The sequence below is a fragment of the Rhinopithecus roxellana genome, chromosome 8 (assembly GCF_007565055.1).
Source record: "Rhinopithecus roxellana isolate Shanxi Qingling chromosome 8, ASM756505v1, whole genome shotgun sequence".
Taxonomy (NCBI): Eukaryota; Metazoa; Chordata; class Mammalia; order Primates; family Cercopithecidae; genus Rhinopithecus; species Rhinopithecus roxellana.
Window position 1 is genome coordinate 38,637,665 of NC_044556.1, and position 72,089 is coordinate 38,709,753.

At 42.5% G+C, this 72,089-nt stretch overlaps 1 non-coding gene across 1 annotated transcript; it reads left to right on the forward strand.

Moving 5' to 3' along the window:
• The first annotated feature begins 47,905 nt into the window (after positions 1–47,905).
• Positions 47,906–48,121, forward strand: LOC115899320. Its single transcript, XR_004059062.1, has one exon. It is a non-coding gene; the product is annotated as a small nucleolar RNA U3 (small nucleolar RNA).
• Positions 48,122–72,089: the final 23,968 nt, after the last annotated feature.

The following is a 72,089-nucleotide window of genomic DNA, read 5'->3' on the forward strand; positions in this document are numbered from 1 at the left end:
TGGTGAGTGACAGGGAATGTGCTTTCCTTCCTTGAATCACTTCTTGTCTTCTTGGCAATCTTTAAAAGCATGTCTTGAATTATCAGAATGATATAGGCTTGTAAAAATAAAAAGTCCAAACACTGCAAAATTGCGTAAGTTCTTTATCAAATTCATGTCCATTGCTTCTCTGACTCTCCCAATCCCACTGCCCAGCACTAAGTATTAACTGGTGTTGTCCTTCCACACCTTCATCTATGCCAGGTCAAACATTTAAAAAATTTTTTTTAAATCATTGCTTTAATTTTAAAACATTGTTTTACCCTAAGAATTGTTCTGCAACTTGCTCTTTTTGTTTTTTGTTTTGTTTTTTTACTCGAAATCTACCATGGCCAATGTTCCACATCAGCGAGTACAGGTCTACCTCATTGTTTGAAAGTGCTGCATGGTATTACATAGCACAGATAGATATAATTTATTTAATTTGTTCTCAGTAAATTGTCCTCAATTTTTTACTATTATAAACAATGGGCAATTTCTTCACTAATTCCACAGATGTGAACTGAGTAGTTACTATGTATTAGGCACCAGGCTGTGCCTTAGAGACACAAAAATGAGTTAAAAAAGTCATGGTCCTAGGCCGGGCGCGGTGGCTCAAGCCTGTAATCCCAGCACTTTGGGAGGCCGAGACGGGCGGATCACGAGGTCAGGAGATCGAGACCATCCTGGCTAACACGGTGAAACCCCGTCTCTACTAAAAACTACAAAAAACTAGCCGGGCGACGTGGCGGCGCCTGTAGTCCCAGCTACCTGGGAGGCTGAGACAGGAGAATGGCGTGAACCCAGGAGGCGGAGCTTGCAGTGAGCTGAGATCCGGCCACAGCACTCCAGCCTGGGTGACAGAGCGAGACTCCGTCTCAAAAAAAAAAAAAAAAAAAAAAGTCATGGTCCTTTGCCTAAGGAGCTTGTGGGCTGGGGAAAGCCGACTTCAGTGCAATAATCACGCAGGCCGATGTAAATTGCAACTGTGACTGGGAGGCACACGACTCTCTCTGGGATTAAAATAAGAAGCTGTGACTTCGACAGGAAGTAGAGGAGGGCTTTTATAGAGAGGATGGCTGAGGCAGTAGCAGTCACCTAGGTGCAGTAGGGTTATAGTTCTTTCGTGCAGAGAACAGCTGCAGAATAGGCCAGCTGTGAAAAGAGCCGGGAAGCACAGGACTAAGGCAGACCAGAGTGGCAGTGACCGGAGCACAGGGAATCAGTGGGGAGGAGAAGCAGCCTGCAGGGCTAGACCAGCAGGGCCTTGAGTCCTGCTTGTGAGGTTTACCCTCTCTCTCTCCTAAGAGCCATGTGATTCCATGAGCATGTTTAATGCACAGCGTGATGCTACCAGTGGACCTGTTAGGAGGGACTCCTCTGGTCAGAGATGATGGAGCTTGGACTATGGTGGCAGCTATGGAGAGGAGAAAAGTGGGAATTCTTAGAAATATTAAGGAAATAAATGTCAATATTAGGGGTTTGGTGACAGAAGTCACGGGGCCCGTGACTGGGGGTGAGATATCAGAATGACTCCTAGATTTCTGTCTTGTGTGATTTGCAGTGAGGATGCCGCTTACTGAGATAGGCAACATGAACCACAGAGGCGGGTAAAGTGGAGGGAGAAAGGAGAGGGCAGGACACAGCTGCCTCCCTTGCCATCGTTCTCCTTACTAAATACACCCCGTCATAGCTATTATCTTAATTTAATGTAATTGTTCTCTGTTGGTTCATTTTTCTACTTTTACACTCTTCAGGAGTGGGATCTATACCTTTTAATCTTTAAACCCTCACCGCTGTAAAAAATAACTGAAAGTTGTGTGGCTTAAAACAACAACAGAAATGTACAGTTCTGGAGGCCCGCAGTCCACGATCACAGCGTGGGCAGGGCCACACCTCTGAAGGCTCTCGGGGAATCCTTGGCCTCTTCCAGTATTTGGAGGTCCCTGGCATTCCCTGGCCTGGGGCAGCGTTGCTCCATGTCGTCTCTGTCTTCACATGGCCTTCTCCTCTGTGTCTCTGTCCTCCTTTCTCTTAAAAGGACAAAGGGTACTGAATTTAGAGCTCACCCTAAATCCAGAATAATCTCATTTTAGGCTCCTTAACTTAATTACCTCTCCTAAGGCCTCTTTTCCAAAAAGCATTGTGTTCACAGGTTCTGAGGGTTAGGACATGGACACATCTTTTGTGGTGTCACTATTAGACCCACTACACTCAGTAAGCACTGGATGGATGAGAGTCAGTCATACAAAGAACCAGGTACAGTTTAATAACGCTGAAGCAGGGAGCGCCGGGCTGGGAAACTAGACAGGAGCAAGATCCTGAATGGCACATAAACCCAGCTCTGGAGTTAAGACTGTATTCCCTAGGGTATTTTTTCATAACTCACCTGCTCCAAAAATCACTGGGAGTTAAGACTGTACCCCCTAGGGTGTAGTTTCACAACTCCCCAGCTCCAGAAATCATCTGGGGTATCTGCTGTTAAACACTCCGATTCCCAGCCCCCTCACAACCTAGTGAATCAGATTTTTCTCATGGGAGTGGACTGAAAATCTGAATGCCTGACAAGTGTCCCAGATCATTGTAATCTCATTCTTAAAACCTATGGAAGCCTTCTAGGGGAGAGGGGCTGTAAAATGGTACAGTGGTTACAGCAGTTTCTTAAAAGTTAAACATACACCTGCCACTGAATCCAGCCATTCCACTTCAGTGGACTTACCTAAAAGGAAAAAAGGCATATGTGCACACAGAGACTTGTACATGAGTGTTCATGGCAACTTTATTTGTAATAGTAAAAAACTGAGGGCTGAGTGTGATGGCTCACACTTGTAATCCCAACATTTTGGGAGGTTAAGGCCTGAGGATTGCTTGAGCCCAGGAGTTTAAGACCAATCTGGGCAACATAGGGAGAACCTACTTCTACAAAAACTAAAATATTAGCCAGGTGTGGTGCATGTGCCTGTGGTCCCAACTACTTGGGAGGCTGAGGATCGCCTGAGTCCAGAAATTTGAGGGTGCAGTGAGCTGTGATGGCGCCACTGTACTCCAGACTGGGCGACAGAGAGAGACTTTGTCTCAAAGACAAAACAAAACTGAAAACAACCCAGATGTCCGTGAACAGGTGAATGGATAAACAAACTGTGGCAAATACATACAACGGAATTCTACTGGGCAATATAGGGGAATGAAGCATACTTCAACATAGATGAATCTCAAAATAGTTATTTTGAGTGAAAGGAAGACACAAAAGAGTATATACTCAATGATTCCATTTGTTTAAAATGCTAGAAAATGCAAATTGCTCTAAAGTGACAGCAGATTCACGATACTTGGGGGCAGGTGGGAAGGGAGGGCTGGGGTGAGGGACTAAAAGGGGCACCAGGAAACTTTTGGGGTGAGGGATATGTGCACTGTCTTGATCATGGTGCTGTTTCACAAGCTTATCCATGTGCCCAAGCTTATCAAACTGTATGCTTTAAATATATTCAGTCTATTGTATATCTATTATGCCTCACTAAAACCATTTTTAAAAACTCACTGGAACATAAAAATGCATTACAAATTTACTTTTTTTATTTCAATAGCTTTTGGGGTACAAGTGGTTTTTGGTTACATAGATGAATTATATAGTGGTGAATTCTGAGATTTTAGTGCTCCTGTCACCCATGTAGCGTACATTGTACCTAATATGTAGTTTTTATCCCACACCCCTTCCACCTTCCCACTTCTGACTCTTCAAGGTCCAGTATACCACTCTGTACACCTGTGCATATTCATACCTTAGCTTTCACTTATAAGTGAGAACATACAATGTTTGGCTTTCCATTCCTGAGTTACTTCACTTAGAATAGTGGCCTTCAGCTTCATCCAATTTGCTGCAAAAAAACATTATTTGTTCCTTTTTATGGCTGAGTGGTATTCCATGCTATATATCTACCACATTTTCTTTAGCCACTCTTTGGTCTTTATCCACTCATTGGTCAATGGGCACTTAGGTTGGTTCCATGTCTTTGCAACTATGAACTGGGCTGAAATAAACATACATGTCCATGTGTCTTTTTCCTAAAATGACTTCTTTTCCTTTGGGTAGATACCCAGTAGTGAGATTGCTGGATCAAACAGTAGATCTATTTTTACTTCTTTAAGGAATCCACTGGAGCATTTTTAATTAAAGTAGAGGCATGATCAGACTTTCAAAGATCTGCCAGTGGTACAAAAATGGGGAAGACACAAAATAGGGGCACCAGTCAGGGGATAATTACATATATAGGTAAGAGAGGTAGCACTGGTTCATTTATTTTAATTGCTGTGTAGTACTCCATTGCAAGACTGTACCACAATTTACTTATCTATTCTTCCATTGAGGGATATTTAATTTCCAACTGTTAAATATTACAAAAATCTCTTGATGATCAGTTTTGTCAGTTTCTCCAAGTACATGTATGAGAGTGTCTAGTGAAATACCTACAAATGGGATTGTCAGGTCATGCAGTAGGAGTGCCTTTAAGTTTACTAAATTGCCAAGTTCCTGTCTCCAAATTCATTGCAAAAACATCTACTCTTTCAGTATTTTGTGAAAGTTACTGTTGTTCTACAGTCTCAACACTTGGGCATTATCAAAAACTTCAATTTTTGATACATGGAAAATTGTATCTAACTGTCGTTTTAATATTTTCTCTCAAGTTTGTTGGTGAGGTTGTACATCTCTTCTTATTTCTCTTGGTCAACACAGAGGTTTCCTCCTCTGTGAATTCTGTATATATCTTTTGTCTCTTTTTCTAGTGGGTCACTTGTCTTATTTTGTTAATTTGTAGTTTGTCTTGAATTTTTGTATTCAAATCCTTTGTCAGCTATGTGCTTTGCAAAATTCTTCCTACCCGTGGCTTCTCTTTTTGCTTTGTTTTATGTCACCCTTTATTACATGGTGTACTAGTTTCTTCATGCTACTATGACAAATTACCACAAACTTAGTGAGTAAACCAGAAAATGTATTATCTTCTAGTTCTGGAGGTCAGAAGTCTGACTTGGGTTTCACTGGCTTAAAATCAAGATGTGGGCTGGGCTGTATTCCTGCGGGGAATCAATTTCCTTGCTTTTTCAGCTTCTGGGTGCCTATATTTCCTGGCTTGTGGCCTCTCCCTCCATCTTCAAAGCTGGCTACATAGAATCTCTCACTCTGATACTCCTGCTCCCCCTTTTAAGGATATTGGGCCGAATGTATTAAATAGTTCACTTTCCTACCAATCTGCTATGATATCCTTATCATATAGCCAGCTTTCATAAATGCATGGGTTTGCTTCTGAGCTCCGTCCTATGTTGTTTTAATTATTTATAGCCTTGTTTCTCGAAGTGTGGTCCATGAACCAACAGCACCAGCATCACCTGGCAGCTTGTAAGGTCTCAAGCCCCACCCCAGACCTTCTTAATAGAGGATCTGTGGTTCACAAGATCTCCACAAGAGTCATAGTTTGAGCATGAAAGTTTGAGAAGCCCTGGTCTACGTGATGCTTTTGAAATCTTAAATAATATAGCTTTATATCAAGTATCAATACTTTGTAAGTCAAGTTCCCTCTTCATTCTTCTTCATGTAAAATTCCTAGTTTAACTTGGGAAGGATTGGAAATCTTATAATAATCTAAGTCAGTTCATAAGCTTGTCATATTTCTTTACTTATTTAGGTCTTTTTAAATGATTTTCAGTAAATTCTGATATTTTCTTTACAGAGGTCTTGGTAACTCTTGTTGTGGGTTTTATGCAGACGAGCCTTACAGATTTTGTTACTGTTGAAGATGGTGCTTTTAAAAATTACCTTTTCTGATTGGTGCAGATATATTGGATTACAATTTGTATATTGATTTAGCAACCTGGCAGAACAGTTTTTCTTAGTGCTAATAGTGTTTCTATAGACTCTCTTGTCCTTGTCTTTTTTGTAGATAGTAAAGTTGCCCATGAATAATAATAGCTTTGTTTCTTCTTTTCTTGTCCTTTTGACTTTATTATTCTTGTGTTAATCCACTAGATAGGATTTTCAATATAATGATGAATAGAAGTAGTGAACCAGAGATGGTCTTGATCCTAAACTTAAGGGAGAATTATTTTTACATTTTCAACATTAAATTAAAAGCAGTAATTTTTTCAGGGATATGCTTTATAAGGCTAGAAAAGTATTGTTTTTTCTAGTTGCCACAATTTTTATAAAATTAGAAATGGATATTAACTTTTATCAAGTGCGTTTTATGTCTACTCAATTACCCAGTATGCATACAAAGTGGGTTGAAAGGACCCCCTTGAAATGGCAATTATGTCAGACTAGAGAGGCTATGGGGGGTTATTTTCATTATTATTCTATCTGTTTGTAATACAGTTACATTGCTTCCGTGTTTGAATTACTTCCTTCTTCAGGGTACCCAGTTGGAGTGTTTCAGCATCCAAATGAAATATATTTTTCTGTACTGAGAATATCAGCCTATTGAGTGATGTTAAGGAAAGAATATATACGGGCCAGGTGCAGTGGCTTATGCCTGTGATCCCAGCACTTTCGGAGGCCAAGGTGGGCGGATCACTTGAGGTTGGGAGTTCGAGACCAGCGTGACCAACATGGAGAAACCCCATCTCTACTAAAAATACAAAATTAGCCAGGCGTGGTGGCGTATGCCTGTAATCCCAGCTACTTGGGAGGCTAAGGCAGGAGAATTGCTTGAACCTGGGAGGCAGAGGTTGCAATGAGCCGAGATCGTGCCATTGCACTCCAACCTGGGTGACAAGAGTGAAACTTCATCTCAAAAAAACAAAAGGAAAGAATATCTACAAAAATTCAGATCACATAAGCACTCACATATTTAAAAAGTATTTATTGAGCACTAATTATATCACAGACACTGTGCTAGAAGCAAGGATTAAAAAACGAGTAAGATCAGGCCCCTTTCTCAGAGAGGGAGCATCGTGAGGTGCTTAAAAGTCCTAGAAGCAGGCCGGGTGCAGTGGCTCAAGCCTGTAATCCCAGCACTTTGGGAGGCCGAGACGGGCGGATCACAAGGTCAGGAGATTGAGACCATCCTGGCTAGCGCCTGTAGTCCCAGCTACTCCGGAGGCTGAGACAGGAGAATGGCGTAAACCCGGGAGGCGGAGCTTGCAGTGAGCTGAGATCCAGCCACTACACCCCAGCCTGGGCGACAAAGCGAGACTCCGTCTCAAAAAACAAGCAAACAAACAAACAAAAAAAACAAAAAACAGTCCTAGAACCAGAGTAACATTTTGCAAGCAGTTGATCCTGGGTAAATTACTTACTTAAGCTCTTTCAGTTTCAATTATTTCATGCGTAAAATGATAATATAAAATAATAGTAGAGCATTCTAATTAATTTTGCAATGATTAAGAGGCCACTAATATTTCTACTTAAACAATAAGGAAAACATATCTTCTCACATACAAAGAAATTGCGATATGCCTTGGTTGGTTACCCTAGTAATCAGTGGACTCAAGGACTCAAATATTTTTTATTTCTTGCTTCTGACATTTTCTTTCTATCTCCTTATTCCTAGCTAGTTCCCCTCCTGCTTGCAAAAGGATTTACCAAGGTTTCTGCCACCAAGAAACTTTCAAAAAGTGCCTCACCTTCCTCTAACCATTAAACTTCTCTTCATCGCTCACTGGCCAGAATTGTATGAAGTGTCCATGCTGAACCCAATCACTCTAAGAGAAATTAGATCACAGTGATTGGTTGGGGCCGATTACTGTGATCTAATTTCTCTTAGAGTTGAGAGGTATCTTTCCTTGAGGAAGACCAGTAGACATCCAAACCAAATTAGGGCTCTGACAGCCATGACGAAATGAATGGGCTATGTGGTAAGTGTGGTATTATGACATGCATATACTGGTTTTCACCCATGGTCCCTGGCTCATAACTCCCAAAGCCCTTGTTACAGTCTTTTGTTATAATGCTGGAGTGCTTTAGGCCTCAGAAGCAGGCTTCAGAAAACAGACTGTCTCTCTCTCTCTTTTTCTCTCTCTCTCTGACTTTCTCCAGCCCTCCTTTCCTCCTTTCACCTCCCCAAGGTAGGAATCTTCCCTCACCTTTCTGTCTTGGAGCTGACCATGAAGAAATTTTCCTGACCTACTTGTCTGATTGTAAACCATAAGATCCTCATTTCAGAAGGGGTCCTACCCCATGCCCAGAAGGAAGGAATGCTGCACACAGAGGCCAAGAAGAATCTGAACAAACAGGCCTTGCTGGGTTTCCCCACTCAGTCTGTTAGCATGAGACCATATTCTTTTGGTCCAATAGCATTTCTATGTGGTTGTCAATCATGCCTACTCAATGAAGTCTCCATAAAAGACCCAAGAAGACAGGGTTTGGGAAACTTCCAGAAAAATAGATAGGTAGAGGCTTACAGGAAGGTGAACAAGAACTCATGCACGAACTGAGGGGGGGTGCACCCCAGCTCCACGGGACAGAAGCTCCTGCACTCAGGATCCTTCCAGACTCCACCCTGTATATCTCTTCATCTGGCTGTTAATTTGTATCCTTTAAAATATCCTTTGTAATAAACCAGTAAATGTGTTTCCCTGAGTTCTCTGAGCCACTCTAGCAAATTAATTGAACACAAAGAGAGGGTTGTAGGAACCCCAACTTGGAGCCAGTTGATGAATAGTTCTGGAAGACCAGACTTGTGACTGGTGGGAAGGAGGGGGTACTCTTGTGGGATTGAGGCCTCAACCTGTGGTTTCTGACACTATCTCCAGGCACATTATGCTAGAGTTGAACTGAATTGGAGGACACCCAGATGATGTCTACTGCAGAATTGCTCGCTTTCTTGGTGTGTGGGGAGAAACCCCCACACATTTTTTCACGGAAATCTTCTGTGTTCATTGTTGTGGTTTAAGAACAGAGGAAAATACGCTTTTGCTTCAGAGTAGTCACCAACAGAGTAGGGCTTTTAAAAAACTTTAATGATTCCAAGTCTTTGCTATTGTGAATAGTGCCGCAATAAACATACATGTGCGTGTGTCTTTATAGCAGTATGATTTATAATCCTTTGGTTATATACCCAGTAATGAGATGGCTGGGTCAAATGGTATTTCTAGTTATAGATCCTTGAGAAATCGCCACACTGTTTTCCACAATGGTTGAACTGGTTTACAGTCCCACCAACCGTGTAACTGTTTCTCCACATCCTCTCCAACACCTGTTGTTTCCTGACTTTTTAATGATTGCCATTCTAATGTCCATCAGTGACAGACTGGATTAAGAAAATGTGGCACACATACACCATGGAATACTATGCAGCCATAAAAAAGGATGAGTTTGTGTCCTTTGTAGGGACATGGATGCAGCTAGAAACCATCATTCTCAGCAAACTATCGCAAGAACAGAAAACCAAACACCGCATGTTCTCACTCATAGGTGGGAATTGAACAATGAGATCACGTGGACATAGGAAGGGGAACTTCACACATCAGGGCCTATTGTGGGGAGGGGGGAGTGGGGAGGGATAGCATTAGGAGATATACCTAATGTAAATGATGAGTTAATGGGTGCAGCACACCAACATGGCACACGTATACATATGTAACAAACCTGCATGTTGTGCACATGTACCCTAGAACTTAAAGTAGAATAAAAAAAAAAAAAAACTTTAGCGAGATAATTTGTGTAAAGTTCTGGAATGGGGCATGGTGCATAGTAAGCACTCAACTAAATGTTAGCTACAAATATTTCTCATGCATTTCACAATTAAATTATGAAGCTTAGCAAGTTTTCAAAAATACGTTTTTTAATGGTGCCCACTGATGGCTGTTAATAAGATGACCATGGCAGCATAGAGGAGGAGCCTCTCTGATGTGGAGAGAGGAATGGAAAAAATCAGGAATTGGGGGAGAGTCCATCAGGAGAGGCTTCTCAGTGAGAGATGATCTTCAGCTGAATCTTGAAAGACAAATTGGAGTGAGCAGGGCATGGGTCTAGGGACTTACCAGTCCTCCTTGCATGTGAAAATGCCTGGGGGCAGGGACTGGCCAGAAGGAGAAAGAAAATCTTCAGAGAAGAGTGTGCCTGGAGGGCAGGGGCTTCCCAAAACAGGATATGTCTTAGACCAGTTGATCTTAAGCACATGCTGAAGCCTATTTTCTTGCTAGCAAAGAAACCAGCAAGGTGACAAAAGAGTATGCTGGTCCAGGGAGTGTTATACAATTGGGAAAAAGAATCGATCGTAAGTAGCCAGTTTTTCAAGTGAGAAAGATTATTAAGTTCATTTCAGAAGGTCATAATTTCAGGTGCATACTGGTCATACCTCAGGACAGTTGTGGCAGGACAGTCTATGAGGCCAAGTGTGCTGACCATCAGGAAAAAAATGGGGGTGAGCGGAAGACCTGACATATTTAAGAAGCAAATGATAAGGATTCATTTCTGTTTGCTTTTGGAAGGCCAGGTTGCATGGGATGGGGCCAGCTGACAGATGAGCAGGAGGCAGGGGTGACTGTTAGGACACTTGTAGAGCATGAGTATGAGGGGAAGGTCAGGGCTGGGCTTCAAGTTCTCACTTGAAACAAGTCATCCCTCATGATTTGTTTCATTCAAGCTGCAAGGATGGGAAATGCAGTTCGTCCATGGTTTAATTTTGAATAACGGTTTTTCTCCTTAAAAATGAAAAGTATGTGGGAAACCTGAAAGAGCCAATCCTTCAAGATGATGCCTCAGTGGCTAACTGAGCCTAAATTCAAAATAGAGCCAAGTGGCCCATTTGCTGACTAGAGGTCACATATGTAGTCTGCATTATCAGAAAACTCCCACACTCACTTAACTTTGGGACTTTCATAACTGTCTGTCTCCATTCATGGTCACCTGAATCAGTCAATAGACCTGCATTGACCAATCAGAACTCAACAAGTGTCTATCAATCAGAACTCAGCAGGCATCAGCCAATCAAAACTAAGCAAGTGTGCATCCTTCTTTTGCATAAGTGAACCAGAATGGGAACCTGGGAAAAAACATTTTTTATAATAGATAACCCCTCTCTTTGATCTCTTTGAATGCATCTTTTGTTTTGTACCAAAGACTGGTTCTCCTTGGTTTACAAACTGTTTCCTGAAATAAAGCCTCTTGATTTTTTTTTTTATTATACTTTAAGTTCTAGGGTACATGTGCACAATGTGCAGGTTTGTTACATATGTATACATGTGCCATGTTAGTGTGCTGCACCCATTAACTCGTCATTTACCATAGGTATATCTCCTAATGCTATCCCTGCCCGATTTTGTTAAAAGAAAATATTTTTTAGTGGATTTACAGGCACAGGCCATATGTGGTGCCAGGGGGTTGGGAAAAGTAGGGGAGTTGAAATTTATTCTGAAAGTTGAAGGGAACCACTGCTGAGTTGTAAGACTCACTCTCTGGGGTCTAACCCCCTTCTCAGAGGCCTAAAAAATCCTACCGTTAATACCCAGAAGCAAGACAACATGCCTGGTGGTGCAATTTCTTTTATTGTGATAAGGCAACTCATCTATACTTTTAAACACCTGCATGAAGCGACCTGCTATGTGGAAACTGCTTTTCAATAAGAACCTGCAAACAACTCATCTTAAATATCCAATTTTGTCAAGTCCAAAGCAGAACTTGTGTTTCCCTCTTCGGGACCTATGACTGCTAGTTCTTCTCTGATCTCCACCAGTCCAGCCTCCCTCTGAAGGTGGTGGCAACCAGAAAGTACCTGGACTTTGACAGCACCCACCTCCAGTTCAGCTTGCTCTATGCCAGAAAGGGCAGCTCCTTCTGAACTCTCTCCAAAAAGAGGCATCCTGCCAAGACAGAATGTTCCAACTCTGCTACACCCAGAAGATAAAACCACCAATATGTTTGAAAGAAGCAGCAATCACGGGAGGGAAAGTAAATAATTTTATATGGGCATGGTCAGCTGGAAGTTGAGAATGAAGTGAGAGTGCCTCCCGTCCTCCCCCAGAGCTGTGAGCCGCCTGTGCACTTTGGCCGAAACTCTGCCCTCGCATCTGCCAGGGCACCTCACACAGCGCCTCATGTTCTGGTGTCGTCTGCCTCTCTGAGCTCCCAGAAGGCACCTCCTCTGTCAAAGGCCTTGCAATGGCAGTGACCAGGGACTCGGACAGCAAGGCCTGCGGAAGAGTTCTTCCCTCTCATCATTCTTCTGTACCCCTCAAGCTCATATCTTTCAAAGCTCAGAGTAGAAGAGAAAGTTCAGAAGAAAGTAAACTGCTGTGGCTAAGCAGTTATGAACATCGTCTCAGGATGTCATCCACTTCTTTCATCTCACCCTTGGGTGACACCTGATTTCTTCCAGCAGCCCATACTTGTTTGGGCCTCTGTCCCCGCTGGGTCCCTTTGGCCTGAAATGCTCTGTTGAGACTGTGTTGTGGAAGCTGGAGCAGGTGCTTCTCCCAGGCACCATAGCATCCTGAGTGTGTTTCACATGAAGCACTTATCTGTGCAAATATGATAGGTAATCTGTTTCCTCTACCATCCTGTGCCTTTCTCAAGGGCCAGACCTGAGTATTGTGCATGTTTGTATTTGGTGCCTTGCATAGTCCCTGCACGGAGTAGGCCCTCAAAATCATGCTTCTTAGAGTAAACGAAACATGAGCAGGGGCAAGCCTGACTCCAGTGGCCAGTGTGCCCCCAGCGCCCAGCCGCACCCTGCTGGTTCCTCCTGCATGCCTGCGGGGGCTGGGGCACAGCAGTGACAGGCTGAGGCCAGGCTGAGCAGGTCGGAAGCTTGGCCTTTTCCTGTCTTTCAGCTGCCAAAGAACAACTAGTTAGACTAGTTCCAACTGCCAATGCCAGGCAAGGCTCTGTGTTCCTCCAATTGTTGGGGTTTTCCTGTTGGGGCCCCTTAAAATCCCACTTGGGAGAAAGAGGGCTCTTCAGTCAGCAGGCTCCTGAACATGACGGACTCTCCAGACTTCACGGCTCTACTCTGGGTGGTTTATTTATTTGACCTCCTTTAGCAAATTATCTCTCCCATAGGCCTGTAGACTCTCAGCTGAGGTTTCTGTGGGAAAAGAAAGCACCTTACAGGGGAAACAGGGAGGAGGTGTCCCCCGGTGGAAGGACACTTTTGAAAACAGCTATGTTTTATTCTATCAGGGCAAGAGTCTTATCTGAAACGGTCCAGAGGTGAGGAAATAGTAATCCTGAACTCCAGAAAGAAAAATAAAACCTCTAGAGTTTATAGGTCTTGGTCATCTCCCAAGCCAGCTCCAATGCCAAGCAAGGCCAGATGTGGAAATTCCGCCTTGCTGCTTCTCTTGTTAGTAGCTATCTGTTTTCTGTGGATAGCCACGGAGCTCATCTGGGGTATTTTTCCCATCCTTCACTCCTTTCTTTTCAGCTGTCTCCTCCCTCCCTTTCTTCACCACTCCTCTCTCCCTTTACTCTTTCTTTATAGATACATAAATATATTATATATTATACATATTATATATACATATTTTATATATATATATATATATTTGAAATGGAGTCTTGCTCTATCGCCCAGGCTGGAATGCAGTGGTGCATCTCAGCTCACTGCAACCTCCGCCTCCCGGGTTCAAGCAATTCTTCTGCCTCAGCCTCCTGAGTAGCTGGGATTACAGGTGTGTGCCACCATGCCTGGCTAATTTTTGTATTTTTAGTACAGACGGAGTTTCACCATGTTGGTCAGACTGGTCTTGAATTCCTGACGTTGTATCCACCCGCCTCGGCCTCCCAAAGTGCTGGGATTACAGGTATGAGCCACAGTGCCAGGCCTTTCTTTATGTTTTATAAACTTCCCTTCTCCGCCTCTCTCCAGAGCCTGCCCAGGCATGCGTGTGCGCACACACACGCACGCGTGCACACACAGTTTCCCTGTGGCATGTCCTCATACCCGTTCCCCTCTGTCACTCAACCTTTCCGATCCCGCACCGTCCCCCAGCCTATCCTCCTTCACCCATGCAAGCCTTGGGCCCTGACTTCTCACACCCAGTCTGCTAGCTCAGCAAAAACATTTAGCTGAATTCCTGTCCAATTCAACTTACATTTATTTCAGAAGTGACTAAGCACCTACTATGTAAGGCCCTGGACTGAGGACTTGGGTTGCAAAGGGTAATGAGGTAGAATTTATTTGGGAGGATACACAGAAACAAATACTTTGGGTGTATTGACAGAAATGTCCACAGATCTTGGGTGCCAAGAGTGGGCACTCCTCCTGGGAGTTAAAGGAAGGTTTCAGGGAGAAGGTGATGCCATCAGTAAGGTGCGCAAAAATTCCAGAAAGAGGCAGCAACATAAACAAAGGAACAGAGACAGGAAACTGTGTGGCTTATGAAAGGAGTCACCAGGGAGAAATCTAGAATTGGTACGTGGAATGTCACAGAGGAAGAGTCTAAAGAAGTACTAGCAGAATGTTCTAGAAGTCCCTTTAAGGCAGGAGAAGGGCTTGGACTCTTCTGTACAAGATAGGAATGCATGAAGAGTTTCAAGCAGAGAAACTGTGTGATATTATTTGGTAGCAGTGCAAGATGAACCTCCAAGTGGTCAAGGCAGAGGCAGGGAGCATTGCCGGGATGTTTCTAGGGGTCCGAAATGGGGAGGGCGTGGACTGGGCCAGGTGGTAAGGAGGCACAGGTTTGAGACACAGTGTTAAAGAAAAAAATCATCACTATTCGGTGGCTCACTGGAGTTGGAAATAAGTGAGACAGAGTCTCAGATGCTTTTGAAGTGTATGGGCCAAGTCACTGAGGGGAGAGGACAGTGGCTTTAGTAGAGATGAGAAGTAGATTTTAGGGGAAGACAATGAACTGATAGTGGGTTGAATGGTGGTCTCCGAAAAGATTATCCAAGTCCTAAATCCCAGAACCTATGAAACTCACCTTATTTGGAAAAAAAAAAAAAGGGCTTTGCAGATATAATTAAGAGTCTTGAGATGAAAAGACCATCCTGGATTATCTGGGTGGGTTCTAAATCCAGCTATGGATGCCCTTATGAAAGACATTTAGAAGAAGAGTTGAGACACATAAAGGAGAAAGCCGTGTGAAGATGGAAGTGGAGATCAGAGTGATGCAGCCACAAGCCAGGAAAGCTGAGGATTGCTGGCAGCCACCAGAGGCTGGACGGAGAAGGAAGCATTCTCCCCAGGAACCTCCAAGGGAAATGCAGCTCCACTGACACCTGGGGCTCAGACATCTGCCCTCCAGAACTGTGGGAGAACAAATTTCTGTTGTCTTAGGCCACGCTGTTTGTGGTAATTTGTTTCGGCAGCTATAGGAAACTAATACAGATTTCTTGTTGGAGACTCGTCTTTGTGTATGAGTTCAGCAGACACTGGAAGATGTAGATTCCAGAGCCAGAGATAACAGTTAAAACTACGAGGTTAAGGAGATGGTCCAAAGACAATAAATACAGAAGGAAGAGAAGTGAACCAAGCACACAGCACTGAGACACACCATATTTGATGGATGAAATCAGGGAAGAGGCCCAGAGGCAGAGAAAAGTGGTCAGAGAAGTCAGGGGAGAGCCAGGAAAGCGCCAAGTCACAGAGGCCAAGAGAGCAGAGAGGTCTTTTTTTTTTTTTTAATTATTATATTTTAACTTCTGGGGTACATGTGCAGAATGTGAAGGTTTGTTACATAGGTATACATATTTATTTATTTATTTATTGAGAGCAGAGAGTTTTAAGGGGAGAATGGTCAACAGTGTGACTGTAGGAGAGGAGTCCAAGAAAGGGCCCCAGGTATCCACTGGAGTTGATAAATAGCTGTTTACTGATGGTCCTGGTAAGAGTGGTGTTTGTGGATGATGGAAGTGAAGTCCTAATTTCCAGGGCAAGAGCAGGCCTTTAGAGGTCCTAAGCCCTAAGAAGATTACATTGTCCCCCCAATGTGCATTTCAAAATAAAATCAATGCTAACTTATGGTTGTAATAAAATCCAACAGAATTCTACTTTTTCCCAAGATATCATCAATTTAAATATATGTTTTAATATATGTGTATGTGCATACACACATCTATATGTAGACTCATTATTTTTTCTTTGCAATGCTCTTGTTTAGCACAGTGCTGGTTGCAAGGGTTTGCAGAGTAAAGAGGCCATGCAGAAGTGAGGACAATCAGTGCAACCCAGAAGCTCAAGTGAGGGAGGAGATGGAGGGAGAGGAGGGTTGGAGGATGAGGGGACATTGTATTGGGAGGAAGAAACTGGGTTATGCTCATAGGCTGAGGGGAAAAGCAGGTCAAGAGGGTGAGATGGAAAACACTGGTGAGAGAGGAGCAGTGACTGTGAAGCCACATCCAGGCCACAGGACGTGGGGAGTTGGAAGGTCCAGGAGAGGCTTGGCCTAGATAGCAGGAAGGACCTTGGCCTTGGAGGCTGGAAGAAATGGGTATAGATGTGGATAAATCTGTAGGTGGGAGGATCCAAGAAGGAGCAGACATGCTGGAATGGGGCATTGCCTATTGAAAGGAGCTGGTCCAGGACAGCAACTCATGTGTGCACATTTCCGCAGGCCTCTGGGATCTCCCTGGTCCTGCCTCTGTGTCCCTTACCATTTCCTCCTTACCAGAACCTGCTATCAGCAGCAGCTTAACCAAGTGGTTAAACAGGGGCAAAGGAGGTGGCTGAGAGGACCACTGCGGTGACGACAGGCCAAACCTCCTCTGCGAGGCCCACTCCATCCTTCCCTGCCCCTGGCCTTTGCTACAGCCCTGGCTCATTGTGCAGTCTCATCAAATTCCACATCCCTAGGTTGTCTAGTGAATTTCTTTCACCAGATGTGTACTTCAACATCATCTCCATGCCCTTCTCCCAACTTGGATTAATTCCACTGTAACCTGAGTGTAATTCTAAAATACATATTTCCTGGATTTCTTTCTGGTCATATTTATTGAGCTGGGACACACACCTGCACACTCATGCACACACCCAACCCCCCACCCCACACACATATATACACTCTGGGAATCTCTTTGGGCATAATTTTAAACAGCCTTCTCTGTGCTCAAAGATCTTTTTAAGTTCTGTGTTATATTTTAAAAATTTATTGGAATGTTGTGTTCTTTTCCATAATATATTTGTTTTTTATATCATATAAATATATTTTTTATTATTTATTTATTTTTTTTTTGAGATGGAGTTTCACTCTTGTCACTCAGAATGGAGCGCAATGGCACAGTCTCGGCTCACTGCAACCTCCACCTGTCAGATTCAAATGATTCTCCCACCTCAGCCTCCTAAGTAGCTGGGATTACAGGCGTCTGCCACCATGCCCTGCTATTTTTTTGTATTTTTAGTAGAGACGAGTTTCACCATGTTGACCAGGCTGGTCTCGAACTCCTGACCTCAGGTGATCCGCCTGCCTTGGCCTCCCAAAGTGCTGGGATGACAGGCATGAGCCACCGTGCCCAACTGATACCATATAAATATAATTTAAACCACTGATTAACAAATAAACTTGACCTTCCAGGAAGATGCCCATATTTGTCATGTGGCTCCTTATGCCCCTTGGGACACTGCTGAGCACTCCCAAAGGAATTTTTACCTTGTTTGAGAAACACAGATCTACAAATTAATGCTTTGGTATTTGTAAGCCCACCAGTGTACAAGCAACAATATAGGTGATGTTTTCATGTTTGATTTAGGTGTTATTTGATTGCATTTGACAGATAGAATGTTGGTAGTTGTAGGAATCATAAGTATGATTTGTCCATCTGGGGTCGAGTGGCAAGTGGCTGGCCCAAGGTCCCAGAGCAAGTTTGGTGTAGTTAGGACTTGTACTCAGTGTCCTGACTGCCAGTCAAAACCCTCCCATTCTGCCATACCTTCTTTTCTTGGTGTTTTTAAAGAGTCCATCTAGTTCTAAAAGTATAAAATTCTAAGTAGGGGTAAAGAAATTAATCCCCGTGCACTCTGAGATGCCCTCTCTTCTTCACTTACCCCTTCTTACCCTTCACTTCTTATCTTTATCCGTAGGCTCCAAGCAGCTTTACTTCCCCTCTACAAGACTGCATTTAGGTCCTAGACAAATTGAATTAGTCCAATAACCTAAATAAATCTCATCACTTCTTTATATGCGATTATTTGGTGGGATTTACTCTACTAACTCAAATACCACTTTCAGTAAGACACACTCTTCTTTAGGCCCGCAGTGCTCCCCATGACCTATTGGAGCCTCCGCCGTCCTTCGCCTGCTGCTCTGGTATTCAGGAGTCCAGGTTGGCATATTTTGTGTTGCTAGAGGGTAGGTCAGGCCCTATTTGGCTCTTTTCCCATGATTTGAAGACTGAACAAGTACAGAGTTGCTAGTAAGTACTCATCAGGAAAGCAGGAAAGGGAATGTGTGGGGGCTATGGGTGGCCCTAGGAGAGGCTCTTAACAACCTGGTTCAGGGGTCCTGTAAGTGAAGGCTAGCCCATCCACTTCCTCCTCACTGCTGGCTCCTTTTTCTCTGTACAGTCACCAAGCTCTTCCTTCACACTCTCCAGCTCCCCATAGCTACACTATCACAATTCTTTCCTGGTGTGGACTGAATGTTTGTGTCCTCCCAAAATTCATAGGTTGACATCCTCACCACCAAGACAATGGCATGAAGAAGTGTGGCCTTTGGAAGGTGACTGGTCATGAGGGCTCAGCTTTCATGTATGGGGTTAGTGCTATTCTAAAAGAGACCCCAGAGAACTCCCTCAGCCCTTCTATCATGTGAGGATACAGTGAGAAGACAGCGGGCTATGATCAAGGAGGGGGGCCCTCACCAGACACCAGATCTGCTGGCACCTTCATGTTGGACTTCCCAGCCTCCAGGACTCTGAGAATAAATGCCTGGATTTTAAAGCCACCCAGTCTCTGGTATTTGTGTTATAGTAGCCTGAATGAACTTAGATACCTCCTGAGTAGGCCTCCTACTCTTGGACCCTTTTCCTCCAATCTACTCACTACACGCCTGCCAGAGTATCTTCTTTAAACTATTTTTATCTTCTCGGTCCCCTTCTGCCTCCTGCTTAATCCACGAAGTCAAAATGCTTCCGTTTTACTTCTACAGTCTTTGAGTAACCATTCTTACCTCTAACAACCTCATTACCTGCTAGTCGTCCAGATGAACATCTCTATGAATAAAATAAATGCCTCTCATCATAGACCAGTAGACCAGACATTCATGAGGTCGGAAAAGGTATGCACCTAGAGAAATGCAAATGGTTGATTGGGAAGATTAGAAGATGTGATCAGTAGGAGCTAATAAGGGTTCATTGAAAATATTAATACCACTTCCTGGACTCACTGTTGTCTTTGTTAGGAGTTATCAAACTGTTAGATCAGGGGATTGATGTAGACATGGCATTATCTATATCTTAGCAAAGCCAATTTTTTACTTAATAATATTTTGAGTAAGAGTAAGATGGATGAAGTAAGACGGATGAAGTTGTGTGAACTGGCTATAATGTGTTTCCACTAATGTGATATGGGACTGTATTAGCCAGGGTAAATGTTAAGCTGCAGTAACAAAGAGACCCCAAAATTACAATGGAGTAAGCAAAAGATACATAACAGTCTGGGTGGCCCTGGCTGACAGTGCAGCTCTGTTCTATGAGATCAGTCAAGGATCTAGGTTTCTTCCACTTTGTATGTCTCCATCTGCAAATCCTTGTTTTGTGGTTAAGGTGCAGCCACAACATTCCAGCTAGCAGGAAAGAGAAGAGAGAATATGAAAAGTTAGTATAGAAAGTCAGCCTGGGCCAGGCACAGTGGCTCACGTATGTAATCCTAGCATTTTGGGAGGCTGAGGCCGGCAGATCACTTAAGGTCAGGAATTTGAGACAGCCTGGTCAACATGGCAAAACCCCATCTCTACTAAAAAAGATACCAAAATTGGCCAGGTGCAGTGGCTCATCTCTGTAATCCCAGCACTTTGAGAGGCCAAGGCGGACAGATCACGAGGTCAGGAGATCAAGGCCATCCTGGCTAACACAGTGAAACCCCATCCCTACTAACAATACAAAAAATTTCTGGGCGTGGTAGCACACACTGTAGTCCCAGCTACTTGGGAGGCTGAGGCAGGAGAATCACTTGAACCCGAGAGGTAGAGGTTGCAGTGAGCCAAGATCATGCCATTGTACTACAGACTGGGCGCCAGAGCGAGACTCTGTCTCAAAAAAAAAAAAAAAAAAAAAAAATTAGCAAGGCATGGTGACACATGCCTGTGACCCCAGCTACTCAGAAGGCTGACGTAGGATAACCCCTTGAACCCTGGAGGCAGAGGTTGCAGTGAGCCGAGATCACACCACTGCACTCCAGCCAGGGAGACAGAGCAAAACTTTGTCTCAAAAGTAAAAAAATAAAAATAAAAATAAAGAAAGCCTGTAGGAAGCAAATTGGAGTATCACTCCTACTCATATCCCAAATTCTAGTCACAGGGCCCACTCCTGTATGCAAGGGAAGCAGGGAAATGTAGGTTCTGTATGGGTACGCTGTGCTTAGCCAAAACTCAGTGGGGATCAAGGGACACTTTGCTCAAAGGAAGAAGGGGAGAGGATAGTATATTGGGAACAGTAGCAGCTCTGCCACATTGACCTTTGGCCATTCATTTTTCCTCTTTAGCCCTCAAGTTCCCACCTATTGCAAAAGAATAGAAACATTTACCTGCCCTATCTCACAGAGCTGCTTGGAGGATAAAATTAAATACATGAGTGTTTTGAATTTTTTAGGATTTTTTAAAAGTGATGTGCTAGAATTCAAAATGCTGCAACCACTTTGTTAAAACCTTGTTAGTTTCTTACAGTTAAACAAACACATACCATATGACCCAACAATTGCACTCCTAGGTATTTGCCCAAAAGAAATAAAAAATTATGATCACATAAAAACCTGTATACAAATGTTAATAGTGGTTTATTCATGGAAACAACCCAAATGGATAAAGAACGTATAGTACATCCCTAGAATGAAATACTACTCAGCAATAAAAAGGAATGAATTCCTGGATATACACATTAACCTGGATGAACCTCAATGCATTATGCTAAGTGAAGAAAAGCCAGACTCAAAAGACTTCCTGCCATATGATTCAATTTATATGACAATCTGAAAAAAGTGAAACTATAAAGGCAGAAAACAAATCAGTAATTGCCCTTGTATTGATGCTTGCACAACTGAGTTTCTGTCAAAACTCTGAAAAGGGCAAACTTTATGCAATAATTTATGCCTTAATAAACCTGACCATAAAAGAAAAGGTGCTGTGCTAATGCAAGCTATTAATGAATTATCATCTATCTAACAGCTGAAAAAAATGAATTGTCCCCACATCTGAATGAGATAATATAGTTCATAACTGTCACCTATATATTACCTCAAATGAACCCCACAGCAGCCCTGTAAGACAACAAAGAGAACCTCTTTCTCCTCTTACCAGATGAAGCTCAGTATTCTTAAATTATTTACCAATATCATACAACTAGGGAGTGACACAGTTGCAATTTTAACCAGGTTCTCTGATTTCTACTCTTTTCTCTTTTAATGCCGTTAGGCCACCTAGGAGTTTTGAATAACGTCAGACAGACAAAAAAGAAAAAAAAAAATCTAGTGATTTGGAGTGAGAAGCAATATAAGACCAATGGATCTTTTATAAGTCCAAATCCAGCTTTATCTAGCACCCCAGGAAGAATCTTCTGAAGGCTTTCTCTTCTAAAATTGAGACTACCCTCTTTTCCCTAGGGATTAAATGTGACCCATGCAGCAGGAGGGGGCCTCTCTGCCTGTGAGAAAACAACACAGAGACTCAATGGCGTCCAGAAATTGACCTCTTTGCAGCTCACCAATAGCACCCTTCCCATAGGCCATGGTGGTGCTGGACCCAGTCACTGGAGTCCTGGGGCCAGAATACGCAGCAAAAAAAGAAAGTAGGATGACGAGATCCTCCTAACCAAGGAGGACTGTGGTGGGAAGTAGGTGTAGAGATGGAGACTGAGTATTAAATGCTTTTTTGTCCTGATCTGTGGATTAGAAAGATTGCCCAGTCCTGATCAGCTCATGTCAGTCTCTTGCCACAGGATAAGAGTCATTAATATCTGTACTGTTTGTTACAATGAATGAAGTCCTCTTACCTGTGTTAGGTGGTTTGATCCTCACTCCAACCCAGAGAAAATTATATTCCTACCATCCACCTTTGCAGATGAGAAAATAAAGGCCCAGAGAAGAACATTATTTTGCCAAGGACATCCAGCTAAAAATTGTTGAAGCAGGACTTGAACCTGTCTTCTGCATCCAAAGTCCATATTCTTCTTTTTTTTAAAATCCACATTTTTTCTCCTTACATCACTCTGCCTTTTTTTTTTTTTTTTTTTTTTTTTTTTTTTTTTTTTTTTAAATCTCAGCAGATGCAGCCCCTGAACTCACCAAGTACACGGACTAGGGGATGCATCACAACCAATATTATATTGTCATGATGTGAAATTGAATAGTTAGAGATGTGCTCGCACACAGTTTCTCACCGGCAGTTGTTTTTAATAATGCATTTGTCATTCGTGAGTCCTTTAACCCAGGGGTCCTCAATCCCCTCCCCCAACCCCCAAGTCCGAAGAGGTGAGCTGCAGGTAAGCCAGCATTACCTCCTGATTAGATTCTCATAGGAGTGTGAACCCTGTTGTGAACTCTGCATGTGAGGGATCTAGGTTGTACGCTCCTTATAGAATCTAATGCCTGATGCTCTCGAGTTGGAACATTAATACCACACCCCTTGTCCCATCCATGGAAAAATTATCTTCCATAAAACCGGTCCCTGGTGCCAAAAAGTTTGGTGACTGCTGCTTTAACCAAAGTATATTTATTTATTTAAATCCATTTATACCTTGTAAACCAAAAACAAAATTCTAAGCCCCCAACTAACTGAATGGACCCCCGTCTTGGCTAAGGGGATTCCAAAGAAACCTGAAAAACTAGTTTAGACCATGATGGGAAAGGAGTCTCAGACATGCCTCATTGAACTCGCCTCCCTCTGGAGTTCGGGCACAACTGACCAGCAGTAACATTAAAAGAGAGATCTTAAGACTGACAACACAGACTGTTTGTAGCAATAAGATACCAAATTCCAACCTGACTCTAGTGTAGCATCACATGACAGATAGCAGGCCTTGAAAGAAATCAAAATATTATATCCCAAATACATTTCTTTGACATATTTTGAAATGGTCCTGCAAAGCTGTCTTTTGTGGAAGAAATTCACATTCTGTAGAGAATCCCCTTCCCTTTCCAGGTCTTTTTCTGATCTTGAAGAGATTAGCTGAGAGTCTAGCACCTTTTAAAAATCTGAATAGGAAACATGGCCATCTATTGCCTCTAAGACTGGCCACCTATGAGACTTCTTCTACATACTAAGAACCTCTGTCTCCATAATTTTTTCTATTGATTACAGGCCTTTAGGTAATAACTCTTACAACCAATTGCCAATCAGAAAATCTTTGAATCCACCTATGACCTGGAAGGCCCCCTATCCACCGCTTAGTGATGTCCTGCCTTTCTGGACCCAACAAATGCTTACCTCACATGTATTGATTGATGTCTTGTGTCTCCCTAAAACATATACAATCAAGCTGTAACCAACCACCTTGGGCACATGCTCTCAGGAGCTCTTGGGGCTATGTCACCAGTCATAATCCTTAACCTTGACAAAATAAACTTCTCAATTGGTTGAAACCTGTCTCATATACTTTATAGCTCACAACTTTATAGAGGAAGTAAACTCTTTGCACATTACCCTGCCCTTTCTTTATTTCTTTTGAACTGACCTTTTACAACTTGTAATCATTGTTCCTAATCCTACTCTTTCAAGTTCTGTGAATGAATCATTCTAGCTGTGCCTTCCACAGTTTCACATGCTCTGTTCTATCACAGTGCTCAGTCTGGTGTGGGTCTGTCTTGGTCCTTGTTCAAAGAGAGAAATTGCTAGGGGGAGCCCATTTCAACATGGTCCCCAGTGTGTGAACCCCAGTGGTGCCTTCAGACCCAGGTCTTTATGCATTAGGGAAGGGAAGACTCTCAGAGGATTTTACAGAGCAAAATAGAATGATATTTTCCTTTAATTAAGGATTTTGCTTTCTTGGAGAAAGGCTATAAACTGCAACAACTACTTTATTCTTCAAAACCTGCCTCCTGCCACAGCACAGTGCTTTTGTGTTCACAGTTTTCTAACTCACATCACCCCAAATAACCCTATTACGTTTACCCTCCTGAAGGCTGGGCAGCCCCCCGCCCCCCAGCCACACTTCAGCTCCTCCAAGTGCGGGAGCTTCTGCACTGCCTAATTACCTGCCCTATGGAAGCCAGGAGGAGACTTCAGTCCCAGCTGGAGCCCAGCTGCTAGGGGATGGAATATTAAGACATTTTCCTTTCTTCAGAATCCTTGTTAATTCTTCCTGGTGGTGATTAGCCAGTTATTTTTAGCTCCATCTAAGCTCCCTGGTTAGTATTCAGGGCTGGTTTAGACAGCTCTGAGGCACACTCACCATGTAATGCTCTGATTCCATTTGGTCCCATTGAAGTGAATAAAATTAACTTGCATGGCAGGCTCATCCCCCATCCTCACCAGGTGCTCCTCTCCTGCCTCTCCTTGAGGCGCTGGCTTCTGTCCAAAGGGCCTACGGCTCTGGGTCCAGGGACAAAGTTTTATAGGACGGATCTGGGAAACGTGCAATTTTGAAGCCATATGAAGAGATGGAAATAACACTGCAATGGGAGTGAAGAAATTGATGTTTTAGTCTGGACTTTGTCACTAGCTATCTGTGTAACACTGGGCAAGTTACCTTCCTTTTCTGAGCCATCATGAAATGGTGTGGCTGGACCAGTCAGCCCCTAAGTCCTTCCCAGGACTAAGATGCTATAGAGTCACCAAGTCTAAAATAGGAGCTGAACATGAAGAAACCTGAGCCTGGGGGAGAGCATCTTGACAGCAAAATGCAGGTGCCTTTTTCTTTCTTCTTTTTATTCACCTAGCTTCCCTTTTCCAAAGCGATTCTCCTGCCTCAGCCTCCCAAGTAGCTGTGAAAACAGATGTGTGCCACCATGCCCAACTAATTTTTTAATTTTAATTTTTAGTATAAACAAGGTCTCACTATGTAATCCAGGTTGGTCTGGAACCCCTGAGCTCAAGTGATCCTCTCACCTTAGCCTCCCAAAGTATACCATAATGCTTTGATAACTAACCACATATTCTTCCCTGGCATTCCTTTTGATTGGAGGCCCATGACAGATCCCTCTGCATCCCCAGCCGTCCGCATACCTTTTCATTTTCCCCCATTTTGTTTTCAAGCTCTTGGATTGTGATATTTACACAATTTTTGTCAAAGCCAAAGCAACTATGGACCCCATCCATAAAGGTTCTTTTATCACTTAGACCTTTCCTAGGCTTCCTTCCAGGTAAAGCCCCGGGCCCTTCCTCCACTGTCATCTGCTGCATGTTGCTGTTGAAAGCTGGGCTTACCAGAACCCCTTGGTCCCTCTCCTAGCCTTCCTTGAGGGTACAGTTCCCACTGGACTGGCCTCTAGCCCCTCCACAACCAAGTCACAACAGTGATGGTCACGTCTGAAATAAATAGAACAGGCATGAAGACAGGGGAGTCTTGCTAACCTGTGGCTGTGAGACATGATGGAGTAATTGTGTGTTCACCTTTAAAAGGTTCCCAAGGCTTCTACCAGGGCTGCAGGTTGATTGACCAGTAACCCCTTAGGATGCAGTTAAGATAACTGTGTCTGGGACAAAGACTTCCAAGTAGAACAGGCCAGCTGACTGCTAGGCTGGGTCGGATGGGACCGGTCCTCTCCAGCTGGGATCCCAGGGAGCCTTTCCCTGCCTTATCTCCTGGTTCACCACTCTGTACCAAGCACTCATATCTGAGTGACCCCACTCAGCTGTGCCAGAGGGAGAGCTCTTTAAACTGCTGCTGTTTGGACAAAAATCAGGCAAAACCAAGCCCAACGCATCAATTGTTTGCCCCTCACTGCAACCAAGTCACACTTGAAGGGACCCCAGCTGACTGGCACCTGCCCCTCCCTCCCTCTGGGTTTTGGAGTTGAAGGAAGCTCTCGTAAACCTTTTAATGCTGGGACTACACATTTTATTGTAATCATAAGTAGAACATAATACCACAACAGGTGCACTGGAACACTTGCTTAAATAATAAATGCAGTCAGCTTTGTTGCCTATTCACCCAGCCCTTCAGGCGCCTGAACAGCTGTGGGCTAAGGGTGGTGGCAGCTTCTGCCCAGGATTGTATTGTTCAGGGCGAATCAGAGGGAAAATGTTCTTACCTTGGACTCAGGTAGTACAGTGTGAATGCTGACACACACCACCGTTCTTCCATGCCTCGGTGTTATGGGGCCCAGTTCTAATACTAGCTGTGTGCCACGGAAAGACCACTTAACCATACTGAGTCTATTTTCTCACTTGTGAAACTAAGATGCTAGAATTTAGGGTAATTCTGATGAGTAAATGAGTGAGGGAGTGTGGTTCTGGGGCCTGTGTTCCCTCTGTCAAAATCCACTCACTCCCTGGGGCTGTGATTGAGAAATCTGCCTCTGAAGCTTGTCCTTGGTCAGAGAAGCCCCCTAAGGATTAAAAGACAATTATGGACCACTTCATACTCACTAGGATAGTGCTTATTAAAAAAGAAAAAAGAAAAACCTAGAAAATAACAAGTGTTGGTGAGGACGTGGAGAAATTGGAAACCTTGTGCACTGTTGATGGGAATGTACGATGGTGCAACGTTTGTGGAAGTTCCTCAAAAGATTAAAAATAGAGCTACCACATGATCCAGCAATTCCACTTCTGCGTATTTACCCAAAAGAAGTAAAAGCAGGAACTCAAGGAGAGATTTGTATGCCCTTGTTCATAGCAGCGCTATTCACATTAGCTACAACACGGAAGCAATCCAAGAGCCCATTAATGGATGAATGGACGAACAAAAGTTGGAATACGGTTCAGCCTTAAAAAGGAAGGAAATTGGCCCTGCGCGGTGGCTCACGCCTGTAATCCCAGCACTTTGGGAGGCCGAGGCGGGTGGATCACGAGGTCAGGAGGTGGAGACCATCCTGGTGAACACAGTGAAACTCCGTCTCTACTAAAAATATAAAAAAAAAATTAGCCGGGCGTGGTGGCGGGCACCTGTAATCCCAGCTTCTAGGGAGGCTGAGGCAGGAGAATGGCGTGAACCCGGGAAGTGGCGGAGCTTGCAGTGAGCGGAGATGGCACCACTGCACCCCAGCCTGGGCAATGGAGCGAGACTCTGTCTCAAAAAAAAAAAAAAAAAAAAAAAAAAAAAAAAGAAAGGAAATTTTGACATGTGCTACAACATGGATGAACTTTGAGTACATTACGCTAAGTGAAATAAAACAGGCACGAAATAACAAGTACTGTGCTCATATGGGACTGTACTCACTCATTCGAAGTAACTAGAGTGCTCAAAGTCACAGAGACAGAAAGGAGAATGGTGGCTGTGGGGGTTTGGGGGGAGGAGGGAGGAGGAGCTGCTGTTTAATGGGTACAGAGTTTTAGTTTTGCAAAATGAAAAGAGTTGTAGAGATGGTGTGCACCACGATGTGAATGTGCTTAAATTAACATAAGTGAACTATGATTAAAATGGTAAATTTAAGGATATGGGTATTTTACCACAATAAGAGAGAAAGAGAATTATAGAGCACAATGGAAGTGACAGTTGAAGGGGTCTTTAACCAGTGCAGACATTTCCATTTGTTCTATTTCCTCTACAGGTGTAGAAAATAATACTACTATAGTAAATGCTACTGAGCATTCACTTGGCTTTGCCTATATCATCACCTCCAATTTTTATAGCAATCCACTTATAAAGTAGCATCATCCCCAGTTAACATAAGGAAACTATGGTTCAGGGGTTGGGTAAGAAAGGAATGAGTTATGGCATTAGCCAGCTACTTCCCGGCACAGGGCTTCAGTGGTCATGATGGTATGTACTAGGCTCTGGGGGAATAAGTGTACTTGAAGCTTCTCTGTGGTCTCTGGAAACTCTTGGTCATATTGAGGAGATATACATGGTGAGAGAGGCTCAAGCTGGAGCCTTGAGGACACAGGAAGCGGGAATCACCGACATTCGGGAGTTCATAAAAAGAAGCAGGCACTGAATTGTCTTGAAAAAAGGGAAGTGTTGAAGGGCTTGAATTCTGGGGGACAAAAGGTAAACGTAGATTTAGAGGGCAAATAATATTTATTAGCAGGAAAAAAGTGAAGTGCAATTACAAACAAGATTTCCTAATGTGGGTAGGTGGGTAAGAGGTCATCAGGCTGGGGAAAGCCAATGTAGGGATTGCTACTGGAAGCACATTTAAGTCCACGTAACAATAGCTAATATTTATTGAGCCCGGCTTGTGTGGCAGACAATGTTCCAAGCTCTTTACATACATAATGCATTCAATCCTCACACCAACCCGATGAGGTAAGTCTTACTCATTACATTCATTGTATAGATGGGGAAACTAAGGCTCAGAGAAGTGAAGCGATTTAGTCCAACATCGCAGAGCCAGGGAGTAGCAGAGCCAGGATGCAAATTCAGAATGTGGACTCCAGAGGCCTCATACCCAACTCTGACTCTGTGGGGTGATCGCAAACATGAGTCTTTATTATTTAACGAAAATTATTTATACTTGGTCATAGACATGATGAGCAACCTTGTTTGGTCAGAAATTAATATTTCAAGAATAGTTGCTGATGTTCATGTTTTGTGCATAACACATATCACAGATGCTCACAAAAAGCTGGTAGACAAATATGAGGAGCTATAAAGGTGGGAGGGCTTCTCCATGTTCCTGCTCAGAGCCAGTAACCATGGCAACAGTAAATTTTAACTTCACTGCTGCAGACCCACACAGCCAGCAGAGATTACAAGAGATGGTCACCGAGATCATCAAGGACCTAAGTTGCTCAGGATATGGTCATTTTAAGTGATAGAAACCTAACTCAAACTAGCTTAAGCAATAGGACAAACATCTGGCTTATCAAACACATTTCAGAAACAGCCTGGAGCAGAACCAGCTTAGAAACACACACTGTCAGCAGAGACTTCATAGACATCGGTTCTCAAGACCCCACCCTAACTTTAAGTCACACTTTCTTTAAATTTCCCCAAAGACCATTTATGTGAGAATCATTTAGAGAAGTGGGGTAGAGAAGTGTATTAAGAATGTCAATTTCTGGAGGGGATTCTTGATCTACTAAATCAGATTCCCTGAGCAGGAATCAGATTCCCTGGCCCAGGAATCTGAATGTTAAACATGCTTCCCAGGTAACTTTTGCAAGTCTCAATGTGAGAACCACTGCCTAGGTTATAATAGCAACAAGGTATGTCATGTGATCTGTTCCTTTGTCACACTGTCGCACAGAACCATGTCTCTTTCCTAATATCTCAAGTATTTACCCAACAGTGTGATTACTTGATTAAAGCCATTTTCCCCACCCAACTGTAGGGTTCATGAGAGCAGAAACTACATTTGTTGGTAAAATGCCCTCCATTGCATCCCCATTGCCTAACTCAGTGTCTGGCATATAGTGAGTGCTCAATAAATGTTTATTAAATGAATGAATGAATGAATGAATGAATGGACTTTAGTCCACAGAGTTGCTCTCACATTCTTTTCTCACTTAACCCACACAACAAGCCACAATGAGGTAAGTAGGCTAGACATTATTATTACCATTTTTCAGGCAAAAAAACTGAAACCCAGAGAGAGACTGCCCAAGTCAGGTACTAAGTGGTCTTCCAACTCTCCTTCCATGTCTTCTGATATGATGCTTCAAACAGGGTGGCACAAAGTTCCAGTGGAGTAGCCGGCCATTAAGGATGTCCCCAAAAAAGGCGATAGGGCACGTGAGATCTGATGCCTGTCCCCAGCTGAGCTGCAGGCCTCCTTCCTGGACACACCTTTCTGTTTTATTTCTTATCTCTTCCTAGTTCAGCTCCATAGCTGTTCTGTATGAACCTCCTTCCTTCTCTCTAGGGGTCAAGTGAGGAAATAGAAGGGAGAGAGGGAAAAAGAAGAGTCTGGTTACTCAGAGATTTGCAAATAAAGTTCTGATCTGCAGAGAACAGGATGAAGAATCTTACATTATGTAAAATCTCCCAAACCCAGTCTGCTGTCTATGCACCCTGAGATCAGAACACCAACAAACACACATCCAAAAGTGGAGGGGAAGCCAATGTTTCAGCATGATGATGGCTATCAAATAGCCATAATCATCTGCAAAGATGCAATGCTACTTCGAGGCATTTTGTCAAATATTGATAAGCATTTCCTGAGCACTATCATGCTCCTGATAGTCCACTGGGCACAAGGGAGGGAAGACACAAAAGACATGAGACATAGACCCTTGCCTGAAGGAGTACATAGCAGCTCTTCTGTTGGAAAAAACGCGATGTTATGACACAATTAAGGGAGGAATCAAAGTATGTAGTTAGCTACATTTTGATTTTAATGCTGTGGGAGGTCAAGATTGAGCTGTTTGGACTGGAGGACAAAGAAAGTGGTCATGGAAAATGTGATGGGTCTAGAGAGACAGTTATAATTTTAAAAGGCAGTGGAGAGGGGGAGCATTCCTGAGAAGGCAGCACTGAGCATGGCTGAGAGCATCGCTGACAGTGGACTGGAGAAGAGGCTCTGGCAGGAGGAGATGGTGAGGTGCTAGCGTCCCTGTACCCTCGGGCCAGACTGCCTCATTCTGCTCCTGGCCCCGCTGCCTGCTGCTTGTGCTTTCCTTCCCTCTCCACTGGAATGGGGTGGTCATGATGATTATAATAATAAATACTCTTAAAAACGTAGGTTAAGATAGGGAAAGACCTTTTAACAAGTACCTGGTTTGATTAAATTGTGGCTGTTAGCATTCAACAACATTCCTTGAGCTTTTATTGTGTGGCAGGCAGGCACTATGGTAGGGGTGAAAGAAAAGAGACTTCCTCTCAAAGATCCCCAGGAAGATGAGGGAGGAACCCAATTAATACAATTACATCGCAATTGCATGTGATAAGTATACCACAGAGGAAGACACAGGGTACTCTGAGACTTAAGGCTGGATCACCTCTGAGACCACCTGGAAGCATCCCAGGAAGACATCTCAGAGGAGGTGATGGCTATGGAACCCAAAGTACAAAAAAGTTTCTCAAATGAAGAGGAGAAAGAAAGGGCAATGGAGGTTGAGAAACTACCTAGTGCTTGAAGTACCAAATGTCATGGACAGGAGAGAGAGCAGGTTTTGGTGTGGGGAGAATTGAGATTGGAGAATGAGGTTGGTGTCTGGTGGGGGCCTTGGGTGTCAGGCTAAGGAGATAAGACTTGGTAGGCCATGGAGAGTAATTAGAGACTTACAAAGGGGAGTGAAGGGGCATGTGGAGGCTGTATCTGAGGTGAGGTTCCCTCCCTCCCCGGGTCTGGTTTCTCATCTGTAAGGTGAAGGAGGCTGGAAGAGCCAGTGCATACTCCACACTCTGAGAACTGATGAGCACTTAGAACTGTGTAGTGGATTCACTGTTTCCTCCACTTTCCCAGTCCTCCACCCTGCCTGCAGATTTGTATAATCACTGGACCACAGCACTGCAGAGAGGGCCAGGTTAATAGATATACCTGAAGCACTGTTGAATCATTTATTCAACTAAATTTATATGCCAGCACTAGTGAACAAGACAGTCATGCTATCTGCCCCTCCCGGAGTTTATAATCTACCTCACTGTGCACAGGCGGTGGGGAGATGATTGAGAAGCCCAGACTCCTGAAAAGAGGACAGGAAGGAACCTGTGTAGGCCAGTCTGGCTGCCTCGTCTTGCAGCCCTGGGAAAGACAGCACCCATCTCTTCTGGCAGAATGGAAGCTGTGTGTGTCCGCATGCATGCTAGGGCTGGTCGGGGTGGGGCTTGGGGAACCACACTGTCTTTTATCCTACCTCACACCCACGTGCTGTGGAAGTCTGTCTCCCCTATCAGCCTTACCGTAAAGAGAAATTTTCAGACTCGAAATGGGAGCAGGCTGGGACTGGAAGCTGTGAGGAAAGCACGGGTGGGATGGACCAGGAACCCTAGAACAGTCCTAGTCTCCCACAAGATGAGCAGACTAGCAGTGGAGGCTTAGGTAAAATACAAACCCTCTTGTTCCTGGGCTAAACAAATTCCACTCCACAAAAGCTTCAAAACCAGCTCTCTGGGCATTGTCCTATATAAAGCAATGCTTTCTTTGTTAAATCTTTTAATCCAGCTGTCTCTTATCTTGCCATTCCCCCAAGTTCCCACAGACTCCCAGGGAGCCCTCTCTCTCTTCTGATGCAGATTTATCCAACTGGAACCAGCTTAGGTCCGGGACCAATTGGAAAGTCATAAGCTGGAGTGGTTGCCATCATTTGCCCAAAGAGCAAGTCTTAATATGGGTAGAGCCTGGTGGCAGAACTCGGTCCAGGGGTTTCGGTCGACAGAAACTCACCACAGGCTGTTCCTGGGGGCTGCTGTTGGAGACACCCAGGCCTACCTCTCAGTTGCCCCTAGGTCCTGGCCTGTCAGATCCTAGATCCTTGCTTTCCTAACCTTATGACCATGCCTGGGATGTCTCCAGGGGCAATCCTTGCTGGTCCCTGGCTGACATCCTAGTTGGCGCCCATGTCCTCCTCCCCCTGGCAGCTTCAGTATCACTAGCGGAGGATGTGGGGCTACGTAGACCTAAAGGAAGAACCTGAGGCAAAATTAATGGAGAGTTTATTTGGGGCCAGGCGTGGTGTCTCACACCTGTAATCCCAGGCTTTGGGAGGTCGAGGTGGGTGAACCACTTGAGGTCAGGAGTTTGAGACCAGCCTGGCCAACATGGTGAAACCCTGTTTCTACTAAAAATACAAAAATCAACTGGGTGTGGTGGCATGCGCTTGTAATCCCAGCTATTCGGGAGGCTGAGGTTTGTGGATTGTTTGAGCCCAGGGGTTTGAGGCTGTAGTTAGTGAGCTATGATTGTGCCACTGCACTTCAGCCTGGGCAACAGAGCGAGACTCCATCTAAAAAAAAAAAGAAAGAAAAAAAGAGTTTATTTGGGCCAAGGTTGAGGCCTCCAGCCCGGGACACACTTTCAAGTTGCCTTGGGGAGTGCTCTGGAGAATGAAAGAGAGGCTCCAGTGTTTAAAGAAAAAAGGACAAATCAGGAGGGGGAGATTACAAACATTGTTGTTTGTCAGGAATTCTCATTGGTTTGCAGAAATAACATTGGTCCGTGATTATCTATACTTTGTGAACTACAGTATGTATGGCATGTTATGGCCACTTGCCTTCAGTTAGTCTAGCGCCTGCATAGCAAGTGGCTTCACCACAATTATTTCACTCAAGGGGGAGTGGCCTGACTGCCCTTTCATTCCAGTGCCTCTCTGGGCCTGATAATTTAAAGGGGTTCGTATACCTCAGATAAAAGTGTTCTTTTCTTTTTTTTCCCACAACTATATGAAAAGTAGAAATAACATCTACCTCAGTTTTTCTTGGAGAAATAAACAATAAGAAAAGAAAGAAACCACTTACCACACAGAATTATCATGAGATTTAAAGTAGATAATATATATAAAGCGCATATACCTGCTGGTAACTGTTGGACTCATTTCTCTTCCAGGTGGTCAGATACTCAAATAGTTAACAAAAATTTTCTGAGTATCTGCTATATATGCCCAGTGCTGTGTTAAGCAACACAGCAGGCTCAGCAGAGGTATGTTCTACGTCGTTTTTATTCCCAATTAACCAAGTAATCAGAAATGGGTATTATGGACTTCCTGTATACTCAGCATCATGCTAGAAACAGTGACAAATTAAAACATGCATGAAACATGGCAAGGTACCCTCCCATGAACTCACTCTGGGGAGATTAAACACACAGAAAAAGTGAAATAATAATACAAGAACAACTAACAATGCTGAAAGCACAGATACAAGAACCACAGGATGCACAAAATCCTCTGCTAAATGGAATGGCTTGTCTGGCAGAATACAGGAGGCCTCAGGCTAGAAATTTGGAAATCAAGTGGCCATATGGGAGCCTGGAGGCTGAGGGTGGGAGTGGGGATTGCTTGAGCCCAGGAGTTCCAGCCCAGCGACATAGCAAGACCCTGTCTCTAAAAAAAACATTTTTTTTTTAAATTAGCTGCTTGTGGTGATATGTGCCTGTCATCCCAGCTATACAGGAGGCTGAGGTGGGAGGACTAGCTTGAGCCCAGTGGTTTGAGGCTGCAGCGAGCTATGATGGTGCCACTGCACTCCAACTCAGGCAACAGCAAGACCCTGTCTCTAAATAACTGAAATTAATTAAATAAATAAAAATAAATGAGAATGGTGAGTATTTAAAAAAAGCACGAGAGAGGCCATATGGAGGGAACAGCAAGTGGGGCAGTGGGAATTTACAACTACGTTACTGGGGTTTTTGTGGTGATGATGGTAGTAATTGTGCTTATTGTAGCTTTGGTCAAGAGAAGAGGCTAAAACATGTAGTTTGGATCACACTGTAGAAAAGGTGGAACAATGTGGTAGATCAAAGGGCTGTGGGGTCGACCCACTGGATGGGACAACGTACTCCACTTCTCATCATGAGCTACCTGGAGCAAGTCACTGGATTTCTCTGTCTCATTTGCTGTTTCTACCTCCCAAGGTTGTTGCAGAGATTAAATAAGACAGTTCGTATGTCTCAATAAGCCTAGCATCTGGTACTTAGGTACCAATCGATTAGCTTTTATTATTATTAATAAAATAAAGGAAAGTCATAGTCTCCTTTTCTGCTCTTTATGTTGGGCATGCAACCCATCCTAAACCTTGCAAATATTTTTTGCTGAGAAAGACGGGGCTACTGCTACATTTGTGAATTATGTTTTTAGAATTAGTTTTCATGTTTTATTTGCTAATTTATTTGGTTTGGAAATACACACCTTCAACCATTCAAGGAAGAAAAGCCCAGAGTGTTTTATTTATTGCAAACCCAATGTCTGCTCTCCACTGTAAGAGACAACCTTGTCCAACTGGCCTTATTTTGTTGTTTTTGTTGTTCTGTTTTGTTTTGTTTTGTTTTAGGCTTTTAGTAGCCTGAAGTCATGGTTTTTAGTTTCTGTCTCTAAAAGAAAAGAGGCATGAGGAAGGAGCTTTACTGGTCCAATCAGAAACAGAAACTAAGAACCCATGACTGTATTCTCTCCCTTGGACACCCTAAAGCTTCCGAGTAGATAGTCACCTACACCCTGGGCCTGCAGGACAGTCTGGTGCCAGGTGTGGCTGCCTTCTCAACCCAGTTAGTCTCAGTCTGGAACTTCCTGGCTCTGGGCATGTAGATTTTGGTCTTTCTATTTTTTTTTCTCCTGGCAAGACAGCAAATCAGAGGGACTCAATGAACTCAAGGCAGTTTTCTATTGTCCATAATAGGTGGGAATGGGATTAGCAAGAATACGTAAAATCCACACTCCACCTGCTTCTTAAACAAATCCTTTACTGTAATCACTCACAGGCTCTAACATTGATTGATCTTATGTCCTCTGCCTAGTCCTCCTCTGGTGGGTGTATTAATGATGAGAGCCTAAAGGCAACTGGCAAAGAGAAGGCTAGAGACAGAGTGAAGAAGGGGAAGAGGATCTACAAATTGAACCATTAGTCTGAATAATTAAGAGCTGACTCTTTTTGAAAATTGACTTTTATAATGATTTGGCCAGAGCTGGGGCCCAGAAGGCTCCATTCTAGCCTCATGATGATAACCATGGGGCCAAAAACCAGACCTGCACAGTGCTTTTCTTATTGAAACAGCTGCTACTATCATTACCCAAAGGAAGGTATTTCCTGGGGCCAGTAGCCCCTAAGCAGTCTTTCAGCCAAATTATTATGAGTAGGGAAAGGCTCTGAGGCCAGACCCACATAGCCTGGAAGGACAGTGGCTTATACCAATTGGGGTTGCCGTCACAAGAAGGAACAAGGGAACTGAGCCCCTGGCTTAAAGGCCCTGAATTTTGGAGCTTGGGAGGATTTTGCAGCTTCCTTTGTTTTTCCTTCAATCTTACATGAGACAGTTTCATGGAATTAAGATTAAGGCAGGGATGGTATTTGCCACAGGTAGCGACTTGCCATCTCTTGGCCAGGTTGGCCCCGAGCCCCCACTGTGAGTGAACCTTAGGCTGGGTCACATTCACTTTGCGTTTGTGCGGGTAGCAAGTTGGGTCTATCTGAACACACAATCTGCAAATTCACTACCAAAGGAGTTGTTTATTGTACTTCTTTAATCTGTGGGGTCAACTTATTGACCCAGAAGAAGGCAGAGATTTACAGGAGACAGACCGGGACTCTATATAAGCTGATTTTCCCTGGCAAATGACTGAATCCCTCCACACTTCAGTTTCTCCTTCTATAAAAAAAGGGGCAAAACTGCTTGCCACTCAGAATTGTTAGGAGGAATATAGGTGATCAAAATTCTTACAATGTCTAGCATGACAGTCAATAAACTTGTCTTCCCCTTATATACCCAGTGGTAGCTGCATTTGCAGTCTCCTGACAGGGGAGACTGTTCTCTTCCGAAGCGGAGTCCCCAGGCAGGAGCTGCTGCTGGCATAAAACCATCTGTTGAATTGTATTGTTGTTGCATGGAAGGCAAGAGGACTCCTAATGTTTGATGTCTTTGGGGCTTTCGCCTTGAAGGACAATGGGGATATACACCTTTGCCTTGGAAAAGGAGCGACTCAAGTACAAGGCAGGTAAAACCATGGAAAGCAGCAAAAGATCATGGGGACCCTTAGGCTGCTCTGAAGACCATACCATGAAAATCGATTCCTCAGTCAACAGGAGCACTCAGTCAAACACAGCTCCTGGCCCCTGCCCAGCGAATGAAGAGTGGTCGATTCATGAAGAGCCTGGAATGGAGAGAGCACCTGTCAGAAGAGGTGATGGGGCATGAGTATGTGTACCAGGTTCAGAGTTCAGGCTCCTTAAGTCCTACTGACCAATAGGGAAAACGCTGAAAAGAGATGGTGATTCAGTGCTGGCAGTGAGGAAGTCCCCAACTTTATCAACGTACCTGAAGTATTGTTTAGTTCTTCCTGTCTTTGGCTTTTGATAGTTGTGGTCCTCAGCCAAGAAGAGGCAGAGGAAATGGAAAAGAGGGTGTTCCTGAGAAATATGGGGGAGGAAGTTATTGTCAACCGGTGCCCCCACCTACAATTATTGTGAAGTCGGTGCTCCTGGTACTTCCCAGTGCCATCCCCACGTCTCATTGTGCTGGCTTGGAGGCACTCAGTTCAGTCTTCAAACCCTCCTCCTCAGCCTTGGCCAGGCTGTCTGTCTCCTCAGGGCAGCCAAAGAAGATGAGCTCATTTCCAGAACCCAAGAGGTGGCTCTGACCCTATCTTCCAAGTTATTGCTGAAGTTGGGTGGTTGAAACCAGGCAGGGCATCATGCTGGCACCAGGCTAGCCTTGCATCAGGCAAATCTGCTGACTCATCTCTCTCTTCTAAACAAGCTCTGAGAGTTGGCATGCAGGAAGCAGCACCGAGGAGTCTGATGGCGTGGGCCACCTGGCAGGGACTGACCAAGAGGAGGCGGGGAGCAGCCACCTGCCACCCCAATCCCACATTCCTCTAATAGCACCAGGGACAGAAAATATGTGCCTACCCAAGAATTTCAGGGCCACAAGTAGAAACAAGTGTATCATAACAGGGAAGGTTGCAACATGAGAAATATGCTTTTCCTGAGAAAAGTGGATAACTTGATGTGAATAATCTTCAAAAATTATGTTTGGTGTTTGGAAAAGCTTAGTGGATTCTTTAAAAAGAGCTACACATTAAAAAAAAAAAAGAGCTACACATTAATATGTGGAAATAAAAGACATACAGAGAATAAAACAAAAAAATGGCCCATAATCTCCACTCCCCCAACCTCAGATAATTGCAGAAGTACTTGATTAGATAATATATATGTACAAAATAAAAAGTGAAAGCTCCCATCCCCTGACTTATCCCTCTCCTAAACACACATTTTTAAGTGCGTTTTCTTTCTTTCCCATGGGAAAACAATGTGTGTATACCCCTACATTTCCATTTGTCCTTAAACATCTTTAGAGTACCAAAATCACCTCAGGTTTGCACAACTTCATGGAACACCAACCACATTGTACTTTATGGTTCCTGAACAGGGGCAATATTCCCATAACACAAATGTGAATGGTACTCACCAGAGCTGCGCAATGTGGTAGGAGTGCTGTTTCCACATCATAGTATATCCTGGAGCTCTTTTCAGATCAGTACATATGGATCTATCTCATTTTCTTTTAAACATCTGGCTTCAAAGATTCTATCATTTGGATGTACCATCATTTCCTCAACCAGTCCCCTATGGGTAGACAATTTGTTTCCTCCTTCCTCAACTATGAGAACACTCCAGTTAGCATCCTCGTACAGATATCTTAGCAAACTCTTGCGAATGTCCATAGAACAAATTCTTACCATTGGGATTCTTAAGTACATACATCTTGATTTTATAGACATTGCCTAATCAATAGCTTCATTTTAAAGAACAACTACTCCAAGGAGCAAAACAGTTTCCCTGACTTAATTCCTCCCTTGAAGGAAGGTGAAAAGGATTTACCTGACATTGTAACAGAATCCCTTTACTGCCAAAAACAAGGTTAACTGTGTATGCATACAGACTGGGTGAATAACAGAGAGGTGAACTGGATGAGGAAGAATAAAGAAAATTCTTTAGAATCTACAAAGGGCTGTCATCTTAACCACTGATATGAAGGAAGGTAGAAAAAGGGGCTCAAAAGGCCTCTTATTCTCATTAACTTGGTTGTTCACCCTAGAGGGACTTTGTCATTCATGACTTAGTCACATGTTGCATCTATAGACTCATCGTACCTCAGTGAGAGCCACCAAGCAGCTCAGAAAAGAAGTGGGGGTTTAACCATGGGCTGTATGCTTTTACTGTATGCTCTAGGATTTTCTCAGCGGTTCCATTATTGAATGTGTGTTTCACTTACCTACTGTAGCTCTACAATAAAGCAACATTATCTCTCATCTTTCTGAGGGTTGACTGGGCTCAGCTGAGTGGTTCTCACTTGGGGTCTCCAATGTCATTGCAGTCACACGCGGGCTCTTGTTTCAACTGGAATTGCCCAGAGGAATTTGTAATTTTCCCCCAGCCTCCTGTAGCTATTATTCTCCTAAAGAGAGGAGGATGGAGGATTGGCCATTAGTGTTTGGATCACAAGAGACATGCCTAGCTCAAACTGACCGAAAGGAAAAGATGAAGTTACTGGCTCAGGTAACTTCAGGAATACTTCAGGAGTACCTGGATCTAGCTGTTAAAATAATCTTATTAGGAATTTGTTTCTTTCCATCTCTCAAATTATTTTTTTCCTCTATTAGATTATTTCTCAATGCCACCAAGTGCTACAGGCTTAAGATTAACAACCTTGGGAAAAAGAAAACGTCTCTCCCAGTGGCCTTAGCACCATCCTGAAGCTTTTATTGGATGGAGTGGGTCATGTGTACATCTCTGAACAAATCATCATGGCCAGGAGAAGGGGATATACTGGCCAAGCCTGGGCATTTGACCAACCTCTGGGTCTGGGAGTGGAATCAGCTTCCCCCTAATTGTATGAACTGAGATTGGGGGTGAATTACTTAGTAAAATGAATGTGGAAGAAGGGAGACTGTAGGCAAAGGCAAAAGATGTCTACCTATAAGGTCCTTACCTGGGACTGGTGTGACAATGCTTGGGAACAAATCACACTTTGGGTGAAACTGTGGTTCGATTGGCTTTTGAATCCTCGGCTGTGATTAGGAGAACACTAAGACTTTTTCACCTTTGACAGTGGTCAGTAGATATGTAAAATCATGGAATCATTCAATGACTGAGACCCTGAGGACCACTGACTCCAATCCCCCACCCAGTGGTAGAGTCCCTTCCCCAGCTCCTCTGCAAACACTTAGAAATGCTCAGTGGCAGGATATTTGCTCACTGACTTCAAAAGCAATCTCTTCCACTGTTAGGCATCTCTATGTGTTTTTAAAGTTATTATAAAGTAAATACTAACCCTCTAAAATTGACTCCTACATGTTAGACACTGGGCTATGCACTTTACATGTCTTATTTCAACTTTGTTTTACAATATTCCTTTGAAAAGAGTTACTATTACTAGCCCTACTTTATAGAAGAGGAAACTAAGAGAAGGAGAAATTAAGTAACTCAGGTATTTTGAGGACAAAATTCCTCATGGTATACCTCTACATTGTGAAGATCTGCCATTCTGTAATTTTTACCCATTGATCTTATACTTTGGCCTTTTGGAGTTATTTGGATAATTCCTCAAATAATTTCAGACAACTATGACAGATCTCCTAGGGCTTCAGTCTTCTTAGGTAAGCATCCATATACCTTCTTTCATTCTGAATGTAAAGTGGTTTACAGTGATTTCACCAGATGCCCTTCTCTGGGCATGCCGAAGTTCACACCTGTAATCCTAGCACTTTGGGAGGCCAGGGAGGGTGGATTGCCAGAGCTCAGGAGTTCGAGACCAGCCTGGGAAACACGGTGAAATCCCATCTCTATTAAAATACAAAAACAATTAGCTGGGCGTGGTGGCATGCACCTGTAATCCCAGTTAACTTGGGAGGCTGAGGCAGGAGAATTGCTTGAACCCAGGAGGCAGAGGTTGCAGTGAGCCGAGATCGCACCACTGCACTCCAGCCTGGGTGACAGAATGAGACTCTGTCTCAAAAAACAAAAAATAATCTGTTTCAAAAGGGATCTAACCAGTGTGAAATATTATGGGATGTCTTCACTGTAGGTATACAAAATTGTCAGCACAATTCAGACTGCATTTGGTTCTTAAGAAGTCACATTCCACTGACAACTCAGGTTGAGGTTGGAGTCATCTTCCATCCTAAGGTCTTCTTCATCCACATCTGTTGAGTCTCTCCCAGGTTATAACAAAGCAGTTAACTTTTTGAGCCTCTGGGGCAGGACTTTACCTTTATTCTTGTTAAATTTAACCCTGTTCCTTTTAGTTTATTGCCCAATTACTGGGAATTTTTATTGTATCATTCTACACCCCAGTTATCTCTCCCAGGGTAGGGCATCTTCAAATCTGACAGATATGTATTTGTTAAGTCAGAGACTTAAAAGAAATGGACAAAACAGGAACAGGAATAAAAAATGCCACTGGAGGCCTTCTGGACTGAGTCTTCTTAGTTAACAAATCCCACCAACTATACTATCACTCCACCTTCAGTTCTCCAATTCTATCAAGACTTATGAGAGATTTTGTCAAATGCTATGACAGACTTGTCATAAACCATGTCCAAAGATCTATTACTCTGTTAAAATATTTCAGGAGGAAGAGATTAGTTTGTTATTCTTTTATTCATTTAATTAGTATTTATTGAGCATTGGCTCTGCCATTTATTAGCTGAAAGGCCCTGGGCCAGTTATTTAAATCAACAATGCGTTAATTATCTTATCTGTAAAATGGAGATAATAACCTCCCAAACCTTACATAGCTGATGTTGAAATTAAATTAGATAATAAGCCTAAGTTACTTAGAATGGTTTCCTGGCAGTTAATAAATGCTCAGTAAATATGAACTATAAACCCTAATTGAACTAGTTAGTGCTTATTTTTCTCAGTTAACACTAGTTTCCCTCCTTTCCTGGTTCCTAGGTCCAAACCTCCTCCAGTGTTTATGTATTTTTAAATTGATACACAATATCTGTATATATTTATGGGATACGTGTGATATTTTCATACATGAACACAATGTATAATGATCAAATCAGGGCCATTAGGATATCCATCACCTCAAACATAAATCATTTCTTTGTGTTGGGAACATTTCAAGTCCTCTCTTCTAGCTATTTTGAAATCTACTATAAATTCTTGTTAATTATAGTTGCCCTACTATACTATCAAAGCTAGAAATTTATTTTATTTTATTTTATTTATTTATTTTTAGACAGAGTCCCACTCTATCACCCAGGCTGGAGTACAGTGGCACAATCTCAGCTCACTGCAACCTCTACCTCCCAGGCTCAGGTGATCCTCCCACCTCAGCCTCCCAAGTAACTGGGACTCCCAAGTAACAGGCACACACCACTACGTCCAGCTAATTTTTGTATTTTTTGTAGAAACAGGGGTTCCACCATGTTGCTCAGGCTGATCTCAAACTCCAGGGCTCAAGCAATCCTCCTGCCTAGGTCTCCCAAAGTCCTGGGATTACAGGCGTGAGCCACCATGTTTAGCCTACATAACTTAATTAGTCTGATCTAACTGTACTTTTGTACCCAATAACCGACCTCTCTTCTCTCCACTCCCAACCTCTAGTAACCACCATTCTACTCCCCACCTCCATGAGATGAAGGGTTTCTTTTAACTCTCACACATTTTGTCCTCCTTTGGCCTCTCCTGATGACTGCTGTCAGGTACACCCCTCTCCAGCTCTGCAGGGCTCCTTCGGGATCTTCACCAGTTCATATGAGGATCTAGAGCCTTCTCTTTGCCTTCCTCACTTTGGTTATTTGCGGTTTTAGCATTTTGATGGCATTTTTTGGGCTTCCCTGCCATCCCTTCTGTTGGGTTTTAAAGTTCTTCCTGGCAGGTGCCTGCAGCCAGGCCCCTGAAGGCTTAGTGACAGCTGCCGGCAGCCGGCCTGCTACAGGGAGGCACTGTGTAATCTGCCTTTGTTGGCCTAGGCCTGTTGTCAGCCAGCCCTGCGGTGACTGCACTGAGATTTCATAAGAGGGAAACATAACTTTCTTCTCTCTCTCTCTCTCTCTCTCTCTCTCTCTCTCTCTCTCCCACCTGCCCTCTCTCCCTCTCTCCCCGTCTCTCTCTAGTATTAAGATTGAGTAGGTTCTTTCCCCACCTCTTCCCTTGCAAAATTTTTTCATATAAATGGATTCAGTATCTGAGCATTTCCCCTCCCCAAATTCCCTAATCCCCAATACACATACCTTTCTCCAGACATAACAAAGTGTGTAATTATGTTATTCAAAAAAAGAGAAAGGGCCACGTGCGGTGGCTCATGCCTATAATCCCAGTACTTTGGGAGGCTGAGGCAGGTGGATCACTTGAGCCTAAAAGTTTGAGACCAGCCTGGGCAACATGATGAAACTCCATCCCTCCAAAAAATACAAAAATTAGTCAGGTGTGGTGGTGGCATGTACCTGTAGTCCTAGTTACTTGGGAGGCTGAAGTTGAAGAATCGCTTAAGCACAGGAGATCAAGGCTGCGGTGAGCCAAGATCGTACCACTGCACTCCTGGCTGGGCAACAGAGTGAGAGCCTGTCTCTGAAGAAGGAGAAGGAGAAGGAGAAAGAGGAGGAGGAGAAGGAGGAGGGGGAGGAGGAGGGGGGAGGAGGAAGAGGAGGAGGAGAAGAAGAAGAAGGAGGAGGAGGAAGAGGAGGAGGAGGAGAAGGAGAAAGAGGAGGAGAAAGAGGAGGAGGAGAAGGAGGAGGAGAATAAGAAGAATAACAATAATAAGAAGAAGAAGGAGGAGGAAGAGGAGGAGATTCCTTTCTTCTCCCATCTCCTCACTCTTCCATACTTTCAAGGCCACTTCAGGGTCACCAAAATATCCAACTCTAGGGGAAACCTTTTGTATGAGTACATGATAAACGATGACCCTCTTGAATTGTGCAACACGGCAGCACAGCCCAACTGTCTATAGCTGGATCATCCTGCTCTCCATTCCATCTCATCTTGCTGGCTTTTATTTCTTGATAGATGAAAATGTTGCTGGCTTGGAACATCGCACTAAGATACTAGATATGGGTGGGTTGTTAGGGGGACAAAAACATCTTGCTGACACAGAGGATACTGTCTGAAGAAGACAGCACTCAGGAATGCCTAGTGATTGGCATGATGCTAGGGCTGGCAAGAGGGGGCCCAAGTGTGTCTCATGGTGTGCTTGTGTGGCATTCACCATGGAGGAAAGGCAGCCAGCACTCACTGAGGACCCACACCAGTCCGGGCCTATATCTGAGCTTTCTCATGCTCTCTCACTTACTCTTCAATATGCCTCACAGAGATGAGGACTCAAAGGCTCAGAGAGATTTGGCTAGCCCCCAGAGCTGGTGAGTTGCAGAAGTAGGAGTCAAATCCAGGCTGTGTGGCTCTTACCCTCCACGTGACAAGGTTACCCAGGAGGAGGAATACAGAAAAAAAAAAAAAAAAAAAAAAACCCCAGAAGTAACTATAACTAGGGTTGATCCTTCCTTCCTTCCATCCTTCCTTCCTTCCTTCCTTCCTTCCTTCCTTCCTTCCTTCCTTCCTTCCTTCCTTCCTCCCTCCCTCCCTCCCTCCCTCCCTCCCTTCCTTCCTTCTTTCCTCCCTCCTTACCTCCCTCCCTTCTTTCTCTTTCTTTCTTTCTTTCTTTCTTTCTTTCTCTTTCTTTCTTTCTTTCTTTCTTTCTTTCTTTCTTTCTTTCTTTCTTTCTTTCTTTCTTTCTTTCTTTCTTTCTTTCTTTCTTTCTTTCTTTCTTTCATAGGGAAGAGGTTTTTTTTTTGTTTTTTGTTTTGTTTTGTTTTTGACAGTCTTGCTGTGTTGCTGAGGCTGGAGTGCAATGACACAATCTTGGCTCACTGCAGCCTCTGCCTCCCAGGTTCAAGGGATTCTCCTGCCTCAGCCTCCCAAGTAGCTGGGATTACAGGCGCATAGCACCACACTTGGCTAATTTTTTAAAAATTACTTTTAGTAGAGACGGATTTCACCATGTCGGCCAGGCTGGTCTTGAACTTCTGACCTCAAGTGATCTTCCTACCTCAGCCTCCCAAAGTGCTGGGATTACAGACATGAGTCACTGTGCCCAGCTGAAGAGCCAGAATTTTTAAAAATGGTTTTTTGTATGTATTAGGTTCCTAGAGATGCAGTAATGAATTACCACAAACTGGGTGGCTGGAAACAACAGCAACGTATCCCCTCACAGTTCTGGAGGCTAGAAACTCAAAATGAAGGACTGTGCTCCCTCTGGAGCCTCCAGAGAAGAATCCTCCTTGCCTCTCACTAGTTTCTGGTGGCTCCAATAATCTTTGGCATTTCGGAGCTTGCAGCTGCATCACTCCAATCTCTGCCTTCATTGTCATGTGGCCTTCCTCCTGGTGTGTTTCCCCATGTGTCCTCTCCTTTTCTTGTAAGGGCACCAATGGATTTAGGTCCCTCTCTAATCTAGTATAATCTCACCTTAACTGAGGACATCTGCAACTACCCTATTTCCAAATAAGGTCATATTTGAGGTTTTGGGTGGTCATGAATTTTGGGGGGACATATTCAATCCACCACACCTTGCTTCCCAATTCTGCTCCGAGCTAGCCCAGGCTAGAGTCTAAAGCCCAGCACTGCCTCACTTTCAGATTTGATTCCTGCAGAAATATCAGCTCAGTAGCAGTTCATCCCAGTCTACAGATGTGTTTTATAAATTTATAAATTGAGCCATGTGGTAGGAAAACCTTATTAAGGGAATGGAGGTCTCTTGGGGCTTTAATTTCTGAAAGTGCTTCTTGGTGCCAGCAGTCTTGACCCCTCAGCATGTAGAAGCAACAGATGGTCTTTCTTGCTCAGGAGCTGGCCCTTACCCCCTGCCATTATGTCTCCAATCTGGACATCCCTGTAATGGTGGCAATGCCAAGCGTGTGCCTAAGGTGCCTCATGACGTGCTTGTGTGGTGCTCATCCTGGAGGAAGATGATGGTCTGAGCATCTTCATCCTGGTCATCACCTAGGCAGGCCCTACCTGAATAGTAACATTACAGTGATTAGACATTTCTTGCCATTGTAGGTGGCCTGGATGTCAACTCAGGGTGTGCTGACACCTAGGCCAGTGCTCTTGGAGTCCATGCCAGTCTGTTCTTGTCCTGATGCTCATCTGATTGTCTACAGACTTCTCTGCTGCCTTCAAATTCAGTCAGCTCTGCCACAATCCTGCCTCACTGCCCAATGAAGGTATGCACCCACACCCAGCTCTTCACCTACACCCACTGCTCGCCTCTCCTCTTGGGCATTTCCATTTGCCACTCTTGCCACCTCCTGCTTGGGCCTCCAGGGGCTGCCTGTTCATTACACATGGCCCTCGTGACTTTCTCTAGCCATTCCCAGGTGAAGATGCCACCCACCACAGTCCCATGCTGGAGATGCCAGGACAAAAGGGGCAATGGAGTGGACCCAGAGAACTCTGCTCCTCCCCAGCCCAGAAGCTACCGGGCAACAGTGAGTGGAAGCCCCTGGCTGCATAGGTGGAGGCCAGATAGACCACTCCTCACCCCATCCCAAAGAACAGGAAATGAACTGTGAGGCCTCCAGGCCCAGCCAGGGAAGAAAGCTGCACATAGGCCTATGTTGTGTCTGCAGCCACACAAGTTTCTTTCAGAAGGAGAGGGTGGGAACAGGGGTGGCAGTCAATGGAATCTTCTCATAATTCCCAAGTGTTTTGCTAGAACAAAGAGCTAACCTCCAGCCTCAAGTCTCTCTGTAGGGTACTTAGTTCCTTCTCACTGCAGAATCAGCAGCCCTGGAATCTGCCCAGGCTCCCCTCTTCAGCCACCCACTTTTATTTTTCTCTGTGTTACTTCCATCTGCTGATGTTGCCTTCCTTGTAATGTGCCGTAAAACAGATTTGACAAATTTTTTATTGTCTATATTCCCGCTAGAGTATATGCTCCTAGAAGGTGGGGCCCCTGCCCCAGAGCCTAGAACAGTGCCTGTCCAAGCTGAAGTGGCACTTAGGCAAAGCCATCGAATGAATGCATGAGAGGGAAGCAGCCCAGTCCTGTCAAATGAGCTGGAAGAGACTGACTTCAGAGACAGCCTAATCTTTTTCTCTGTTAACACAAATAGCAAACAAAGAGAGTCTCTTTAAAAGAAAAAGATATTTATCTAGGAATAGAGCACTGTATTGGGAATATGCATATCATAGTAAACTATGTACATATTCAGGGAAGTAAAGGAAGACAGATTTTTAAAGAAAGAAAGAGAAGGATGACATATTTGTTCTGACATAATTATCCTTGACTCCAAAGACCAATAACAAGGGTGATGCCAGTCTGGGCTTGGACAGGCAGTGGCTGAGCAGATGTCTTCACAGAAGTCTTTTTTGTGTAAGGTTGCAATGGCCTTTGTGCAAAGTCATGGTTTTTACAGAGACTTGTGTGATAGTTTTTGTTATCAGGCATACACGTATGAGAACTCTGTCTTCATGACCTTTCCCAGCTCCATTTGTCAGGGTTCTTTCTTTCTTTTTTTAACATTAGTGACTCCATTTTGATTTTGACAACTTTCACAACCCTAATTTTTCCTGGAAGGAAACTGGGAGCAGTCCAGAGATTCTAAGTAACTCCTTGGATTTGACATTGGAACTGGGTTCTGCATTTTTTCAAGGAACTTAAGACACGCTGCCCTTCCCACACACTCTCTGAGGGATGTGATGATGGTGGGAGCAGAAGCTTAGAGAGGCTAAGTTACTCAGATGACAGAGCCAAAATTTAAGCCCAGATTTGTGTGACTCCAAAACTATGGCTTTTTAATCATTAGGCTGGGGATAACAAATACATTTCATTTCAAGAGCCACGTGCAATTAACTAAGATGTGACTCAGGGCCACCATTTTGAGGAGTCTGAGGCTCCTCAGGTTCAGCAGACAAGAGTGCATGATTGATTAGCAATGTCTGCCAGGGACACAGGGTGGGGAATGACAGTGTTTTGCCATCCCTGCCACTAGGCGATGATGCAATATTAGGTTCCTCATCTTAGCCTCTTTGTCCCTCACCACACTGCTTCTGAGGCTAATATTCCTATAGTTCCTGCCTCAGCAATGAGAAGCTCATGACAAAGCTGCCAAACACTGTCAAGTTGGAGGTGAGCAGAGCATGACTCCATTAGTAAGAAATGGAAACACTGCACTTTCAGGGATCATTTATATGATTTGTGGCTACAGAAGTTGCTCAGCGTGAGGAGCCACAGAAACCACAAGGAAGAGGTGCAGCATTCTCTGTGGCGTGTGAAGCCAGCTCTTGGTGTTACTTCACTACAACTGCATTTGCCATTGATGATGGTTCTTCTCTCATCTCAGGGAAAGTGGAAGGGAGAGAGGATGCAGCCTGAGTGATTCCTGTTTCAACATTTAAAAAGAAGAAAGAAAGAAACTGAATGCACATTTGGTCATTCCAGAATCATTTGCCCATCACACAGGGCTTAGTATCACCTTTGTGTAGGAAGGACACCAATATGTTAACTGTAGGGGAATTATTCATATCTGTCTTTGGAGGCATCACATGACCTAGGGTGGCAGAGTTATCTCAGTAACTATGTTTACTTGGGGTTATATTATCCTCCCAGAGTTCACACCGAGAACGGGGAAGACAGCTCTCACATGTGCTTTATGATGGTGGGACTGAAGACAGCAGCTGAAGGAAACATTTGCTGCCAGTGATACATAAAGCAGAGACTCCATTTTGCCCAGAACAGAGCATGAGCTGTATATAAAAGGCCTGACCACTCCATGAATTAAGTCAGGGAACGCAAAAATATTATTGAGTCATGAGCTAAGCACTATAAAATGTCTTATATCACACACAATAACAGATATTTCAATTTTCTCCCATCTGCTTGGATATGTTCTGCAGGATGCTATGTAATATGGGGTCTGGATGTGGACCCTGAACTCAAGGAAACTATGCCCCAGCTCAGGAGACAAGACTAATGCACCTTTTACCAAGACACAACCTGCCCCGAGGCTTCGATATTTTGTCTCCCTTCCTTCCCCATGAAGCAGCCTATCTTTATGCCAAATGCATGGGAATTCCTTGTAATTCCTCTGATATTTTGTATTGTTTTCACCTCCATGTCTTTGCTACTGTTCCCAGACTACCTTGCAAATAGCTCTTCAGGGTTTTGATTTTTGTCTTTGCCCCTCACCAGCTATGAAGTCCTGGAAAAGTTATTTAACTGCCTCTATGCCTCCGTTTCCTCCTCTTAAAGTGGGGATGACAACAGTTTTACCTCCTAGGGTTGTTGTAAAAAAATTAAATGAGTTATCAAATATTAAAGTACTTAGAAACACACTCAGCACTTAGAAGGACTAGGCAAGAGTTAATAATTAGCATCATCACTCACCCTTCAAGACTCAACTTGAATGTTATCTCTACCAAGAAGCATTTCAAAAATTACCACAAAGTCAAAAGACAAAAGATTACCTGGAAAAGAGCTTTGCAATACATATGACAAAGGACTGACTGTTTTCCTTAATGTATGGGGAACAAGTACAAATCTGTAAGAAGACAACAGCTCAACAGAAAACCACCCAGCTGTCAGGAACATGCAGTTCACCAAGAAAGAAATACAAGTGGCCAATAAGCAAGAAAAGATGCTCACTTTCACTCATAATTATGCAAGTCAAAATAGTAACAAGAAGCCATTTTTTTTTTTTTTTTTTTTTTTTTTTTCTTATCAGACTGGCAAAAGTTTTAAAGTTTGATGATACCCAGTGTTGGCAAGAATGGGGAAATTAACCGTTTGCATATACTCTTGAAGAAAGTATAGATTTCTGCAGCCCTTTCAGCAAGCATTTTGGAAATATTTATCAAAACCAAAAATGCACATTTCCTCAAATGCAGCAATTCTCCTTCTGTTTATTGATACCCTCACAAAAGAATATATGTCAATATACATCATACTATATTATAGGGTTATAAAACTGTACCTGGCACATAGAAAGTGCTCAGCAAATAGTTTTTCTATAAATAAACGAACCAAAATGTTCATTGTAGCAGTGTTGGTAATAGACAAAAACGAAAAACAACCTGAATGTCCAGCAACAGGAGAGATTTTAAATAAATCCTGCACAGTCATACTATGGGGAATTCTGCAGCTGTTGCAACCAATATCATATATCTACATATTCTGATTTAAGAAAGCTTCTTTTATTATTGTTCTTTTGTTTTTAAATTTTTTAGTTTGACAAATAATAATTGTACATACTCAATATAATGATTTTCTTTTACTTGGATAAATTTCCTTTAATGGGATTGCTGGATCATGTGGCAGTTCTATTTGTAGTTTTTTAAGGAACCTCCATATCTTCATCGTGGCTGTACTAGTTTACATTCCCACCAACAATGTGTAGGAGTTCCCTTTTCTCTGTATCCTCACCAGCATTTGTTATTTTTTGTCTTTTTGATAATAGATATCCCATCCAGGGTGAGGTGATATCTCATTGTGGTTTTGATCTGCATTTCCCTGATAATTAGTGATGTTGAGCATTTTTCCATGTATTTGTTGGCCAATTGTATGTCTTCTTTTGAGAAATGTCTATTCAAATCTTTCACCCATTTTTCAATTTGATGGTTTGTTTTTTTGCTGTTGAGATGTTTGAGTTCCTCACATATTGTGGATGTTAATCCCCTGTTAGATGAGTAGCTTGCACATATTTTCTCATATTCTATAGGTTGTCTTTTTACTCTGTTGATTGTTTCCTTTGCTGTGTAGAAGCTTTTTCATTTAGTATAATTCCATTTATTTTTGCTTGTGTTGCTTGTGCTTTTGAGGTCTTATTCATAAAATCTTTTCCCAGACCAATATCCTGAAGCACTTCCCCTGTGTTTCCTTCTAGTAGTTTTATTGTTTTAGGTGTCACATTTAGGCCTTTGATTTATTTTGAGTTAATTGTTGTATAGGGTGAGAGGTGGGAATGTAGTTTTATCCTTCTGCATATGGATATCCAGTTTTCCCAGCGCCGCTTACTGAAGAGACTGTCCTTTCCACAATGATTGTTCTTGGCACCTTTGTCAAAAATCAGTTGCTTGATATATGTAAATTAATTTCTGGATTCTCTGTATTCCATTGGTCTATGTGTATTTGTTTTTGTGCCAGTACTGTGCTACTTTGGTTACTACAACTTTGTAGTATGTTTTGTGTTGTTTTTAAAAAATAATTTAAAAATATTTTGTAATAGAGACAGGGTCACACTATTGCCCAGGTTGGTCTCAAACTCTTGGCATCAAAAGATCCTCCTGCCTTGGCCTCCCAAAGTATTGGAATTACAGGCATGAGCCACTGCACCTGACCTAAAGTATATTTTGAGGTCTGGTAGTGTGATACCTATGGCTTTATTCTTTTAGCCCAGGTTTGGTTTGGCTATCCTTTCAGGGTCCTTTGTGTTTCCATGCTAATTAAAAAAAACTTTTTTTCTATTTCCATGAAGAATGTCCTTGGTATTTTGATAGGTATGGTGTTGAATCTGTTGTTTGGGTAGTATTGTCATTTTAACAATATTAAGTCTTCCAATTCATGAGGATGGGCTGTCTTTCTATTTGTTTGTATCTTCTTAAATTTCTTTCATCCACGTTTTATAGTTTTCCTTGTAGAGATTTTTCAATTCCTTGGTTAAATTCATTTGTAGGTATTTTATTTTTTGTAGCTATTGTAAATGAGATTTTATTCTTGATTTCCTTTTCAGTTAGCTCATTGTTCATGTATAAAAATGCCAGTGATTTTTGTATATTAATTTTGTATCCTGCAACTTTACTAAATTCATTTATCAGTTCTGAGTTTTTTTGTTTTTTGTTTTTTTGAGAGTCTTTAGGTTTATACAATCATGTCATCTATAAAGAGAGACAATTTGACTTCCTACTCTCCAATTTGGATGCCTTTTATTTCTTTCTCTTGCCTAATTGCCCTGGCTGGGGCTTCTAGTACTATGATGACTAATAGTGATGAGAGTGGTAGCTTTTCCTCATTCAATAAGATGTTAGCTGTGAGTTTTCCGTATATGGCCTTTATTATGTTCAGGTACTTTTTTTCTATACCTAATTTATTAAGAGTTTTTACCTTGTCTGTATAAAGAATAAAAAAAAAAAAAAAATGAGCCAGGCATGGTACCATGCACCTGTAGTCTCAGCTACTCAGAAGGCTGAGGCAGGAGGATTGCTTGAGCCCACGAGGTTGAGACTGCAGTGAGCCATGATGACGCCACTGCACTCAAGCCTAGGTCACAAAGTGAGACCCTGTCTCAAAAAAGAAAGAAAAAGAAAAAAGAGTTTTTATCATGAAGGGAGGTTGAGTTTTATCAAAAGGTTTTCCTGCATCTATTGAGATGATTATATTGCTTTTGTCCTTCATTTTATTGATGTGATGTATGACATTTACTGATTTGTGTATTTGAACAATCCTCACATTCCTGGGATACAATCCTACTTAATCATGGTGAATTATGTTTTTGATGTGTTGTTAGATTTAGTTTGATAGTATTTTGTTGAGAATTTCTGTGTCTCTGTTTACCAGGGATGCTGTAGTTTTCTCTTTTTGTTGTGTCCTTGTTTGGTTTGGGCATCAGAATAATGCTGGCCTCATAGAATGAGAGGAAGAATTCTCTCTGCTTCAATATTTTGAAATAGTTTGAGAAGAATTGGTATTAATTCTTCTTTAAAGGTTCAGCAGATTTCATCCAATCTTGAAATTTTTCTTTGGAAGACTTTTCATTACTGGTTCAATCTCATTACTTGTTATTGGTCTATTCAGTTTTTCTGTTTCTTCTTGGTTCAATGTTGGTAGGGCATATGTATCCAGGGATTTATCCATTTTCTCTAGGTTTCCAAATTTATTGGTATATATTTGTTCGTATTTGTCTCTAGTGATTCTTTGTGTTTATTTGGTATCCATTGTGATGTCTCTCTTTGTTTCTAATTGTATTTATTTGGATCTTCTCTCTTTTTTCTTTATTAGTCTAGATAATGGTTTGTCTATTTTTTAATATTTAAAAAACATTTTTGTTTTATTGTCTTTTTTTAGTCTTAATTTTGTGTATTAATGTTTGGATCCTTATGATTTCTTTTTTTCTACTAATTTTGGGTTTGCCTTGTTCTTGTTTTTCTAGTTCCTTGAAGTTTTTAGGTTGTTTATTTGAAATCTTTCTAGTTTTTTGATGTAGACATTTATTGCTATAAACTTATCTCAATACTGCTTTTGCTACATTTCATATATTTTGGTATGTTGTGTTTCTATTTTCATTTGTTTCAAGGAATTTTTAAATTTTATACTTAATTTATTCCTTCACCCATGGGTTATTCAGGAGTATGTTGTTTAATTTCCATGTGTTTGAATACTTTTGAGTGTTCCTCTTGTTTTTAATGTCATTTTATTTCATTATGATCAGATAAAATACTTGATATGAGTTTGATTTTTTTTTATTTTTTGAGACCTGTTTTGTGTATTACCATATGGTCAGCCCTGGAGAGTGTTGCATGTACTGATGAGAATAATGTGTATTCTGCAGCTGTTGGGTGAAATGTTCTGGAAATCTCTGTTAGGTCCATTTGGTCTATGGTGTGATTTGAATCTGATGTTTCTTTGTTGGTTTTCTGTCTAGACGGTATGTCCAATGCTGACAGTGGGGTGCTGACATCCCCAACTATTATTGTAATAGGGTCTATCTCTTTCTTTAGATCTAATATTTGCTTTATGTATCTGGGTACTTCACTGTTGGGTGCATATATGCTTATAATTTGTATATTCTTTTGCCAAATTGGTCTCATTATATATAATGTTCCTTGTCTTTTTATACAGTTGTTAACTTGAAGTCTATTTTGTATGATGTAAGTATAGCTATTCCTGATTACTTTTGGTTTCCATTTGCATGGAATATCTTTTTCCAGCCTTTCACTTTCAGTTGAGTGTTTTTACAGGTGAGGTGAGTTTCTTGGAGGTAGCATACAGTCGGGTCTTGTCATTTTATCCATTCAGCCAGTCTCTGGGAAATATAATTCATTTACATTCAAGGTTATTGATAAGTCAAGAAGATTTCTAATACATAAGGTAAAAAGAAAACACCTAAAACATCAAAATGCAGAATAATAAACATTTTACAAGATCATTAGTGTAAATAAAATATATATATAAACATTCAAATATTCTAGTATATGCATTTTTCTTTCCTGCAAAGATGACTTAGAAGTTGTTTTTATTTCCTTTGTAAAAAAGAATTGGGAACAGGGAGGTGGTCAAAGAGAGAGAATTTTAGATTCATGTTATATTAATAGGTTTCTAGTTGAAATTTTTCTTTTTAAAATTTGTTTGGGGGGGAGTATACATATATTGATTGTATTTTAAAATAAAAAACAAATGCATTTCGTTTTCTAGTAGCTGACCAGGCTCTCCAAGATCTGCCCTGTGTACCTCTCTGTCTCCTCTGGCCACCTCCTGCCTCTTACTTCATGCCCTGGCAGTGCTGATGAGCTGGCAGTTTCTATACACCTGCCACCATGGCCCTATTCCCAGGCCTTTGCTCTTGCTGTTTGGCTCCTCTGTTTTCAGTGTTCTCCTCTCTCCACTCTCCCTGTTATTTAATACCTTACTCCTATCCGGTATTGCCAAGCTAGTCTAGTGACTACTGCAGCATCTCCGTAACACTCTGCACATTTATCTCTCCTCACACTCCATTGTCTTGAAATTGATGTATTAGAAAGGTGACAGTTGTAAGTGATCCTTAGTGCAGGTCTGTGCTTCACTCATTGTTGTGGTTTGAGCTGTCAGCATGGTGCTTCTTACATAAAAGACTTTCAATAAATGTTAGATAGATGGATCAGAGGAAAAAATATATTATCTGAAAAATTATGAAAAAACACTTTCTTAAACCCTTTGATGACTGACACTAGTATTCCTACATAAAACAAACTACTTGGCTGGGTGCAGTGGCTCACACCTGTAATCCCAGCACTTTGGGAGGCTGAGGCAGGCAGATCACTTGAGGTCAGGAGTTAGAGACCAGCTTGGCCAACATGGTGAAACCCTGTGTCTGCCAAAAATACAGAAATTAGCCAGGCATGGTGGCAGGCACCTGCAATCCCAGCTACTTGGGAGGCTGAGGTAGGAGAATCGCTTGAACCTGGGAGGCAGAGATTGCAGTGAACCGAGATCATGCCACTGCACTCCAACTGGGACAATGCAGTGAAATTCTGTCTCAAAAAAAAAAAAAAAAAAAGGAACTACTTGCAAAACTTGGCATTGACTAAAGAGAACTGCTTCCCCACTAGCAACCTTTCAGGAATAATTGATTCCAACACCAAAAAAAAACCCTATATTGTAGCATCCCTACATTGAATAGTCTATTTCTGAACCTTCCTTCCTTCTCTTTCCAAGCCCATCCAGGGCAGCCCTAGCAAAGGAGTGAAGTCTTAGAAGAGAGAAGCGTCCCAGCGTTTATTCACCCACGTACTGACACTTGCTACATGGCAGGCACTGCTCCAGGCAAGGAAGCATCTGCGGGTCACAAAGAGAACAAGCCTATGTTCTTGCCCTCAAGGACCTAGTATTATTGAAAAAGAGAGAGTTGAGGGAAGAAAATAAATTGTGGTATAAATAGAGAGAAAAAGTTATGACCCATTATAGAGCCCAAAGCCTCCAAGTCTCCAAATCAAAACCCCATTGTATCTGATGATTGAAACCCCAGCCCAGTGGGAATGCCCGAGGGGCACTGGAGGAGGGTTAGGAGGTTACAAGGGAACTAGCAAATGCTGCTGCAGCGAATCCTTGGGAACAGGTGGATTTCCAGGGAAGACAATCACCTGAAAGAGGGAGAGGAAGAGCTGATCAGGATAGAGTCAAAAGTTTTAACACCAAAGATGCAACAATAGTGGAGTCAATGAAAGTTTTATGGCTGCCCTCACAGTGTTTATCTGGCAGTTGTTCTCCCATGAAGGGAAAGCAGATGGCATACAGATTGAATGAGTAAGGGGGCTGAGGTCTTCAAATATCTGTACTTATGAACAGGTGCTATGGGAGGAGGATGGGCCAAAGATAAGGTGTGGGGGCTGGGGGTTGAGTAGAGGAAGGCCTGTAGAACTGTCTCTCCACTTCCTTGAGCTACTCCCCACCCTACCCCCAGCTCCCTCCTGTCCCTGTTCTGACCCTGGCCTCTGAAGCATGAAGGTCACTGTGGCTTTGGCACCAATAGCCTGAGTAGTTTTAATGACGTGGCCCAAGAGTGGTCTGTAAAGCAACAGTGAAAACACATGCACTGGAGCAATTCCAGTCAGATGGCACCTAATCCCTGCTCTGCCAGTAGTCTGCTGCATGACCTTGGGTTGGTAACCCCTTTCTCTGTGGGTTAGGCTCAGTATACAACATCTGAGATTCTTTCTGTATGAATGTTCTTTATGGAATTCTAAACTTCACACATGTTCTTGGTCTCTAAACTTCTAAAAGCACTGTAGATTACTCAGAGATAAAAGGGTTTGTTGAATGAAGAACTCCAACAAATACATTTTTTACTTCTTACCACGTATTTTGTAAACAATAATTGGGATGTCTACCCATAGTATCTAACTTAATCACAAGACATTTATTGAAGGCTTATTGCACATTAAGCAATTGGGCTAATAGTCTGGAACTAGGCTGTGATAATATTAACATCAATAGGTTGAACACTGTCATGTATATCATCTCCCATAACCCTCAGTTCTGGAAAGGTAGGTATTATCTTCCTCATTTACAAAGAGAAAAAACAAAGGCTTTGAGAGATTAAGAAATCTGACCAAGGGCACACAGTGAGAAAACCGCAGGGCCAAGATTAAAAACCCATGGTGGTCTGACTCCAGAATCTGAATACTTTACTGAGATTTACTGTCTCTTCTGGAAATAATTATAGGTGCTTTAAAAAAGAATAAGTAACTATTACACGAAGCAAGCATATCAAATTTGCTGCTGATCTAAGCAGTACTTTCTCCTCCCTCACCAGGTTTATTTTCCAATGCCCTCAGAACTTCCTACCAGCAGCCCCTAACTCAGCTGCTCACCAGATTCCTGCTACACAGCCTCTTGAGGATGGCTAGATGGCTGACCCACCTAGCAGCCTTCTTTGCCCAGACTCCTTATGCCAGATTAATTCTCTTTATGGGAATTGTTGTGGGAAGCTTTTCACAGGAAGGAAACCGAACCCACATGACAATATTGCCCAGAACTTGAATGTTACATTTTTCCTGGACTAAAGAAACCTTGCTGAGAGCCCTCCGTGATACTTGTTTTGTAGTTGTTATTTAAACTGAAGGGCTACTGAGCTGCTTGATCAGACAATGAAGTAAATGACAGTTTAACTTTCCAGAAGCCAGGTGCCAGGAACCACAGATATCTTGCTTTTGTGGCTGAGATCTGAACCTCAGGATGGAAGAAGAGTCATAAGTCACCTTACATGGTTCTGGAGCTGCCGAACTGTTAGGCCCTGCAAAAGTCCTGGAAGCCAACAGAATTACTTCGCAGGGCCAAGAGGCAGGAATAGGAGATTACCACTGTGGGTTTACAAAATGTTGACCTGAGGTCCCAAAACAACATTCTGCTCATAGATCTAGAACAAAGGAAAGGAGCTTAATTGACATAAGCCAGGGATGATAACACATCAGGCTTGAACACAAACTCAGTGAGTGCAAAGCAGCTCATGGGAGAAAATACAACTGAATGTACGGTTGACATATAGGCATATCTTGCATACTGCTGGCAGTGGAGAGCAACCTGGGTAAGTGTCCCCCTAAGATATCCCCAGGAGGGAGGTATCAGGGATGTCTATTAGATTTCCCCACCTACTAAAGAATATCAGCATTCCCACTGCTAGAAAGACCTCAGCCAGCTTTCACGTTGCAGATGAGAAAGCTGACAGGCAGGGAGGGGAAATGACTGGCCCAAAGTCACATGCAGAAGGGGAACTGAAATGCTTCTGCTGACAGCTGTCACAATGTTCTTTTCCACAGTCTCAGCATTGCACTGGTTCTTACCCGTTGTCCCTGAGACATGGTTTCACTGTTTTTCATTGTTTGTGTATAATTGCAGTGACCTTGGTGGCTACCAGCATTGTATCCCAGGTATTCAACCCAACTGGTGGTTGAGCTTGTTATTTATAAGTTACTTATCATAGGCAGACAAGTCAAAGAGCCTTGGAGGTTTGCTGGAAGAAGACGGGCAGGGGACAGGGGAGTGCAGTACATGATACCGATGATCAAATATCTGAAAAAACTGAAAGAGGAATTGTTAGGCTCACTGTTGCTGCTACAGAACACTCGTTCTCAAAGTGTGGTCCAGGAACCAGCAGCATTGGAATTACCTGGGAATTTGTCAGAAACGGAAAATCTTGGGCCTCAGTCCAGACCTATTGAATCAGAATCTTGAGAGGGGGGCCCCAAAACTGTTTCAAGCCCCAAAAGTGATTTTGATGTGCTAAAATGTGGAGCCCTCTGCCCAAACAGAGTAGGATGTGTGAGTTAAATTGTCAGGAAGACAGATAAGCAAGGACTATGTGACAAGGATGGGTCCCCTGGAAGGTGAGGTGACACTAGATCAGGCACACAGAATGAATCCCCACCAGTCAAGAGAGTTCTGAGTGGGGAGTTGTCCTGGAAGGAAAATGCTGAATAGATTCACTCTAGGTGCTTAGCAACTCCAAGATCCTATGACAATTTTTACACGATAAATGGACCAGGAAATACAATTACTTCCCCGTTCTGGAAAGGAAGCACCACAAAGGCAGGCATTTTTGTGGGTTTTTTGTGTTTTATTTTTTCTATTATAACTCCAGTGCCTACAGCAGGGGTACAACTCTTGGCCCAAATCCAGCCCACAACCTGCTTTCGCAAGTGACATTTTATTGGAGCACAACCATGCTCATTCATTAACATATTATCTATGGCTGCTTTCACAATCTTGTACTACAACAGCAGAGCTGAATCACAGAGACTGACCATATAATCCATGAGACCTAAGACGTTTGCTCTCTGGTTCTTTATAGAAAAAGTTTGACAATCCTTGACCTAGGATATTGCCTGAGTCATAGTAGATGCTCAACAAACATTTGATGAATGAGTGGATCCTTTTCTCTCTTGGCAGAGAGGTACAGAGACCTTAGTCTGGGAGAAAACAGAGATACAGAGGATACAGGCATCAAATTCAGGAGTGGCCAGACCTGACATTGAGTCCTGGCTTCACCATTGACAAGTGGTGTGACCTTAGGCAAATTATTTAGCTCTCTGTGTGTCATATGCCTCATTTGTAAAGCAGCAATAATACTAGCCATTTGTAGTTAGTCCATGTATGACAATGAATCAATTTACATGCTGCGCAGAGAGCATGGAGCCTGATGCATGTAACTACTGAATACATGTTCCCCAGTTGTTAATAACTTTGAGAAGTCTTTGATGAGAGGGGTTCAGACATGTAGGTTTGGACACAATGGAACAAGGAGTTGACAATCAGAAGGTCTAGGCTGTCCTTGGTTCTACCACCATGCAAGAGCTCTCTGTAGAAGCAGAAGAAACGACAAATTCAGAGATTATTATTAAGCAGCTCAACATTCAAATTTGTAGAAAGCTACTAGGTAGACAATTTACATATGATGATCTTTAAGATAGTGTATAAAGAGGCAAGGTTTCATTGGTTATATATGTTCAGGTGTTTTCCAGTAGTGAAGACTAGTAATTCATCTATATTTTCTCACATATTCCCATGACCCTCAGAAGCTACCTTGTCATAGAGGGACTGACCTTGTCTTCTTACCAGCTGACAGTGGAGTTCTCCAAGAGGGGAGTGTTTTCTCAAACAGTGCAAGCATAGCCCCTTTGTGTTAGGTTGGTAGCGTTTTACTCACGTTATTGTTTTCTGGCAGGAATTCTTTACATAGCCTAGGTGTTCTGGCAGAAGTCTCCAAGCCCTCCAATGCCCCAGGGTAAGCCAGAAACAATAAATCACAGGCAAGTACAAATCCACACTGGCAGGAGACTGAGTCAGAAACATGTTGCAACTCAGGACTGCAAATGCCCATGTTTATAGCTTCCCTAATTCTGAGATTTTGCAAATTACCCTGCATGCCTGTTTCCAGCATATCAATTTTTCTCAGTCACATTGAGGAAAGTGTGATAATTTCCAGAACTCTTTGGAGTATGCTGGCAAGTGCAATTTCACATGTGAGGAAAAACACCTGGAATTTCACTTCTCTCCTTCATTCACGTGTGTCAAGCCCTACCCCAGAGCCCTCAAATCACACATTCCATTAAGAACTGTACATCTTTAACATGTCGAATTTAATTATGGATATCTCCAGAGTGTGAGAATCTGCTGTATTTCTTCCAAGACATAGAGGTTTAATAAAAAGGAAAACTGAAGAAGTATAACCCAGATTTTTATTTCTTCATGTTTATATCTTGCTGTGTATCAGGATCCGGAACACTGGAATCCCTCTCCTGGAAGTCAATTACCACTTACATGCAGAGAAAAACACAGGGTTTTCTATCTCTAAAGTTCCTACCCGGGTCGCTCCCCTCTAATCTTCAATCCATAAACATCAGCTATCATCCAATAACCTGATTGCCACCTCCCACCAAGCACATTCCAAAACACTGACAAAATTTCTGTGTCCCACTAGAAACTCAAACTTGTGGCTACACCCTTGTAGAAGGCACAACATTTGCTCAAAAGGCTTCCATAAACATCCGTAGACCAATTCCAGATCATATGAGGAAAAATCCTTGAAAAGTATGGGAGCTTGGCAGGTGGTGGGAACACGTTAGGAATTTTGAGTGAGAAGGTCTGGAGTGGGTCCAGCTTCCATGCTCATGCATGAACTCATAATCCATCTCATTCTCCTTCCATGACCCTTTCTGGCCTCACAGAGAACACATTCTTTTCTCTCAAGCAATTAAACTTTGAAGTATCTTATGCTATTACAGTGAACTAGCCAAACTCATGGGTGACCCTCAAGTAAGTCCTGAGTTTCCTGCAATGCAATAACAAAGTAAATGGTATATTTCCAGTAAAGAGAGACAAGGGAGAGGACGGGCAAGGATTGGCTCCTTCCCTCAACTCTATTCAGTCTTGGTCACCTTTGGACCATCTCAATACAGGTAGGGCCATGGGTCTCATTATCCTTCAACAAGAAGGTGGCTTTTCTTCAGGAAGTCGAAGGCCCCTACGCAAGTCTAATGGGTTTAGTTAACAACACTAATGGATGGAATCGCAAGGTTCTATCAAACCTTTTATTTTGCACAAAAGCCTCAAGAAATCAGCAGAGTCTTTCTGTAGATAACATAGTCTAGGACTTCAGAGCTGGTCTCTTCATCTTCCAGGGCCCTGGCTGTCTTCAGGCTGCTAAGAAATAACCACACCCATGAATCTGGATGTTTGGCTTTGCTTAGCTTAAGTAAAGTAAATCCAAATCTGGTCCGCCTCCCCCATCACTACCTCAGCCAAGACACTGGTCTCATTCTTCATGGAATGGAGCTCTTCCTCCCTGCCTTCCCTTGGCGTCCTCACCCTGGAGCCAACAAGGGCACACCCACCAGCAGCCCTCCTTGTGGAGCCTGCCTCAGGCTCCCTACTGGCATTCCGGGCTGTGGCTTGGAGCTCTTCTCTGTTTCAAAGGTCTCTCTCATCTTTCCTCCAATGATTTGATCTTTCCTGTCCCATGCTCACCTCCAACGCTTTTCCCAAGTCACTGGAGTGACCCTCTGCTCCTGCCCTCTGCCAACCATCCTTCTTCTTCCATTGTCCAGCCATCTCCTGCAATACCTCTTCTTCCCTTAGGCCTTCCTGGGCAGGTGAGAAGAGAGGTAGTGTTTTCTCCCTCCTCTACCCTGGCTAATCTTTCAGTCTTGACTCCCAAAACACACCTGAATAAAAAGCCAAACCAGCAAAAATGAACAGGTGGTGGAGTGAGGAAGGAGACAGTAAGGTTGCTGGGAAAGGAGAGGAACGAATCTCTTCCCCTTTGTCCCCCACCAAGTAAGACTGAGGGGAACTGGGACAGATGGAGAACTCAGTCAACCCTGGGAGGACAAGAAGTAGATGTACAAGTATCTGGAAACTCCTAGCTTAAAGCCCACACATTCATATTCACACATTATTCACCCAGTCAATGAGAGGTCACTATGGAATGCAGGTTTTGTTTTTGCCTGACTCCTGTTCCACTTAGCCCTGACCTCTAATTTTCTTATTTTTTTCTCGCTACTTTAAACTTATACTACTTTATTTTTTTATCATCCAAATAGGCCACTGGAGTCCTTTCTGAAACTAGATGACTCATTTATTTATTTATTTATTTATTTATTTATTTATTTATTTAAGAGACAGGTCCTTGCTATATTGCCCAGGTGAGTCTCCAACTCCCAGCCTCAGCCTCCCAAAGTATTACAATTGCAGGCCTGAGCCACCATGTCTGGCCTAAGATGGATCTTACTCACAACTACTCACATATCTTTTCTGCTCCCATCCACGCAGATAAACACAAGTGACCCTCAAACAACTAAGAACACACACAAACAAGCAGCTGGAGGCCCACATCAGCGACCTGCAGTGATAAGAGCTGAATGAAGTGTGTGTCCACAAATAGACTGAAGTATTTGTTCAGGAAGCCCAAAGATAAACATATTGATATACATAGGTCCATTTTGAACAGTCGGTGAGAAGGCTCCTGGCCTGGGTTTTCCAGGAAAGAGAGTGAATGAGGGCAGAGGTGAGTGCTGGGCAGGAAAGACAAAAGTGGGTGGATGAGGGGGATCTAGGAGGTATGAGAGATACTGTGTGGTGTGCAAAGACCCCAGGAGTGTGCTGCTTAGTTGATGTTATTATTCTGGTCTGCAGGTGTCTATCTGAATGTGCTTGCCTATCTTAGGCTGTGAACCTCTAGAGGACAGGACTGGGCCCACATCCATTGCTGTCCCATGCTTTACCATGGTTTACCAGGTTTGTTGACTGACTCAGTGACTTGACTCCCAGCCTTGAGTGTCTCTAAGTGCCCAGTGAATTCCAGAGGAATATTATAAAATGTACTTTCTCCAGGGCTTTACTGAAACAGAGTTCTTTGCCAGGCTGGAATCATTTTGGTGTTGTCCTACTAAAAAGTAGAAGCTGTGCTCCATAAGCTGTCCACAGCGTCTTTAGTCTTACAATTGCTCTAATGAGATTCCTAGAACTTAAAGATATAATCTGTGTGCTTATTGGTTGTCTCCATGTTTGTTTCCCTCAGAAGCAGAAAGGGTGTAAGCCTTATTCATATTTGCATTTCCAAAGCTTAGTCCCATGCTAAAACATCCTGTGTGCTCCAGAAATACCAACTGAGAGAATGCTGGAATGAATGAGCACAGGCCTGAAAAGTGAAGTCCAATCCAGCCTCCATTCCCAGCACTGCCTCCCTCATTATTGTACCAGGCAAGAGCCAAGTGATTGACCAACATTGCAGAGCTCCCTACTCCTGGCTCCTGCGGGCATTTGAGTTTGCAGCCTCTTACGTAAACACTAGTATAATTCCTATTTTATAGAAGTCCTGTTTGATTTATAAACCTGAGATTCAAAAAATGTCACTGATTTTTTGAAGTCACATTGCTAAGAGGTAAAGCCAACACTGGTCTTCTAGACCTCAAAGTCCATTTTAGTAACCACTCTTAATTCCTACACTTATACTAGCTGCATGAACATTGCTTCATTACTTGAGTGCTCAAGCCAAAGTTCCCTCATCTGTAAGATAAGAGTCATAAAAACTACTTAACATATTTGTGAGATGTAGATGACATGTATGAAGCATAACTAGATAAATAACTATACTTTTAAGAGACTTATCCTTAAAATTTGAAGGAAAGAGGCACATGAAGAGTCTTCTTACCTAAACCAACTTAGGCAAGAAGTTATATTTATGTGGAATCTTCTCCTTGAAATAAAATAATGATCAACATTAGAGAAATGCAACTCAGTACCACAATTAGATACCATCTCACACCAGTCAGAATGGCTACTATCAAAAAACCAAAACACAAAAGATGTTGGTGAGGCTGCAGAGAAACAGGAATGCTTACACACTGTTGGTGGGTGTGTAAATTAGTTCAGCCACTGTGGAAAGCAGTTTGGAGATTTCTTAAAGAACTAAAAATGGAACTACCATTCAACCCACAACCCCATTACTAGGTATATACCCAAAAGAAAATAAATTGTTCTACCAAAAAGACACATATACTCGTATGTTCATTGCAGCCATATTCACACAGTTAAAACATGGACTCAACCGGTGCCCATCAATGGCGGACTGGATTTTTAAAATGTGATACATAGGCACCATAGGAATACTATGTAGCCACAAAAAGAATGAAGTCATATCCTTTACAGCAACATGGATGCAGTTGGAGACCATTATCCTAAGCGAATTAACGCAGGAATTAAAAATCAAATACCACATGTTCTTACTCATAAGTGGGAGGTAAACCTTGGGTACTCATGGACATAGAGATATCAACAATAGACACTAGGGACTACTAAAGAGGGAGGAAAAGATGAGGGGCAAGAGTTGATATACTATTGGGTACTATGTTCAGTACCTGGGTGATGGGATCAATCGCTTCCCAAACCTCAGCATCACACATTGAGGTATTCCATTGTGTGACGAAACCACAACCTATTCCTCCATTCAACAATCAATAGGTATTTGGGTTGTCTCCAATTTATATTTTTTATCAATAGTGCAACTACAAGTATTATTTTTTAATCAGTTTGTTATGTGCATGTAACAAACCTGCACATGTACCCCTGAATCTAAAATAAACGTTGACATTTTAAAAAATAAAAAAGTAACAAATTAATTTTAAAAAGATCAAGTCTTCATCTACTTACCCTTTTATGCAGCAAATACGTATCAAGGGTCTTCCATGTGGCAGTTGGTACCCAGGGAAAGAAAAGACAGTGGAAACGTGGGCTTTGAGTCGGGAGACTTAGACACATCCTCCCTCCCTCCCTCTTGTCTTTACTAGCTGAGTGAATTTGTGCAAGTCCCTTAACTTTTACAACCCTCAGTTTTCTCATCTGTAAAATGGGAATGATAATACCTACTGCATACATCTGTGAGGTGTAAATAAGATTTATATACTGCCCAGGCATAGTGGCTCACACCTGTAATCCCAGCACTTTGGGAGGCAGAGGCAGGCAATCTTCTGAGCCCAGAAGTTTGAGACCAGCCTGGGCAATGTGGTGAAACCCCTGTCTCCACAAAAAAATACAAAGATTAGCTGGGCGTGGTGGTGGAAGCCTGCAGTCCCAGCTACTCTGGAGACTGAAGTGGAAGGATGGCTTGAACGCAGCAAGGTGGAGGCAAGGCTGTAGTGAACCATGATCGTGTCACTGCACTCCTGCCTGGGTGGCAGAAAGAGAGATCTTAAGAAAAATAAAACTTACGTACAAAAAGGTTCACCCTCTGATACAATGCACATACCTACAAATACCTACACCTATAATGACAGTTATCATTCCCGCCATTGGCCTACTAAGGGCAGGGCAGTGGGAACAGCCAGGTCAGCTCTACAGTAGGCAGAGCAATTGTTTAGAATTTAGATTAGCAAATTATTTACTGGGGAAAGGGGTGTTTTTCTTTTATCACTGATATTGTGAAGAATTGCCAGTGTATGGTAATAATTAAAAAGCAAACTCACTCTTAGTCATTTTATTATTGTTTTAAATTCTCTGCAGACAGCCCGGTGCAGTGGCTCATGCCTGTAACCCCAGCACTTTGGGAGGCTGAGGTGGGTGGATCATGAGGTCAGGAGTTCAAGACCAGCCTGGCCAACATAGTGAAACCCTGTCTCTACTAAAAATACAAAACATTAGCCAGGCAAAGTGGCATGCGCCTGTAGTCCCAGCTACTCAGGAAGCTGAGACAGGAGAATGGCTTGAACCCAGGAGGTGGAGGTTGCAGTGAGCTGAGATCGTGCCACTGCACTCCAGCTTGGGCGACAGAGTGAGACTTCATCCAAAAAAAAAAAATTCCCCACAGACAATGCACTCCTACTTTCTTCACCTGGTACAGTCCATTTTCACCACCAGTCCTGGGTAAGCACTGGATTACACATTGGTGCCAAAAGGTGATAATCAGAATTATTTGGCACTGTTATAACCACACCTATAGTAACACCTTTTGGATTCTGCAATATAAAATCAATAGGCCTTGTTAGATAACAGCAAAAGTCTGAATTAATCCAAAAAAATTTATGGATTTTTTTCTATTTGAAAGATTTTTTATTGAAGTATGATACACATTTTATAAAAGCACATATATCATATAGTCTGCTGAAACCCCACACTCACATAAGCAGAACTCAGATAAATAAGCAGAACATGGCCAGCACCCAAAAGCCCCTTCATGCCTGCTTCTAGTCACTACCTCTTTCACCTGTTTTTGTAAATAGAATTTGTACAGTATGTGCTCTTTATGTCTGGCTTCCTTTGCTGAACATCATGTTTGTAAGATTCATCCATATTTTTGTGTGTGGTTGTAGATGGTTCATTCTCATTGTTGTACAGTATTCCATTGTGTGATGAGACCACAATCTATTCTTCCATTCAACTATCAATAGCTATTTGGGTTGTCTCCAGCTTATAGTTATTATCAATAGTGCAACTACAAGTCTTGTCTTTTGATGAGTATTATGTCCAGGTTTCTGTGGCGCCTATACCTAGGAGCAACTTTGTTGGGTTATAGGAAATGCAAATGTTCAGCGTGGTGCATACTGCCCAACAGATTTCCAAAGTCGTTTTCAAAGGACTTATGTTAAGCATTGCACCACCACTTCTAAACTTCAAAGTCCTTTACACTGAGTGAAGTAACAGGCTCCTGGAGATAGGCAAGAAATGGATGTTTCTGGTTAATGAACCATGAGGCAGAAAACTTTCTAGCATTTCAGCAGTCACTTGAGCTGAGCACTCCAGGAACCTGCCTGGAAGAACACAGGACTTGATATCCCAAAACTCTACTTCAGATCAAATACCAAAAGACTTTCCCCACAAGAGGGTCCTAGCCATCATCAATGATTAAATTAAAAAACCAAAGAGAGCAAGAGAAAGCAAAGAAAGAAAGAGGAGGATTCAAGGAAGGGAAAGAAAGAAATCCAGGCTCCAGAGAAGTTACGAAATTCAGAATCAATGCTTGAAAGAAATCTGTAAGCCACAAAAAGTGGAATGTTCAGCCAAGCCCTTCCTTTGTTTTTTTTTTTATTTGTATCATTATTGTTATTATTACTTTTGTAACCAACCATTCCTTCAAAACCAAACTCCTCAAAGAAATATCCTGAGAAGAACAATAGGAACACTTTAGACAGGACCAGCCCTTCTTGTCTCCTTACGTTACTCAACTCTCCTCCAAGGCTCTGTTCTGTCTCACTTGTCAAGGACTTCACTTCACTGCCAAGAACACAGTTCTCTGTCCTGAGATTCATATCCATCTGTGCCACTGCCAGTTAGCCTGCTGAGGCTGCACCTGAAACTCCACACTTTCAACCACTCCTTCTTGCTGAAACGCAGCTTTCATTCCCCTCATCAACCCTCATCTTCTACAACTAACCATACTCAAGACCTGTGGCTCCTACTTGCACTGTCCCTGATCCCTTCCACTGTTGACTTTCATCCAGATGCCTGTTACAAGGCCCCTATGTCTCCCTGCCTCCAGGCTGACTTTCCCCAGACCTGCCTTCACCCACATCCTTAGAGATCTTTCTAAACTGTGCATCTGAGTATGTCATCCCTCTATTTAAACCCTTGCAAATCTTTCCATGGCCTCAGAATGGAATAAATCAAAACTCATTAACATGCTCAACAAGGCCATTAGAGACCTGGCCCCTACCTTTCTCTCAGCTTCATTTCTCAAACTCCTCTCCCTGTGCTCAATGATCCAGCCATGAAGAACTTCCTTCCATTTGCTGAATAAACTATGTGCTCTCTCTCCCCTTTATTTAGCTTTATATGTATAAATTGTCTAGTATATGAATTATATTCCAATAATACTGTTGTATTCTGTTATATATATAAAACAGTACATATATAACATATACTACTATAACATGTACTATTTTTACATATAATATATAATATGTATTGTATATATAATATACAAATATACATAAATTGTGTATAATATATTATACATATATGGAGACCATTAAGATATATATAACATTATATATATATAATGGAGGTCACCACATTTTTTTTTTTGAGACAGAGTTTCACTCTGTCACTCAGGCTGGAGTGCTGTCGCGCAATCTCAGCTCACAGCAACCTCTGCCTCCCAGGCTCAAACAATTCTCCTTCCTCAGCCTCCCAAGCAGCTGGAATTATAGGTGCCCACGACCACACCCAGCTAATTTTTGTACTTTTAGTAGAAACAGGGTTTTCATCATGTTAGCCTGGCTTGTCTCAAACTCCTGACCTCAAGTGATCCGCCTTCCTCAGCCTCCCAAAGTCTGGGTACAGGCATGAACCATCACAACTGGCCTCCCTTAAATAATTCTTAATTGAGGCTGTAGATTAAGAGATGGGAAACTTAAAGACTCTGCCTAGTTTATTTTATATATAATACATATTATATGTAATTATATATATTTTATATATAAGATATATAAAAACAGTATTTGGGGAATATAATTCACATATTAGACAATTCACCTATTTAGTGTACAATTCAAAGGTTTATGGTATATTCATAGAATTGTGCAACCATCACTGCAATCATTTAGAAGTCTCATCACCCCTAATAAAAACTCAGTACCCATATCAGTCACTCTCCACTTCTTCCCAACCTCCTCAGCCCTAGGCAACTAGTAAACTATTTACTGTCTCTATAGATTTGCCTGTTCTGGACATTTCACATAAATGGAACCATATGATATGCGGCCTTTTCTTGACTGACTTCTTGCACTTAGCATAATGTTTTCATGGATAATCCACGTTGTAGCATCTATCAGTAATTCATTCCTTTTTATTACCAAACAATACACAATTGTATTAATATACAACACTTGACTTATTTATTTATAAGTTGATCGACATTTGGATTGTTTTTCACTTTTTGGAAAAATGTTTAGAAGCTCTCCATTAGATAATTCTTTTTTTTTTTTTTTTGTTCTTTGTGCTTTTTTTAGAGACAAAGTTTCACTTTGTTGCCCAGGCTGGAGTGCAGTGATGTGATCATAGCTCACTGCAGCCTTGAACTCCTGGTCTCAAGCAATCCTCCCATCTTGGCCTCCCAAAGTGCTATGATTACAGGTGTGAGTCACCATACCTAGCCTCCATTAAATAATTCTTAATTGAGGTTGCAGATTAGGAGATGGGAAAGATACAGACTCTACTCAGCTTGAAAGACAAATAAACAGATGGTTTAAATATAATGGCCAGACACAGTGACTCATGCCTCTGATCCCAACAATCTAAGAGGCCAAGGTAGGCAGATTGCTTGAGTCCAGGAGTTTGAGACCAGCCTGGGAAAATAGCAAAACCTTGTCTCTACTAAACATACAAAAAAAAGAAAAAAGAAAAAAAAAAAAACCCGGATATGGTAGTGCATGCCTGTAATCCCAGCTACTCTGGAGGCTGAAGTGGGAGATTCACCTGAGCCAGGGAGGTCGAGGCTGCTGTGAACCAAGATTGAGCCACTGCTTTCCAGCCTGGGCCACCAGAGTGAGACTCTGTCTCAAAAAATTAATAAATAAATAAAATGGTAAATATATTAACAGAGGTCTAGATAAGACACTATGGGAGAACAAAGGAAGGAAGAACTAATTCCCCAATAAATAAATAAAATGGTAAATATATTAACAGAGGTCTAGATAAGATACTGTGGGAGAACAAAGGAAAGAAGAACTAATTTCCCCTGGAGGATTCGGAGAAGGCATTTGATAGGAGTCTCGAAAGATGAATAAGATTAGAAAGATCTTTGTTCATCTGATTCAATCCTTCATTCAGCCCTTGGTCAGCTCTATAGCATCCCATCACATGCAAGTGCTGCTCTGCCTGAAACACCTGAACCCAAGGCATGCATCCAGAGGTTGGCTGGGTTGGGGGTGGAGGCAAGAGGAGGAGAGAGATGTGACAGGTGAAGGTACTTGGGAAAGGGCAGGCCAGTTTAGTTACGGGGCCTATGTAAGGCAACGTAGAAGGGTTGGTGTCACACAGAATAAAAGAAAGACCCTGGACTTGGAAATCAGTCAGACTTGGACTCAAATGGACAACTAATAATGTGTGACCTTACACAAATTATTTAATCTCTCTGAGCCTCTGTTTTGTCACATGTAAATATGAATTAACAGCTCTATTTCAGAGTTGTGAAGATCAAGGGACAGAGCATATGGAAAAGTACTTGGCACAAAGTAGGCAATTGATAACTGTCAAATCCTCTTCCTTCCAGTTTGCCAAAGCCAGCCCTGCCACCCTCTTTCCTAAGCTGAGACTCTGACCTTGATCACTCATTGTCCAGGCCCAGTAATAACAGCTAGATTCTTCTTACTAGCTAATAACTTCTTACTGTATTCTGTACCCTGGGCTAAGTATTGTCTTTTTTCATCCTCACAAAAATCCAATGAAGTTGGAAATCTTTGTTTTATAGATAAGGAAACTGAGGCTCACAGATGTTAAATAATGAAATTTGCTCAAGGTCTTATAGCTAGAAGGTCTTAGAACTGAAATTTAAACCCAGGCTGACATTAAAATCTATGCTACCCATTGTGTTCCTTCTAGGAAGACAGTCAGGGATCATTCTGTTGGGTAAACCTTTAATCCATGATCAACATGTATCAACGTTTGACCAAAGCTCAAGAATGCCTTGCTTTCATAAACAATGCTTTTAAACACCAAAAATAAATAAACAAAAAAGAGCAAAGCAGTGGGTTAAATAAGTGAAAATCCTTAAAAGAAAGATAATCTAAATAAACACTGAAAATAATAACAGCCATCTCTCAGGCGCTAGAGAGTATCGCCATTGTTCCCAGACAGCTCAGGGCAACAACAGTAAAACTTGAGATTCAGCAGTTCTTCCTTAGGGTTTTGTGATTAAAGAGGCCAGGGATGATGGTTATATCTCCCCTCATAATCCTTAAACCCTGGCATCAAGCTATGGAAAACTTGATCATGAAGACTAATATTTGTGTAGTGCTTACAGTTTAGCAAGGATTGATTAGTAAGCAGATCACTTACAGGGTATCTGCTGTCACTTACAACCCTGGGAGGTGTATAGGGCCAGGGTCATTTTTATTCTCAGAACAGAAACCTAAGGCTCAGAGAAACAAGGTGACTTGCCAAAGCTCAAGGAGAGAATCATGATTTAAACTCCATCTTCTGATCCCTTACCAAAGCTATTTCCACCTCCACCAGCATCTTCATCCACAGTCCAAATTAGAAAGAACTTAGATTTGGGCTCCTTGGAAGCAAGCTTCTAGAGTCCTGGGAACTGTATAGATTATGGCAACAAAGATACAGGATGGGTTGAAAGAAGACAAAAGTAACACTGCTGATAAGTGCAAAAACACCTAGTGTTAAAAAAATAATAATGATTTTATTGAGATATAATTCACATACAGTAAAATTCACACTTTTAAATGGTACAATTTGGTGACTTTTCATATATTCATGAAGTTTTACAACCATCACACTATCTAATTCCGTAACATTTCTATCACCACAGAAAGAAATCGTAGTCATTGCAATAATTACCCACTGCAGCCCTAGCACCCACTACTCTACTCTGTTTCTATGGATTTGTCTATTCTAGACATTTCATATAAACACATTCAATAAGTGGCCTTTAGTGTCTGGCTTCTTTCACTTACATCATACTGTTTTCAAGGTTGATTAACACTGTAGTATGTATCAGTACTTTGTTTTCCTTATAGCCAAATACTATTCTATTGTATGGATATATCATATTTTATTTATCTATATATCAGTTAATGGAAAATCAGGCTCTTTCTACATTTTGGCTATTGTAAATAATGTTGCTATGAGCATTCAGGTATGTTTTTTGTATGAATGCATGCTTTCATTTCCCTTTGCTATATGCCCAGAAGTGGAATTGCCGGTTCATACAGTAATTCTGTGATTAGCTTTTTGAGGAACTGCCAGAAAGAAGAGTTCTTTATTCTATGTATCCCTTTATTCCTTACTTATTCTATCTGTTCTATTTTCAAAGTGAGTGTACTATATAACATCTGCACCAGTAATATGTGGGTTCCCATTTCTCCACATCTTTCCAACACTAATTATAGCTATCCTATGGGTATGAAGCAGTATCCCATTGTGGTTTTGATTTACATT